This window comes from Chanodichthys erythropterus, chromosome 3, assembly GCF_024489055.1.
Source record: "Chanodichthys erythropterus isolate Z2021 chromosome 3, ASM2448905v1, whole genome shotgun sequence".
Classification (NCBI taxonomy): Eukaryota; Metazoa; Chordata; class Actinopteri; order Cypriniformes; family Xenocyprididae; genus Chanodichthys; species Chanodichthys erythropterus.
In genome coordinates, this window is record NC_090223.1 from 793,851 (window position 1) to 865,939 (window position 72,089).

Below are 72,089 nucleotides of genomic sequence, written 5' to 3' on the forward strand. Positions count from 1 at the left end.
TTAGTGTTTTAAGCATTTCTATATTCATTCCAAAATAATATCTAAAGGCAATATATTTTATTTGTGTATTGATGTTTTTCTTTTTAATAGTCAACTTAGGCTGTTTTGGATCATCAGTCATGCTTCGTAAACCGTCTGTCACAGTCACGAATATGTATTTTTAATTTCACCAAGCTGATTGCTCTAAAAACCCCCGCGCTCATCATGCTTTCAGTCCATTTCAAGTTTGATTTTTACATTACATAAAGCAGTGATATCTAACTGGGTGATCTGTGGCTAAAGCTAACGTTACACACTGTTGGAGAGATTTATAAAGAATGAAGTTGTGTTTATGAATTATACAGACTGCAAGTGATTAATAATGAAAATAACAACAGCTCTTGTCTCTGTGAATACAATAAGAAACGATGGTAACTTTAACCACATTTAACAGTACATTAGCAACATGCTAACGAAACATTTAAAAAAAAGACAATTTACAAACATCACTAAAAATATCATGATATCATGTCAGTTATTACTAGTAATTGTCGGATTAGAGAGCTGTCTATTGTAATTTATACTGGTAAGAATTGAATTATAGAGCTGTGTAATTGTATTTGTTACTAGTAATTGTCGGATTAGAGAGCTGTCTATTGTAATTTATACTGGTAAGAATTGAATTATAGAGCTGTGTAATTGTATTTGTTACTAGTAATTGTCGGATTAGAGAGCTGTCTATTGTAATTTATACTGGTAAGAATTGAATTATAGAGCTGTGTAATTGTATTTGTTACTAGTAATTTTCGGATTAGAAAGCTGTCTATTGTAATTTATACTGGTAAGAATTGAATTATAGAGCTGTGTAATTGTATTTGTTACTAGTAATTGTCGGATTAGAGAGCTGTCTATTGTAATTTATACTGGTAAGAATTGAATTATAGAGCTGTGTAATTGTATTTGTTACTAGTAATTGTCGGATTAGAGAGCTGTCTATTGTAATTTATACTGGTAAGAATTGAATTATAGAGCTGTGTAATTGTATTTGTTACTAGTAATTGTCGGATTAGAGAGCTGTCTATTGTAATTTATACTGGTAAGAATTGAATTATAGAGCTGTGTAATTGTATTTGTTACTAGTAATTGTCGGATTAGAGAGCTCTCTACTGTAATTGTTACTGGTAAGAATTGAATTATAGAGCTGTGTAATTGTATTTGTTACTAGTAATTGTCGGATTAGAGAGCTCTCTACTGTAATTGTTACTGGTAAGAATTGAATTATAGAGCTGTGTAATTGTATTTGTTACTAGTAATTGTCGGATTAGAGAGCTGTCTATTGTAATTTATACTGGTAAGAATTGAATTATAGAGCTGTGTAATTGTATTTGTTACTAGTAATTGTCGGATTAGAGAGCTGTCTATTGTAATTTATACTGGTAAGAATTGAATTATAGAGCTGTGTAATTGTATTTGTTACTAGTAATTTTCGGATTAGAGAGCTCTCTACTGTAATTGTTACTGGTAAGAATTGAATTATAGAGCTGTGTAATTGTATTTGTTACTAGTAATTGTCGGATTAGAGAGCTCTCTATTGTAATTGTTACTAGTAAGAATGGAATTATAAAGCTCTGTAATTATAACTAGTATTTTACTAGTAATAATGGAATAAGGGGCAATCGTGGCCTAATGGATAGAGAGTCAGACTTGTAACCCAAAAGGTCATGGGTTCGAGTCTCAGGTCCGGCAGGGATTGTTGGTGAGGGGAGTGAATTTCCAGCGCTCTCCCCACCTTCAATACCACGACTGAGGTGAGACCCTTGAGCAAGGCACCATACCCCCAACTGCTCCCCGGGCGCCGCAGCAATGGCTGCCCACTGCTCCGGGTGTGTGTTCGCGGTGTGAGTGTTCACTGCTGTGTGTGTGCACTTGGATGGGTTAAATGCAGAACACAAATTCAGAGTATGGGTCACCATACTTGGCCACATGTCACTTCACTTCACTTCACTTCACTTCATTATAGAGCTCTGTAATTGAATTCTTACTAGTAAAAATGCAATTACGACGAGTAACACTAGGAATAATTTAAGTTAAAACGGCTTGCCATATTCGCCCTCCCCTTGCACATGAAACAACCAAAGTGAGTTGATCCCGCCCTCAGAATCTTTCCTGTGCTAACCGGAATGTTGCTCCGCTTCAACACGCACTCAAATAGAGCACTTCATGTCAACAATCGTTCAGCTCTCGTCGTTCATTTTGACCTAAGTTTTGTCAAGGTATGAAGTATGTTTATTTGTTTGTCTTTTTATATTCATACATCGACCAACGGAGGAAGTCTTTCAGCACCATTATTGCCGTTGCTTGAAAATCCTCGCCTGGTTTTGCTTTCGCTCCTCTTCGCTGTTTTCTGGTAAATACACCGTCTGTCACGAGGCTTCCCTGAAGCAGCTTTAGGAAGAGAATTTCCAGAATATAGGCTACTGACGCAGCTCAAACTATTTACGGATGTTACACCATTTTATAAATCATTGTAAATATTTTGCCATTCTTTTAAAGATATTTTAAACATTCAGATAATGGTGACGGTCTAAGACTCCCTAGTATGAGATCATCTTACAGTGTTAAAGCATTAGGAGTTAATTTTCAGTTAAATTCATAATTTTTTTTTTTTCTAAGTAAGTGGCGTGCAGTGGTGTTCTGAAATGAGGAGGCACATTTTTTATTTATTTACGAATCAATGTAAATTCATGCATTACTCTTAATGTTGACACGTTTCCCTTGTTAAATGAACATTACTTTACATTATATCAAAAAAGGAAAAAAAGAAACCAAATGCAATTATATTTTGTAATTTTACAGTATTGTAATAAATGTTTTATTTATCAAAACCAAGGCAATCTCATCAAGTTAGTGTTTTAAGCATTTCTATATTCATTCCAAAATAATATCTAAAGGCAATAACAATTTAAACAATATAATTTATTTGTGTATTGATGTTTTTCTTTTTAATAGTCAACTTAGGCTGTTTTGGATCATCAGTCATGCTTCGTAAACCGTCTGTCACAGTCACGAATATGTATTTTTAATTTCACCAAGCTGATTGCTCTAAAAAACCCCCGCGGTCATCATGCTTTCAGTCCATTTCAAGTTTGATTTTTACATTACATAAAGCAGTGATATCTAACTGGGTGATCTGTTTACTTACTTTTCAATTAGTCTTCCCACTGACGCCATCATTTTTTCAGTCGAACTGACGCGCATAACACGCATGTCAACAAGAGGCGGGATTTATCGTAGAGTGACTTGCGCTCTTTTTAATGTCATAATTTGTAATTTGTGTTTGTCTCGACACAAGTTTTGATGTTGATTGCTGTTCCTCCTCAGAGGAAACGCCCCTAATTATATATATATATATATATGATGCGCGGGTCAATGTATAAACAACCCGCACCCGACCGACGTTTTCAACTAACCCGCCCGCAACTCGGACCGTTTTGTTACCTGACAGGGGCGGAGCCAGACATTGTAAACATTCGGGGCTTAGCCCAAATCTATATTTGTCCAAAGACATTTCAATTTTCTATTAATAGCTTTACTGACATGAAAGGAGCTTTTGTTGTCGTATTCTTGTTCAGAAAATGTACATTATTTGACACTGTAATTTGTAAAACTTTGTTGGATGTACCTCCGCTAGGGGGGTCCGGGGGCATGCCCCCGGAAGAACATTTTGTACATTTTAAGGTTAAATGCATCAATCTGGTGCACTCTGGAAATTTAAAAATTAAGAGCTTCAACCCATGTACAGTGTTCAAATTGAACAAAGAAACAGCATTGACTTGTACCTGGACATTAAAAAGGGTTCAAACATATATATATTTGTTCTATCCCTTCACCATTACACTGACTCAGTTGATTAAGTAAACAATGTTTGATAGCAACTGCCTGAGTCATGCAATAAATCTGACATATGCAACCAGTTAACGGCACATTACGTACAGTAGGATTTGGATTAAAATATCAAAAAAACCACTAGAACAATGTTATATATTTTGTTGACTTGTGTATTTACATTATCCCAAATGTTTCCAAGAATGTTTAAATCCAGAGAAATAAGAAATTTTAACCAGGACAAAATTGATAGGTGACGCAATGTGCCTTTGCGTCGCCTTTCAATGACATATACCCGTGATACCCTCGAGTTCTGGTTTTATTTTGCAGAAACCATGGAAACACCAAAGACGCATTATATTCCTCATCTGTCTAATAAAACATATCATATGTTTTATTAGACAGATGAGGAACTGTTTGGATTCATTCATTGACAGAAAACTAATCATGTTATATAGCTTCTTGTTACAGCGAGTACCATGTTTTACCATGCCTAATATCGATCTAGCTTACTGCAGTGTGCAATAAGTGTCTCATAGCAGCTGCCAAGTGAACGCAGAATAGCATTATAACAACTTTCAACACTCAAATGTATCTAATATGATAAACAGCACTGCATTACCCCACATACACTAGACTGAAAAAAGCACAAGAGGCAACTGTGGCATAATAAAAGTTCCGCTGTGCTCAAAACATGTCGCGCTCGTCTCTCATTAGCAATCGCTCCATCGGTCTCGTTCAGCTCCAACATCACTCGGCCCTGCTCTGCTTCATACCACAGTAATGTTAATAATCTCATCCATGAACATGATTTCTGCCCGAGTCCCATCACGATTCTTTTCCACTGGCTGTAGACTTGAAGAAAACACATCCCATTTCTTGATTACACAAAATCAAGGATAAGCGACCTCTAGGGGCGAAAATGTACATATTGTGGCTTTAACAGATCAAATATTCACATATCCCTGTGATCTCCCAGATGGTTAGTTTTAAAGTAACCAACAGTTTAATGGTTAACAGTTTGTGAATGACTCATAGTTGTATCCTAGTTTAGTTCCCTGGTGTTTGGTAACGAAGGGCCTACTTTGCATCAGCAACACAGACTCATTCATAAGAAAAGAACTGTATTCATAGCAACTACTTTCTAACTAATTAATCAATTGATTGTTAATCATAAATATAGGGGGCTGCTGCTCGGTATAATAGATTTCAAGGGCATTTTGTAAATTGGTAAACTATTCCAAAACTTAACATCTGTTCTGAACTCAACAAGTCTGGGCAAACCACTGAGTAAGCACCAATCGGAGGCTGCATTTTTATGATGTCATCATGTAGACTTCTTACAAAGTATTTTACAGTATTGTAAAACTACAAAAATACAAAACACTAAGGTATTTTGATACAAAATACAACGCCATTTTCATCAACCCAATCAAATACAAATTACAAAATACTATTTTGTATTTGAAATACGTATTTGAAATACATGTATCATAAATACTGCCCATCCCGCCCTCAGAATCTTTCCTGTGCTAACCGGAATGTTGCTCCGCTTCAACACGCACTCAAATAGAGCACTTCATGTCAACAATCGTTCAGCTCTCGTCGTTCATTTTGACCTAAGTTTCCAGAATATACTGACGCAGCTCAAACTATTTACGGGTGTTATACCATTTTATAAATCATTGTAAATATTTTGCCATTCTTTTAAAGATATTTTAAACATTCAGATAATGGTGACGGTCTAAGACTCCCTAGTATGAGATCATCTTACAGTGTTAAAGCATTAGGAGTTAATTTTCAGTTAAATTCATAAATTGTTTTTTTTCTCTAAGTAGCCTATATCGGTGGCGTGCAGTGGTGTTCTGAAATGAGGAGGCACATTTTTTTATTTATTTACGAATCAATGTAAATTCATGCATTACTCTTAATGTTGACACATTTATCAAAACCAAGGCAATCTCATCAAGTTAGTGTTTTAAGCATTTCTATATTCATTCCAAAATAATATCTAAAGGCAATATATTTTATTTGTGTATTGATGTTTTTCTTTTTAATAGTCAACTTAGGCTGTTTTGGATCATCAGTCATGCTTCGTAAACCGTCTGTCACAGTCACGAATATGTATTTTTAATTTCACCAAGCTGATTGCTCTAAAAACCCCCGCGCTCATCATGCTTTCAGTCCATTTCAAGTTTGATTTTTACATTACATAAAGCAGTGATATCTAACTGGGTGATCTGTGGCTAAAGCTAACGTTACACACTGTTGGAGAGATTTATAAAGAATGAAGTTGTGTTTATGAATTATACAGACTGCAAGTGATTAATAATGAAAATAACAACAGCTCTTGTCTCTGTGAATACAATAAGAAACGATGGTAACTTTAACCACATTTAACAGTACATTAGCAACATGCTAACGAAACATTTAAAAAAAAGACAATTTACAAACATCACTAAAAATATCATGATATCATGTCAGTTATTACTAGTAATTGTCGGATTAGAGAGCTGTCTATTGTAATTTATACTGGTAAGAATTGAATTATAGAGCTGTGTAATTGTATTTGTTACTAGTAATTGTCGGATTAGAGAGCTGTCTATTGTAATTTATACTGGTAAGAATTGAATTATAGAGCTGTGTAATTGTATTTGTTACTAGTAATTGTCGGATTAGAGAGCTGTCTATTGTAATTTATACTGGTAAGAATTGAATTATAGAGCTGTGTAATTGTATTTGTTACTAGTAATTTTCGGATTAGAAAGCTGTCTATTGTAATTTATACTGGTAAGAATTGAATTATAGAGCTGTGTAATTGTATTTGTTACTAGTAATTGTCGGATTAGAGAGCTGTCTATTGTAATTTATACTGGTAAGAATTGAATTATAGAGCTGTGTAATTGTATTTGTTACTAGTAATTGTCGGATTAGAGAGCTGTCTATTGTAATTTATACTGGTAAGAATTGAATTATAGAGCTGTGTAATTGTATTTGTTACTAGTAATTGTCGGATTAGAGAGCTGTCTATTGTAATTTATACTGGTAAGAATTGAATTATAGAGCTGTGTAATTGTATTTGTTACTAGTAATTGTCGGATTAGAGAGCTCTCTACTGTAATTGTTACTGGTAAGAATTGAATTATAGAGCTGTGTAATTGTATTTGTTACTAGTAATTGTCGGATTAGAGAGCTCTCTACTGTAATTGTTACTGGTAAGAATTGAATTATAGAGCTGTGTAATTGTATTTGTTACTAGTAATTGTCGGATTAGAGAGCTGTCTATTGTAATTTATACTGGTAAGAATTGAATTATAGAGCTGTGTAATTGTATTTGTTACTAGTAATTGTCGGATTAGAGAGCTGTCTATTGTAATTTATACTGGTAAGAATTGAATTATAGAGCTGTGTAATTGTATTTGTTACTAGTAATTTTCGGATTAGAGAGCTCTCTACTGTAATTGTTACTGGTAAGAATTGAATTATAGAGCTGTGTAATTGTATTTGTTACTAGTAATTGTCGGATTAGAGAGCTCTCTATTGTAATTGTTACTAGTAAGAATGGAATTATAAAGCTCTGTAATTATAACTAGTATTTTACTAGTAATAATGGAATAAGGGGCAATCGTGGCCTAATGGATAGAGAGTCAGACTTGTAACCCAAAAGGTCATGGGTTCGAGTCTCAGGTCCGGCAGGGATTGTTGGTGAGGGGAGTGAATTTCCAGCGCTCTCCCCACCTTCAATACCACGACTGAGGTGAGACCCTTGAGCAAGGCACCATACCCCCAACTGCTCCCCGGGCGCCGCAGCAATGGCTGCCCACTGCTCCGGGTGTGTGTTCGCGGTGTGAGTGTTCACTGCTGTGTGTGTGCACTTGGATGGGTTAAATGCAGAACACAAATTCAGAGTATGGGTCACCATACTTGGCCACATGTCACTTCACTTCACTTCACTTCACTTCATTATAGAGCTCTGTAATTGAATTCTTACTAGTAAAAATGCAATTACGACGAGTAACACTAGGAATAATTTAAGTTAAAACGGCTTGCCATATTCGCCCTCCCCTTGCACATGAAACAACCAAAGTGAGTTGATCCCGCCCTCAGAATCTTTCCTGTGCTAACCGGAATGTTGCTCCGCTTCAACACGCACTCAAATAGAGCACTTCATGTCAACAATCGTTCAGCTCTCGTCGTTCATTTTGACCTAAGTTTTGTCAAGGTATGAAGTATGTTTATTTGTTTGTCTTTTTATATTCATACATCGACCAACGGAGGAAGTCTTTCAGCACCATTATTGCCGTTGCTTGAAAATCCTCGCCTGGTTTTGCTTTCGCTCCTCTTCGCTGTTTTCTGGTAAATACACCGTCTGTCACGAGGCTTCCCTGAAGCAGCTTTAGGAAGAGAATTTCCAGAATATAGGCTACTGACGCAGCTCAAACTATTTACGGATGTTACACCATTTTATAAATCATTGTAAATATTTTGCCATTCTTTTAAAGATATTTTAAACATTCAGATAATGGTGACGGTCTAAGACTCCCTAGTATGAGATCATCTTACAGTGTTAAAGCATTAGGAGTTAATTTTCAGTTAAATTCATAAATTTTTTTTTTTTTTTTTTTTTTTTTCTAAGTAAGTGGCGTGCAGTGGTGTTCTGAAATGAGGAGGCACATTTTTTATTTATTTACGAATCAATGTAAATTCATGCATTACTCTTAATGTTGACACGTTTCCCTTGTTAAATGAACATTACTTTACATTATATCAAAAAAGGAAAAAAAGAAACCAAATGCAATTATATTTTGTAATTTTACAGTATTGTAATAAATGTTTTATTTATCAAAACCAAGGCAATCTCATCAAGTTAGTGTTTTAAGCATTTCTATATTCATTCCAAAATAATATCTAAAGGCAATAACAATTTAAACAATATAATTTATTTGTGTATTGATGTTTTTCTTTTTAATAGTCAACTTAGGCTGTTTTGGATCATCAGTCATGCTTCGTAAACCGTCTGTCACAGTCACGAATATGTATTTTTAATTTCACCAAGCTGATTGCTCTAAAAAACCCCCGCGGTCATCATGCTTTCAGTCCATTTCAAGTTTGATTTTTACATTACATAAAGCAGTGATATCTAACTGGGTGATCTGTTTACTTACTTTTCAATTAGTCTTCCCACTGACGCCATCATTTTTTCAGTCGAACTGACGCGCATAACACGCATGTCAACAAGAGGCGGGATTTATCGTAGAGTGACTTGCGCTCTTTTTAATGTCATAATTTGTAATTTGTGTTTGTCTCGACACAAGTTTTGATGTTGATTGCTGTTCCTCCTCAGAGGAAACGCCCCTAATTATATATATATATATATATGATGCGCGGGTCAATGTATAAACAACCCGCACCCGACCGACGTTTTCAACTAACCCGCCCGCAACTCGGACCGTTTTGTTACCTGACAGGGGCGGAGCCAGACATTGTAAACATTCGGGGCTTAGCCCAAATCTATATTTGTCCAAAGACATTTCAATTTTCTATTAATAGCTTTACTGACATGAAAGGAGCTTTTGTTGTCGTATTCTTGTTCAGAAAATGTACATTATTTGACACTGTAATTTGTAAAACTTTGTTGGATGTACCTCCGCTAGGGGGGTCCGGGGGCATGCCCCCCCGGAAGAACATTTTGTACATTTTAAGGTTAAATGCATCAATCTGGTGCACTCTGGAAATTTAAAAATTAAGAGCTTCAACCCATGTACAGTGTTCAAATTGAACAAAGAAACAGCATTGACTTGTACCTGGACATTAAAAAGGGTTCAAACATATATATATTTTTTTTACAATACTTTTGTACTCATTTCTTTTTAAAAGAAATATCCTTGAGCTTTTATTTTGATCACCAGATCACCAGCTGATCGCGTGCGCAAATGCGCTAACTTCTCTTTAAAACACGCAGCACAGACAGACTGTATACTTAATTTGCTGTCTTTTGCTGTTTTATATAGGCACAAAGCCATATCACTTATGAAACGGTGGCGGCAGCAGAGGGTCATTAATGGAAAACACTGAATGAATGTATAGCTGATAAATGTGCTAAAGTTGTCATATCGGTTGTTATATAACAAAACGTATAACGTACTCGGTTAAGCCGAGTTCAGACTGCACGATTTTAGCCCTGATTTTGGCTCGCCGACAGGTTTTGAGAAATCGCCGACAAATGCCCGAAATCACAGGCAAATCGGTGCTCGTTCACGCGAGTGTGAATGAGCAAAGACGCGATCTGAGAGAATCGCCGACGAGTCGCCGACACCCGTGAGATATTTGGCATGCTAAATATCTGGACCTGTCGGCGATTCAAAATCCTGCTGTGTGAAAAGTGTTCTGACTGAAAACTACATTGGCGATGACCGACAGCCAATGAGAGAGCAAGATACAGAGCAGCGGGGAGTTCGGGGAGGAGTTATAGACCACAATATCAGCAAGCATGGCTTCATTCACATAAACATTACAATTATATCAAACAGAAACAAAGCACAAACATTTGCTTGATCATCCGCAACAGCAGCACATTGAAAAGTTATTTATTTACCTCCAACTCTCGTTGCAGAACACACAATCCAGTCTCCCCAACCATTTCCTCCTCCATATTCTTCTTTTCTTTTTCTTGTTTTCGCTGCAAATCAGCGCACAGGCAATTCGTATTGCAAGCTTCTTGCGGGCTACTGTTTTTAATAATAATAATAATAATAATAACGCTGGTCCTGCACGCGTGATATCGCGTTGTTTCCTTGTCACATCTCGCGTGTGTTTGGTTGTGAAACGTAGTTTGCGTGCCAGACAGAGTTGTCGGCGATTCTTCCTATTGTAAAGTCATGCAGTGTGAAACCTTCTATCGCCGACCCATCGTGCAGTTTGAACACAGCAGCGACTGAATGCTGGCCAAGATAGTCATGCAGTGTGAAAAGAACAGTGACCCGACTACTTTGAAAATCATGCAGTCTGAACTCGGCTTTACTTACGTAACCTCGGTTCCCTGAGAGATAAGGGAAGGAGTATTGCGTTGCAAACGCTATGAGAAAACTCCTTTTCTCGAGAAAATAACGGCCATGGTGTGTAAAGCAGAAGCAGTCTGGCCAGCGGCGGAGTGTGCACGATCCGGGAGTGCTAAAGACGTTCTGCGCGGCTTTGATGGGTGCGCGGCCACAAATGGGCGGCGACCGCTTCTTCCAGTGGCAGGAGCTTCACATATCCTTTTTCCTCAGCGCCCTCAACAAATAGAGCGTTAACTGTACGTACACACCGCCGCCGACTTGAGCTGCAAAGAAGCTCTGGCCGCTTTGTCAAAGACGCTTGTCAAAAAGTACGGGAATCTTGACGCTTTGGCCGCTCTGTATATTGAGTGCGCGCGCGCGGCCGGAGCTCTCTCTCTCTCTCTCTCTCTCTCTCTCTCTCTGCTCGTGCGCGCTGAAAATTTCATATTTTGGTATGAACATTAACCCGCCAGTGTGGCGGATAGCCTTTTGAGATTTGCTCGCCAAACGGAAAATCTACCCGCATTTGGCGCTTGGCGGGTGTTAATTTCGGACCCTACATGAGACTATTTTTATTGAGCAGTTTAGCTAGCCCACATCATAACGCACGTCAGACAACATTTGCAACTAGGTATAGTTGAAGTCTGTAACTTAGTCTCGGCACACAGACTGATTAGGCAAAGCTACGTCTGTAGTGACAAGGCTCACCATTTTATTATTTGCTTACCTTGATTGTCTTCCAAACTTTCACACGTGCCGACTCCGACTCCGAACTCTCTCTGAATTTCTCACACGCAACTGACGTATCAGGTGCAAGGTTTTCAGCCAATCAACGATCAGAGAATACTGCAGTGAGAACGTTGTAGGGAGATGTAACAGCTGTGGGCCTTAAACTCCTCTCCTGTCATTAATACGCTGTGGTCTAGTCATCAACAGAAAATTAACGGATTGAGAGGGGAGAAAAATGGATTTTGGCGTGACATTTCTTGCGTGTGCGTGAGAGCGTGAGATTGATGCTAAAAGCGTGAGTGTCACGCCAGATGGGTGAGAGTTGGCAACCCTGGACTCATTGTAGCGTCATTGGGCCATAGACTTAAGAACTAGGGGTGCGGCCGCCCCCCTCCCATACGCCCCCATCAGCCTCCCTGGCCAATAATAGGCTATCCATTAATCCAGCCTGTGGAGGAGAGAAATGTTTCAGGATCTGACGTGGTGCGCTCAGAGGTGCAGCGGCGAGAGCAGGCAGTTCTTGAGGCGGCCCATCATTTTCCATTTCAGCTGTCTAGATGCATATTATTGATGAATGCGATGTTTATGTTTCGACCCTGCTTGAAGAATTAATCAGCAGGTCAACTGAGAGAAGGCCCACTTTTGGAAAAGTGTGAAAGCCCTTAGGAGCGCAAACTGTTCTTTTTTCTGAATGTTGTATGATATAGTGTTATAATAAAGGCTTGATTTATTCATTTATTTCGTTTCGTTTTCTTAACAATTAAGATGCTGCATGTGTTTATCCAGTCTAATCGAAGTGTGCGTCTCTCCCCCGACTTTCCCAACAAAAATCCCGCCCTCTCAGAAAATACATAAAACTGACATTAATGAGCTATATGCGTTTAAAAGTAGCCTAGCCTATTAAAATGGTACAATGGCATTGCTCAGTTCAACGTGTTGGGAAATCGGGCATTTTGTCCCACGTCAGGATTTATTCAAAAGTTAATAGCGCTCAACATTCAAAAGGGAAATAAGGATTTCCCACTTGTATTAGTAGGCTTAGGCTATTTCGCCACGTGAATGCCCAATTGAAGCTCTCACAAGCACAAAATGCAGAGATAGAATATGTTAATAAAGTATTTATTAACGCATTTTAGACAAACAAAAACAGGTAGGCTAAGCCAAAGACTGAGGCTACAATATCCATAAATAAATGTTCACAAATACCCATGAAAGTAAAATTGAAACCTTTAGTAAGTAAAACTGAAAATTACAAAGGTTTAAGTGGCATCTTTATTTCAAACGACCCGACCGACCGCGACCCGAATATCATTAAAAATATTTTTGGATGACTCGTAACCGCGGGTGACCGCAGGCACCCGCTCATTTTGGATCAACCCGCGCATCACTGTTGGGAACCCCTTGCAGAATCTGTGAAAATGTGAATAATTTTAATAAAATAAGAGAGATCATACTAAATGCATGTTACTTTTTATTTAGTACTGTCCTGAGTAAGATATTTTACATAAAATATGTTTACATATAATCCACAAGACAAAAAAGTAGCTGAATTTATTAATTAAATAAATGCTATATTAAATAAATAAATTCTAACTATTAATGAATTTATTCATAGTAGAATTTATTTATATTTATAGTTATATGAGATGAATCTCAAAATCATACAGTCACTGCTGGAAAGGGTTCAAACATACAAAAGATGGTGGAAAACTGAAGAATCTGCAGGAGCTGGAGGATTTAACTGCTCAGAACAAACAAGAGACGTTCATATATAGACGTTTCATATATATATATATATATATATATATATATATGAAAGAAATGTTGAATACACAGTCTTGATCCTCAGACTCAACTTTACACTAAGCAAAAAAAATAAAATGTAATTTGGATATTTTCCATATTTTCTGTCTCTTTCAGAGATGTTAACTAGTCCAGATGATCCAGTGATCCGGATTCTTCTGATGGGCAGGAAGGGTTCAGGGAAAAGCTCATCTGGAAACACGATACTGGGAGAAAGAATGTTTAAAGTCCAAAAACGTAAGAAGAAACATGAGTCTGAAGTTTGTGAGGAAGTAACACAGATCGGAGAGAAACGGGTTCATGTGATTGACTGTCCAGATCTACTGGATCCAGATCTGTCTGAAGAGAAGCTGGAGATGATGAAAGACCAGCTGGTCTCTGGATGTTCAGCAGGTCTCAGTTCAGTTCTGCTCACCGTTCCTCTAGAGAAACCTGTGGAAAATGAGGAAGAGTTCCTGGATTTCATTAAGTGTTTATTAGGTCCTGAAGTTCAGAAGTACATCATGATTCTGTTCACACATGGAGATGAGCTGGAAGAAGAGGATGAGACTATTGATGAACATCTACAACACAAAGATCATGAGGATTTACAGAGACTGGTGACTGAATGTGGAGGAAAGTTTCACTGTTTCAATAACAAGATAAAATCAGATGATCAGAAACAAGGACTACTGCAGAAGATTGAAGGAATGATGGAGGAGAACAGAGGAAAATTTACCATGAAACAGATGAAGAGGAGTGAAAGCAAAGACTTTCCTCGTGTCTTTTGTAATTATATATATATTTTTTTACCCTTTTATAGTTGACGTGAATCATAGAAACATATGGCGGTTTACATCACTAATGTCAGACTGACCTTAAAGCGATACTTCACCCCAAAATGAAAATTCTGTCATCATTTATTCATTTACCCTAAAGTTCTTCCAAACTTGTATGAGTGTCTTTGTTCTGTTGAAGAAAAAACAAAATACTCAACTGTCTGGTTACCAACATTCTTCAAAATATCTTCTTTTTGTGTTCAACAAAAGAAAGATACTCATACGGGTTTGGAACAACATGAGGCCGAGTAAATGATGACAGAATTTTCATTTTGGGGTGAACTGTCCATTTAAGAGTCCATAGAGTCAGTTCTATCATTGATTTGATCTTTCTGTTGTAGTTTCAGGAGAATCTCCAGCTGAAGATCCAGATGAGACTGATGAGCTTATAGAAAGGAAAGACCAGATCAGGCTGGTTCTGCTGGGAAAAACTGGAGTTGGAAAAAGTGCCACTGGAAACACCATCATCGGCAGAAACCTCTTTCAATCTTCAAAACAGTGTCAGTCAGAATCTACAGTGAGGATGGGTAAAGAAATCTCAGTGATCAACACGCCTGGACTTTATGATACTGAACTCAATAATGAAGAGATTATTTCTGAAATAGTGCGTTGCATAAGATATGAGATGCATCCTGGACCACACACTTTTCTCATTGTGATTAAACTGGGTGGATTCACTGAAGAGGAGAAAAACACAATAAAGTATCTCAAAGAAGTGTTTGGAGAACAGATACTAAAATACACCATGATCATCTTCACTCACAAAGATCAGTTAGATAAAAAGAATAAAACCATTGAGGAGTTTCTACAGAATGGTGATCCAGCTCTTCAAAACCTTGTAAGCAGCTGTGGGAACCGGTTCTTCTGTCTGGACAACAACTCGGCCAGTTTCCCTCAGTTCAAAGGTCTGCTCAGTAAAATAGAGACGTTGGTGGCAGAAAATAGAGGAAACCACTTCACCAATTACCTTTTTGATGAAACAGAAAACCACATTCAGGAGAGTCACAATTGGGTCTTTCAATCAGAAGGTCAGAATTGTGCTGGTTTGTCTCGACACAAAGTTTTGATGTTGATTGCTGCTCCTATATGCGTATTTGCTTTAGCAGGTATTCTGTTACCAAGAAACAAGCTTGTGCAGGCTGTAAAATCTGTTATTCCCAAGGGGAATCTAAAACAGAAGTGTGTAATTCAGTGAGACAAACCATTAATGATGCTACAGAAGCTCCAGCAACCTGATGTACCTTTTTTCAAAATTTCAGCTTGTAAACAATGTAAACCTAACCATTGAAATTACATTATATTATATTGTATTCTTTTAGGAAAGCTAATGGGTTTTATATGCTCCATGTACTCTTTTGTTATAATCAAATTTATTTTGACTGAACAATTTATATTGTTCGCTCAAAAATGAAAATGTACTCTCCTTCATGTTGTTTAATAAGTGAATCCCTATCAAAGCACTGCAATATACTGTACCACTCTATATTTTCCAGAGGAGCAGTTTAGTTTTTGGACTATATAATGAATGCGACAAACTCAAAATTTGTGCAAGAGAAAGACATAAGGAGAAATGGTTTATTATTTACTGGTGTTGCTGTCAATCACTGATTGATTTCTGATTAATTAAGGTTATTAAGATTGTATTTTGAAATATTTCTTGTGATTATTATAAAAACAAAACAAAAATAACAACTTTATTCAACACAATTGTCTCTTCTGTGTCATTCTCATATGCTGTTCACGTCCAGCCCTTCCAGGTTCTACATCAGAATGCAGACTCAACGCTGTTCACGCGAGCAGCACAATGCATGCGAGCTCTCAGTTTCCATCAAAAATATCTTAATTTGTGTTCCAAAAATGAACAAAGGTCTTACGGGTTTGGGAAGACATGGGGATGAGTGATTGATGGCAGCATTTTTGGGTGAACTAACCCTTTAATGAATATTTGAATAAATCGTTCATGACAACAGGTTTTTATTACAGCCGCCATTTAAATATTTATATTTGAACAAGGAATTGCAGTAGATAAATATATATCATTAGAAGACTGCATTAAAAACTGCCCTTAATGTGCAATGAGAGTGAGTAAATGATTTTAGGCTGGCTCATTTTATTTTCCTCTGACTAATTCTTTGGATTGGAGTTCTTCAAATTATTCAAAGTTCTTCAAACCCGTGTGTTAAATGAATACATTGTTTAAAATATACCTGCAAGCAATTACAGGGCCAAGCACAAAAGAGGCACAACAAGTCATGCTAACATGGCTGTGAGCATCAGACCAATTGCAACAGTGAGCAATTAAAGGCCTATTAAGATCATTTTAGGCAAAAGAGCTGATAAATGATATATACAGTCAATAATAAAGATTTACTGGTTCATCACTTTTGACCAATAGGTGGCGCTGTGACTAAATTAATGTGGTATGGTCAGAGTGGGGTGACAATGACACTCGCAAAGTTTGGTGTCAATATGTCAAAGCATTGCAGAGATACAGACTCAACAATCATTTTGGCATCATGCCTCTAATTTGTCGCTGCAGTATAGGAAAATGGTTGCGTCTATCAACACAAAATCCAGAAGTTTTTGATGGCATGGTCCGAAGATGATACGATTCGATTTTGGTGAAAATTGGACCAATGGTTTAGGAGGACCTTTAAAATTTAGGTGTGATTTTAAAGGTGCCCTAGAATGCTTTTTCACAAGTTGTAATATAAGTCTAAGGTGTCCCCTGAATGTGTCTGTGAAGTTTCAGCTCAAAATACCCCATAATTTTTTTTTTTAATTCATTTTTTCAACTGCCTATTTTGGGGCGTAATTAAAAATGCCCTGATTCAGCATGTGTCCCCTTTAAATGCTCATGCTCAGGGTTGGGCAAAAATACATCAAAATGTATTTTAAAATAAAATACCAAATACCTTAATTTTAAGTGTATCAAAATAAACTACAAAATACAGCAGCCACTCCATGTATCAAAATAAACTACTGTATTTTTGTATTTTAAAAATACTACAAAATACTTTTACAAGGGAGCATGAAATTTCTTCGCAAAACCTTCCATAAATTGGCCTATTTGTTCTATCCCTTCACCATTACACTGACTCAGTTGATTAAGTAAACAATGTTTGATAGCAACTGCCTGAGTCATGCAATAAATCTGACATATGCAACCAGTTAACGGCACATTACGTACAGTAGGATTTGGATTAAAATATCAAAAAAACCACTAGAACAATGTTATATATTTTGTTGACTTGTGTATTTACATTATCCCAAATGTTTCCAAGAATGTTTAAATCCAGAGAAATAAGAAATTTTAACCAGGACAAAATTGATAGGTGACGCAATGTGCCTTTGCGTCGCCTTTCAATGACATATACCCGTGATACCCTCGAGTTCTGGTTTTATTTTGCAGAAACCATGGAAACACCAAAGACGCATTATATTCCTCATCTGTCTAATAAAACATATCATATGTTTTATTAGACAGATGAGGAACTGTTTGGATTCATTCATTGACAGAAAACTAATCATGTTATATAGCTTCTTGTTACAGCGAGTACCATGTTTTACCATGCCTAATATCGATCTAGCTTACTGCAGTGTGCAATAAGTGTCTCATAGCAGCTGCCAAGTGAACGCAGAATAGCATTATAACAACTTTCAACACTCAAATGTATCTAATATGATAAACAGCACTGCATTACCCCACATACACTAGACTGAAAAAAGCACAAGCGGCAACTGTGGCATAATAAAAGTTCCGCTGTGCTCAAAACATGTCGCGCTCGTCTCTCATTAGCAATCGCTCCATCGGTCTCGTTCAGCTCCAACATCACTCGGCCCTGCTCTGCTTTATACCACAGTAATGTTAATAATCTCATCCATGAACATGATTTCTGCCCGAGTCCCATCACGATTCTTTTCCACTGGCTGTAGACTTGAAGAAAACACATCCCATTTCTTGATTACACAAAATCAAGGATAAGCGACCTCTAGGGGCGAAAATGTACATATTGTGGCTTTAACAGATCAAATATTCACATATCCCTGTGATCTCCCAGATGGTTAGTTTTAAAGTAACCAACAGTTTAATGTTTAACAGTTTGTGAATGACTCATAGTTGTATCCTAGTTTAGTTCCCTGGTGTTTGGTAACGAAGGGCCTACTTTGCATCAGCAACACAGACTCATTCATAAGAAAAGAACTGTATTCATAGCAACTACTTTCTAACTAATTAATCAATTGATTGTTAATCATAAATATAGGGGGCTGCTGCTCGGTATAATAGATTTCAAGGGCATTTTGTAAATTGGTAAACTATTCCAAAACTTAACATCTGTTCTGAACTCAACAAGTCTGGGCAAACCACTGAGTAAGCACCAATCGGAGGCTGCATTTTTATGATGTCATCATGTAGACTTCTTACAAAGTATTTTACAGTATTGTAAAACTACAAAAATACAAAACACTAAGGTATTTTGATACAAAATACAACGCCATTTTCATCAACCCAATCAAATACAAATTACAAAATACTATTTTGTATTTGAAATACGTATTTGAAATACATGTATCATAAATACTGCCCATCCCGCCCTCAGAATCTTTCCTGTGCTAACCGGAATGTTGCTCCGCTTCAACACGCACTCAAATAGAGCACTTCATGTCAACAATCGTTCAGCTCTCGTCGTTCATTTTGACCTAAGTTTCCAGAATATACTGACGCAGCTCAAACTATTTACGGATGTTACACCATTTTATAAATCATTGTAAATATTTTGCCATTCTTTTAAAGATATTTTAAACATTCAGATAATGGTGACGGTCTAAGACTCCCTAGTATGAGATCATCTTACAGTGTTAAAGCATTAGGAGTTAATTTTCAGTTAAATTCATAAATTGTTTTTTTCTCTAAGTAGCCTATATCGGTGGCGTGCAGTGGTGTTCTGAAATGAGGAGGCACATTTTTTTATTTATTTACGAATCAATGTAAATTCATGCATTACTCTTAATGTTGACACATTTATCAAAACCAAGGCAATCTCATCAAGTTAGTGTTTTAAGCATTTCTATATTCATTCCAAAATAATATCTAAAGGCAATATATTTTATTTGTGTATTGATGTTTTTCTTTTTAATAGTCAACTTAGGCTGTTTTGGATCATCAGTCATGCTTCGTAAACCGTCTGTCACAGTCACGAATATGTATTTTTAATTTCACCAAGCTGATTGCTCTAAAAACCCCCGCGGTCATCATGCTTTCAGTCCATTTCAAGTTTGATTTTTACATTACATAAAGCAGTGATATCTAACTGGGTGATCTGTGGCTAAAGCTAACGTTACACACTGTTGGAGAGATTTATAAAGAATGAAGTTGTGTTTATGAATTATACAGACTGCAAGTGATTAATAATGAAAATAACAACAGCTCTTGTCTCTGTGAATACAATAAGAAACGATGGTAACTTTAACCACATTTAACAGTACATTAGCAACATGCTAACGAAACATTTTAAAAAAAGACAATTTACAAATATCACTAAAAATATCATGATATCATGTCAGTTATTACTAGTAATTGTCGGATTAGAGAGCTGTCTATTGTAATTTATACTGGTAAGAATTGAATTATAGAGCTGTGTAATTGTATTTGTTACTAGTAATTGTCGGATTAGAGAGCTGTCTATTGTAATTTATACTGGTAAGAATTGAATTATAGAGCTGTGTAATTGTATTTGTTACTAGTAATTTTCGGATTAGAAAGCTGTCTATTGTAATTTATACTGGTAAGAATTGAATTATAGAGCTGTGTAATTGTATTTGTTACTAGTAATTATATTGAATTTATACTGGTAAGAATTGAATTATAGAGCTGTGTAATTGTATTTGTTACTAGTAATTGTCGGATTAGAGAGCTGTCTATTGTAATTTATACTGGTAAGAATTGAATTATAGAGCTGTGTAATTGTATTTGTTACTAGTAATTTTCGGATTAGAGAGCTGTCTATTGTAATTTATACTGGTAAGAATTGAATTATAGAGCTGTGTAATTGTATTTGTTACTAGTAATTGTCGGATTAGAGAGCTGTCTATTGTAATTTATACTGGTAAGAATTGAATTATAGAGCTGTGTAATTGTATTTGTTACTAGTAATTTTCGGATTAGAGAGCTGTCTATTGTAATTTATACTGGTAAGAATTGAATTATAGAGCTGTGTAATTGTATTTGTTACTAGTAATTTTCGGATTAGAGAGCTCTCTACTGTAATTGTTACTGGTAAGAATTGAATTATAGAGCTGTGTAATTGTATTTGTTACTAGTAATTGTCGGATTAGAGAGCTGTCTATTGTAATTTATACTGGTAAGAATTGAATTATAGAGCTGTGTAATTGTATTTGTTACTAGTAATTTTCGGATTAGAGAGCTCTCTACTGTAATTGTTACTGGTAAGAATTGAATTATAGAGCTGTGTAATTGTATTTGTTACTAGTAATTGTCGGATTAGAGAGCTCTCTATTGTAATTGTTACTAGTAAGAATGGAATTATAAAGCTCTGTAATTATAACTAGTATTTTACTAGTAATAATGGAATAAGGGGCAATCGTGGCCTAATGGATAGAGAGTCAGACTTGTAACCCAAAAGGTCATGGGTTCGAGTCTCAGGTCCGGCAGGGATTGTTGGTGAGGGGAGTGAATTTCCAGCGCTCTCCCCACCTTCAATACCACGACTGAGGTGAGACCCTTGAGCAAGGCACCATACCCCCAACTGCTCCCCGGGCGCCGCAGCAATGGCTGCCCACTGCTCCGGGTGTGTGTTCGCGGTGTGAGTGTTCACTGCTGTGTGTGTGCACTTGGATGGGTTAAATGCAGAACACAAATTCAGAGTATGGGTCACCATACTTGGCCACATGTCACTTCACTTCACTTCACTTCATTATAGAGCTCTGTAATTGAATTCTTACTAGTAAAAATGCAATTACGACGAGTAACACTAGGAATAATTTAAGTTAAAACGGCTTGCCATATTCGCCCTCCCCTTGCACATGAAACAACCAAAGTGAGTTGATCCCGCCCTCAGAATCTTTCCTGTGCTAACCGGAATGTTGCTCCGCTTCAACACGCACTCAAATAGAGCACTTCATGTCAACAATCGTTCAGCTCTCGTCGTTCATTTTGACCTAAGTTTTGTCAAGGTATGAAGTATGTTTATTTGTTTGTCTTTTTATATTCATACATCGACCAACGGAGGAAGTCTTTCAGCACCATTATTGCCGTTGCTTGAAAATCCTCGCCTGGTTTTGCTTTCGCTCCTCTTCGCTGTTTTCTGGTAAATACACCGTCTGTCACGAGGCTTCCCTGAAGCAGCTTTAGGAAGAGAATTTCCAGAATATAGGCTACTGACGCAGCTCAAACTATTTACGGATGTTACACCATTTTATAAATCATTGTAAATATTTTGCCATTCTTTTAAAGATATTTTAAACATTCAGATAATGGTGACGGTCTAAGACTCCCTAGTATGAGATCATCTTACAGTGTTAAAGCATTAGGAGTTAATTTTCAGTTAAATTCATAATTTTTTTGGCGTGCAGTGGTGTTCTGAAATGAGGAGGCACATTTTTTATTTATTTACGAATCAATGTAAATTCATGCATTACTCTTAATGTTGACACGTTTCCCTTGTTAAATGAACATTACATTATATCAAAAAAGGAAAAAAAGAAACCAAATGCAATTATATTTTGTAATTTTACAGTATTGTAATAAATGTTTTATTTATCAAAACCAAGGCAATCTCATCAAGTTAGTGTTTTAAGCATTTCTATATTCATTCCAAAATAATATCTAAAGGCAATAACAATTTAAACAATATAATTTATTTGTGTATTGATGTTTTTCTTTTTAATAGTCAACTTAGGCTGTTTTGGATCATCAGTCATGCTTCGTAAACCGTCTGTCACAGTCACGAATATGTATTTTTAATTTCACCAAGCTGATTGCTCTAAAAACCCCCGCGGTCATCATGCTTTCAGTCCATTTCAAGTTTGATTTTTACATTACATAAAGCAGTGATATCTAACTGGGTGATCTGTTTACTTACTTTTCAATTAGTCTTCCCACTGACGCCATCATTTTTTCAGTCGAACTGACGCGCATAACACGCATGTCAACAAGAGGCGGGATTTATCGTAGAGTGACTTGCGCTCTTTTTAATGTCATAATTTGTAATATTTGTGTTTGTCTCGACACAAGTTTTGATGTTGATTGCTGTTCCTCCTCAGAGGAAACGCCCCTAATTATATATATATATATATATATATATATATATATATATATATATATATATATATATATGTACAGTGGGATTTGAAAGTTTGGGAACCAGTGATGCGCGGGTCAATGTATAAACAACCCGCACCCGACCGACGTTTTCAACTAACCCGCCCGCAACTCGGACCGTTTTGTTACCTGACAGGGGCGGAGCCAGACATTGTAAACATTCGGGGCTTAGCCCAAATCTATATTTGTCCAAAGACATTTCAATTTTCTATTAATAGCTTTACTGACATGAAAGGAGCTTTTGTTGTCGTATTCTTGTTCAGAAAATGTACATTATTTGACACTGTAATTTGTAAAACTTTGTTGGATGTACCTCCGCTAGGGGTCCGGGGGCATGCCCCCCCGGAAGAACATTTTGTACATTTTAAGGTTAAATGCATCAATCTGGTGCACTCTGGAAATTTAAAAATTAAGAGCTTCAACCCATGTACAGTGTTCAAATTGAACAAAGAAACAGCATTGACTTGTACCTGGACATTAAAAAGGGTTCAAACATATATATTTTTTTTTACAATACTTTTGTACTCATTTCTTTTTAAAAGAAATATCCTTGAGCTTTTATTTTGATCACCAGATCACCAGCTGATCGCGTGCGCAAATGCGCTAACTTCTCTTTAAAACACGCAGCACAGACAGACTGTATACTTAATTTGCTGTCTTTTGCTGTTTTATATAGGCACAAAGCCATATCACTTATGAAACGGTGGCGGCAGCAGAGGGTCATTAATGGAAAACACTGAATGAATGTATAGCTGATAAATGTGCTAAAGTTGTCATATCGGTTGTTATATAACAAAACGTATAACGTACTCGGTTAAGCCGAGTTCAGACTGCACGATTTTAGCCCTGATTTTGGCTCGCCGACAGGTTTTGAGAAATCGCCGACAAATGCCCGAAATCACAGGCAAATCGGTGCTCGTTCACGCGAGTGTGAATGAGCAAAGACGCGATCTGAGAGAATCGCCGACGAGTCGCCGACACCCGTGAGATATTTGGCATGCTAAATATCTGGACCTGTCGGCGATTCAAAATCCTGCTGTGTGAAAAGTGTTCTGACTGAAAACTACATTGGCGATGACCGACAGCCAATGAGAGAGCAAGATACAGAGCAGCGGGGAGTTCGGGGAGGAGTTATAGACCACAATATCAGCAAGCATGGCTTCATTCACATAAACATTACAATTATATCAAACAGAAACAAAGCACAAACATTTGCTTGATCATCCGCAACAGCAGCACATTGAAAAGTTATTTATTTACCTCCAACTCTCGTTGCAGAACACACAATCCAGTCTCCCCAACCATTTCCTCCTCCATATTCTTCTTTTCTTTTTCTTGTTTTCGCTGCAAATCAGCGCACAGGCAATTCGTATTGCAAGCTTCTTGCGGGCTACTGTTTTTAATAATAATAATAATAATAATAATAATAACGCTGGTCCTGCACGCGTGATATCGCGTTGTTTCCTTGTCACATCTCGCGTGTGTTTGGTTGTGAAACGTAGTTTGCGTGCCAGACAGAGTTGTCGGCGATTCTTCCTATTGTAAAGTCATGCAGTGTGAAACCTTCTATCGCCGACCCATCGTGCAGTTTGAACACAGCAGCGACTGAATGCTGGCCAAGATAGTCATGCAGTGTGAAAAGAACAGTGACCCGACTACTTTGAAAATCATGCAGTCTGAACTCGGCTTTACTTACGTAACCTCGGTTCCCTGAGAGATAAGGGAAGGAGTATTGCGTTGCAAACGCTATGAGAAAACTCCTTTTCTCGAGAAAATAACGGCCATGGTGTGTAAAGCAGAAGCAGTCTGGCCAGCGGCGGAGTGTGCACGATCCGGGAGTGCTAAAGACGTTCTGCGCGGCTTTGATGGGTGCGCGGCCACAAATGGGCGGCGACCGCTTCTTCCAGTGGCAGGAGCTTCACATATCCTTTTTCCTCAGCGCCCTCAACAAATAGAGCGTTAACTGTACGTACACACCGCCGCCGACTTGAGCTGCAAAGAAGCTCTGGCCGCTTTGTCAAAGACGCTTGTCAAAAAGTACGGGAATCTTGACGCTTTGGCCGCTCTGTATATTGAGTGCGCGCGCGCGGCCGGAGCTCTCTCTCTCTCTCTCTCTCTCTCTCTCTCTCTCTCTCTCTCTGAGTGCATGCTGGGAGTGTGAGACGGAGCTGAGCGCGCCGCGTTTTGCGGAGAGCATTTTTTGGTTTCCCCCCTTTTACTTTTTCTTTACTTTACCTACCCAATTTTTTTGTCTTTCCCTTGTTAATAATTTCTGGATAAGGAAGAGTGTTTTTGTCGCGTACGCGCGGCTCAACGTCGCCAGTATGGCGAGCACTAACGTGCTAACGCCTGCTACTCTGTCACTCCGTAATGGGTGCAGGTGTGTACCGGACCCTGCGGTGTCCGTAGAAGACATGCTCCTAGTCTTTGGTGAAAAGATTGGTTTTGAGAACATCGTTTCGGCTTCAAGGATGAATAAAGCCGTAGTCGTATTTTTAAAATCAGAGGCACTGGTCAATGTTTTGACTGTGAGCGGCGTATGGGTGAAAGAAACATATGTTCCGGTAACCCCGCTTTCTGCACCAGCAACTAAAGTCACTATTTCTAATGTCCCACCGTTTATATGTAATGAGGCCATTTTAAAAGAACTACTGAGGTTCGGCAAGATCGCAAGTCCTGTTAAAGCGGTTCCTTTGCGATGTAAAAATGCCGCGCTAAAGCACGTTCTTTCCTTTAGACGGCAGGTCTTTATGTTTCTAAACTCCCCTGAGCGGACTTTAGATGTCTCTTTCCGCGTCACTCACGAAGAGAGTTCGTTTATGGTTTACGCCAGTACCGATAGTATGCGATGTTATGAATGCGGTGATGTGGGCCATAAACGCCTCACATGCCCGCATAAGGAGGAACAATGCGCATCTACATCCCGTGAGGATACGAGTAATACAGAGGCACAGAGGCCAGAGCAGCAGGCTGAAAGAGCTACAGATGATGTGAATGAGCAGCAGGAGGTGAGTGAAAATATTGATATTTCTGGCGGTGTTGGGGAAGCTGAGTGTAGTAGGCCTACTGTAATACATAAGGATGTGAGTGAGTGTGACGATAATGAACAGAATGATGCTCAAAGTGATGTTGAAGATGTGTGTGAGGATGTTACAGGGCAGGCAGGTGTCTCAGAGGAGAACATGGCTGATGAGATGGAAGGGTTGTCACAGTGCACTGATGATGGTTTAAGAGACGATGAGCAATGGTCTGATGTTTCAAAAGTGGTTGATGATTTGTACACTCTTGAGCAAATCAACTCTTTTCTTGACAAAACTAAAGGTAGAGCTGGTGTTGAGGTTTGCGATTATTTTCCAGATGTGGAAAAGTTTGTCTCCTCTGTTATGATGGTTAGAAGAATGAGTAGTTACGATGAGCTTTCACAACAAAAGCGTTTTCGCCTCAAAAAACATCTAACTGCTATTAGATCTGGAAGGAAACCAGTTAAAGCCAGGGGAAAGACCAAATAATCGGGATGGATAAGTCTTCCTTTTTCGTTCTTTACTGTTTTCTCTTTCTTTTTCTCCCCCTTATGGAAGTTTTGAGGGTGGGGTCCTTAAACATAAATGGATTAAGGGATGAAAGAAAAAGAGGTTTATTGTTAGACTTCATAAGACTAAAGAACCCGAGTGTTGTCTTTTTACAAGAGACCCACAGCAATTTTGATAATGAAGCTGATTGGGGATTATGGTGGAAAGGAGAGAGAGTGCTTAGTCATGGAACTAACATTAGTGCCGGTGTGGCTGTACTTTTCTCTCCTAATGTAAATGTTAAAGTTCTGATGAAAAATGAACTAGAACCTGGGAGGCTGATGGCTGTCAGGGCTGAAATTAATAATTTCTCTTTTTTGTTTATCAACATCTATGCACCTAATACTGGAGCAGACAGATTACAGCTCTTTGTGAAACTAGAGCAGTTTTTAAAACTGCAGCAAACTGGTGATTTTATCATATTAGGAGGAGACTGGAATTGCACTCTGGATTTCACACAAGATAGAAATGGCGATGAGCCTCATATGCAGTCATCTTCTTGTCTGACTAGAGTCATAAAAAGTTTTAACCTGGCAGATGTATGGAGAGAGAACAATCCTTTAATAAAGCAGTATACTTGGGTCAAAATTAGCAATGATAGGATTTTTGGAGCACGCTTGGATAGGTTTTATACTTCACAAAACATGAGAAATAGAGTGTTCAATGCAGCTATTTTTCCTGCGTCTTTTTCTGATCACAAATATATCACTGTTGATTGTGTATTGGTGAATAGAACCCATACAAGTTACTACTGGCATTTTAATAATAAACTGTTGGAAGATAAATGTTTTTGTGAAAATTTTAAATCTTTTTGGGAAACTTGGAAAAGTGAGAAGTGCCTTTATGAAAGTATTATTCAATGGTGGGAAATCGGTAAAGTGCACATAAAGACTTATTGCCAACAGTACAAAGGCTTTTCCTCCCTGGTTTTAAAAAATACAGTAGAGCTGCTGGAAAAGGAAATTCTTGATATTGAAAAAAGTATGTTTGTAAATGATGCAGGACAATTGCATGAACTTTGGACTAAAAAAAAGAACCAGCTCAGCTCCATCTTAAATGAAAAAGCTAAAGGGGCTCTTGTAAGGAGCCGTTTCTTGAACATAAAGGACATGGATGGCCCAACCTCCTTCTTTTTTAACTTGGAGCGTAAAGCAGGACAGGAGAAACAAATGTACTATTTAAAAGACAATGTTGGACAAGAAACTTCAGATCCTGTGACAATGCGCAGACTTGCTGTTGACTTTTATTCTGATCTTTTTGCTGCTGAAGCCATAGATGAACAATCTAAGGATGAACTGTTACAGGACCTCCCTGTTCTAACTTCAAAACAGAAAAATCTCTTGGAGACTGACTTAACATTTGAGGAAGTCACTGCTGCTGTAAAGGGTCTTTCTTCAGGGAAGGTACCAGGGCTGGATGGCTTATCTGCCGAATTTTATAAGAAGTTTTGGTCTTTAATAGGACCTGACTACTTTGAGGTACTTAAGAAATGTATTGGTGAAAAGTCTCTTCCTTTAAGTTGTCAGCGGGCTGTTTTAACACTGTTACCCAAAAAAGGGGATCTAACCCTCTTAAAAAATTGGAGGCCCATTGCAATTTTGTGTTTTGAATATAAAGTTCTGTCAAAATGTTTGGCGAACAGACTAAATAATGTATTGCATGCAGTCATTCATAAAGACCAGTCTTACTGTGTAAAAGAGAGATGTATTTTAGATAATTTACATTTAGTACGGGACATTTTTGATTTTGCTTTTAATAACAACATTAACCTTGGTTTTTTATCTTTAGATCAAGAAAAGGCTTTTGATCGTGTTGATCATGCTTTTCTTTTTGAAACTTTTAAGGCTTTCGGTTTTGGAGACAAGTTTATTTCTATGATTAGACTGCTGTACAATGACGCTACTTGTATGATAAAAATTGCTGGTGGCCTTAGTGTCCCTGTTAAAGTTAACAGAGGTATTAGACAGGGTTGCCCCTTGTCTGGTCAACTTTACAGCATAGTTATAGAGCCTCTGCTGTGCAAGTTTAGAAGGCAACTAACAGGTTTAAGGGTTAATGAACTAGAGGTTCAAGAATCTATTAAGCTTTCAGCTTATGCTGACGATGTCACAGTTTTAATCAGAGATCAAAATGATGTCCTTCTCCTAGAAGAGGCTTTGTTGTGTTATGGAAAAGCCTCCTCAGCCAAGGTAAATTGGGGGAAAAGTAATGCTCTATGGTGTGGTCAGCTTGGCCAAGGTCCTTTACTTCCAGGTGGTTTGCAGTGGGGTAAAACGGGTTTTAAATACCTAGGGGTGTTTTTAGGCACAGGAGACTATAGGAGACAAAACTGGGTGGGGCTAGTGGAGAAAGTGTGTGCGAGGTTGTCTCACTGGAAATGGTTGCTACCCCATCTGTCCTATAGGGGGAGAGTTCTAATCTGCAATAATCTGGTAGCCTCATCTCTCTGGCACAAAATGATGATCTTAGAGCCTCCTGTAGATTTGGTGAGGAAAATTCAACAGCAGCTGGTAGACTTTTTTTGGTCGGGACAGCACTGGCTAAAGGCACCTGTACTCTACCTGCCTATTCAGGAAGGAGGACAAGGACTTGTTGATATTAATTCTAGAATTAAAGCCTTCAGACTTCAGACTGCTCAGAGACTTCTATACGGGGAGGATGTATCCTGGGCTGAAGTAGCCTGTGCCCTTCTGAGGAGAGCTGGTAATATGGGATTAGACCGTCACCTGTTTCTCATGGACACTAACAAGTTGAATCTGAACTGAGCTGTTTTGGTGACATAGGAAAGAAGGCTCTTTATGTGTTGTGTGTTAAGGTGACACATTTTCACACTCTTGAAAACATGAAGGAGTCTAAGTGGCAAGAGTTTTTTGGAATGGGCGCCTCCCCTAAAGGCTGCTGGAGGACCCTGTACAAATCCCCTATTGAGAAAAGGTCTGGAGACCTTCAATGGAGGATAGTGCATGGTATAATAGCTACAAACAGACACAGAGCACACCTCGATCCACTAGTAGGAGAAGAGTGTTCTTTTTGTGGGCTGCAAGAAACAATTTTTCACTTGTTTCTTAATTGTTAGAGACTCCAACCACTGTTTTATCTATTAGAAGAGTACTGTCAGTCTTTGGGGGAAGTTTTTACGCCTATGTGTTTTATCTATTGTCCCAAGTACAAAAGGAGCAGTATGCTAGTTCACGTTTTAATAAATTTTTTGTTCGGCCAGGCAAAAATGGCAATTTGGGTGTCGCGCAAAAGGAAATTACTTAGCACAGGATCAACTGATGTTATCTCGGTTTTTAGGGGATTACTGAAATCTCGTATCAATATCGAGTATGCCTATTACAAGCTTGTTGATGACTTGGAAACTTTCAGTCTTAAATGGTGCATAAATCAGTGTGTCTGTAAAATTGACCCTGATGGTTGTTTACAAATGAATGTTTAAAGTGATGGATGTTTTTTAAAACTTTTTTGTTTTGTTTTCCTTTTTTGTTTTCTTTTTTCTATTTTTATCATCCTTTTTTTAATTATTGTGTTCTGATTAGATTTTGATGTTTTGTCTAATACTGTCTATAAATAAAGAGATTATAAAAGTCAAAAGTCTCTCTCTCTCTCTCTCTCTCTCTCTCTCTCTCTCTCTGCTCGTGCGCGCTGAAAATTTCATATTTTGGTATGAACATTAACCCGCCAGTGTGGCGGATAGCCTTTTGAGATTTGCTCGCCAAACGGAAAATCTACCCGCATTTGGCGCTTGGCGGGTGTTAATTTCGGACCCTACATGAGACTATTTTTATTGAGCAGTTTAGCTAGCCCACATCATAACGCACGTCAGACAACATTTGCAACTAGGTATAGTTGAAGTCTGTAACTTAGTCTCGGCACACAGACTGATTAGGCAAAGCTACGTCTGTAGTGACAAGGCTCAACATTTTATTATTTGCTTACCTTGATTGTCTTCCAAACTTTCACACGTGCCGACTCCGACTCCGAACTCTCTCTGAATTTCTCACACGCAACTGACGTATCAGGTGCAAGGTTTTCAGCCAATCAACGATCAGAGAATACTGCAGTGAGAACGTTGTAGGGAGATGTAACAGCTGTGGGCCTTAAACTCCTCTCCTGTCATTAATACGCTGTGGTCTAGTCATCAACAGAAAATTAACGGATTGAGAGGGGAGAAAAATGGATTTTGGCGTGACATTTCTTGCGTGTGCGTGAGAGCGTGAGATTGATGCTAAAAGCGTGAGTGTCACGCCAGATGGGTGAGAGTTGGCAACCCTGTTTACGGTATTCTGAAGTGCCGACGATTACAATATTGTGCATATTCATTATCGCGATTTATCGCATTACTGAATATCGGCACAAGTCTACATACAGTAAAATGTTTGTGTAGCTGTCACAGATAAAGGTGTATCAGTTGATTACTTTTTGAAAGGGTATTTTGTGTATTACAAATGTTGTGTAATGTATTATGAATGTTCATTTGGAAATTGTATTTTGTGTATTGAAATCATTTGGTAATAGCGATGCCTACAGGTGAACATTGTGTATTTCTGAGTAGAAGGCACAATGTTTATTTTTTGGATTTCATCTGTTAATTCGCAAATTAATGTGCTTTGTGTGTTGATACTGATTTAATAACCTACAAACTTGTAAACTGTGATATGGACATAAATACACACACATTATGCATCTAAATGATGTCGAATGATATCCAAAAGGTGTCAGCCTGAGTAATGGCAGTTTAAAATGGCCGACCGTCAGGCCCTGTCACATCAGTCCCATCACATCACAAACATTACAAATAAATGGCATTGATATTTTTTATTACCTGTATTGCATATAATAGTATTTAATGCATGCCATTATTTGAATAAATAGACATTATACTGTAAATTTGAAGGTTTTTATGCTCATCTTTTACCTAGGCATGTGTAGCACAGCTTTTGAGGTTGCACTTTGTATATTAATGATATTTCACTTAATATTGCAGCTTGGTAATAACAGTGATACCATGGTAATATCTACATTAATACCTAGGAAATTACATGCAATTTTCGTTATTTCCATGTAATTTCCTAAGTAATAATGTAGAAATTACCATAGTATTACCCTGTTATTACTGAGCCGTAATATGATGTAGTACCACAGTTACTTTACATTGTGCTATTCAGTTAAATGACTATTGATTTCATTTGCTGTATCACAGTAAAATGTACTTATCTATGAAGTTATATTTCCATAGAACGACACAGTAACTGAATAGAGTATAACCTTTAAATGACTGTCAAATGGTTGTGTTTCTCATAGTTTAACATGTCCTCCATATGATTCAATGTTCAGATTTAAGAATAAGATGTTTTTTTCCCCAAGATATCTCATAAGTGAAAATGTATGTTTCTGGTAGAATGTCCCATTAATTAATTGTACACATCGCACGTTAGGAGCTTTTATAAGATGTAGGCTATGAACTGAACGGATCTGTTTTCTGCTCAATATGACTGTGACTGAAGCCCAACTGAAGCCCAACACCAGTGCGCTCTAACCAAAAGAGTTAATATTTGCACGAGCCATTCCTATGTGATGCTGATGATAAAATGTGCGACCCTTCAGGATTCTTTTGAGGATAGTAAAACGCTATGGAGAAAGTTGAACATGATCTAAAACAGCCATTAAAATGTCTGATGAAAAGAGGGAAAAACATCATCCTGCAACCTTTTTAAACTCTTGAAGACCACATTGACTAGAATTTATCACGGTCTATTGTATTTATTGTGGCAAATTTTGACTAGTTGTAGAATTTATAACAGATAATCTGTTAAGGGAATACATTTTTCACTAAAGATTTATATTACAACTGTGGCATGTTGTAGTTTCTAACGGTGTTGCTATTTCTCATAACAAATGCTATAAACAGAAAGAGAGAAAATGGTCTTACCTGTAATTATATCATTATTGTAACAAATGCTTAAGTTGACAATAACAAGAATTATGTTATTTTAATATCGAGTACAAGTTAGAAAGAGCTTTAAAATATGGACCTTCTTGAATTTTTTGACTAAACAATTGATTTTGTTTAAGAATGTATGAATATGAATATTTGATTACTGTACTGTATTTTTCTATTACATTTACATCTGCGTAATTAATCATCTGCAAGTGCTACAGCCATGGGAGGTCTCTGACTAACTATTGATACCTAGAGGTCAAAAGTAATAGGTCATTATTATTAAATTGCAGACAAAGATTCAAAACTCCTTCCCTGCATACCACCACAGCCAGAGCTTTAGCTCTTTTTGGCTAAAGGTTGCAGGCTCGCCTTCCAGTGGCTTTTACACAACATCTGTTGTTCTATCTGTTAAACAGTAATGCGGCACATTTGCTGTTGGTAATGCCGTAAATAAGTCCTATCTGTCGCAACATTCCCTAGTCCTACATTTTTTATCAAGCTAAAATCTACATCCCAACTAAAGTATTGTTTAGTGTAAACATGCTGAAGATTAGTAAACTGGCTGTCGATAAATTAAAGGATTAGCTATTTCCCCACAAAAGCTGTTTGATCAGTATAGTGAAGCCCCGTTGATTTAACCGAGAAGAGAAATATGTGATCAGAGATGATAAAGCGTTCTACAAATCAAGTTATATGATTAAAATAAAAACGCGCTCTTGCGTTAATACATTTACTCATACACTTCTCATTGTCTTGGATTCTTTAAAAAAAAGTAAATACTCCTTCTGAAAGATTTAAACTTGACATCTTTTGCCAGGCATGTGAGTATCAACATTCATACAAACTGTACCGGTAGACTGTTTGTTTATGTTTGTATACATGTGTTAGCTCTTTCGTAAATGTTAGTTTCATTATATTCAAGGTAAACGTCGCTTATTGTGATTATTTTGTTTTACAGTTATGCATATGTCTTAAGTTATGAATCGTCATTCAAACAGCAACAATAAAAAACAATTTTAGCAGTATGTTTATTAAATTAAACTGACAATTGAAGTTTCTATTTCTGTGATTTTTGTCCTTTCTGAAATTCCTCATTCAAATAACTCATCCCGGGGCTGACACTGGATCCTCCCGGGATAAAAAAAGAATGCTTCAACTTAACTATAATCATGCTAATCATAGAAACCTTAATCTACATAAACTGGGTCATGATCATTAAATGTATTTTGAAAATATATTTCATACCTTAAATCGGCTCCTTCCTCAAAGTAAGTGCAGGAATCCTGTGACAGCTCTGATGTTGAATGCACGAGCCATTTATACCAGACCTTCGTGACGTCACCGCATAGATTAGCCCACTCAGAGAGCGTGTGGCTTGCAGAATAATCCTCTCAGAGAGTGTGTGGTTTGCAGAACAACCCTCTCTGAGCGTGTGGTTTGCAGAATAACTCACTCTGAGCGTGTGGTTTGCAGAATAACTCACTCTGAGCGTGTGGTTTGCAGAATAACTCACTCTGAGCGTGTGGTTTGCAGAATAACTCACTCTGAGCGTGTGGTTTGCAGAACATCCCTTTTTCAGAATGTTTGGTTTGCAGAACATCCCCTCTCTCAGACCGTGTGGTTTGCAGAGTAACCCTCTCTCAGACCGTGTGGTTTGCAGAATAATCCTCTCTCAGACCGTGTGGTTTGCAGAGTAACCCTCTCTCAGAGTGTACGGTTTGCAGAACATCCCCTCTCTCAGACCGTGTGGTTTGCAGAATAATCCTCTCTCAGACCGTGTGGTTTGCAGAGTAACCCTCTCTCAGACCGTGTGGTTTGCAGAATAATCCTCTCTCAGGCTGTGTGGTTTGCAGAACAGCCCTCCAGATGTTCTCAAGGTGTTTCTTTCATGATCCTGTATAATGAATGCAAGCAGAGATCGAGCGCCTCCTCGGTCCAGTCCACTATATTCCAGTCCAGTTACATTCAGTGTAAGGTGTCGAACCGATTACTGTGAATGTTCCAGTCCAGTTCTGTTCCTCCGCTACTCAATCCCATTGGAGATCAGGAGTTTCCAAAGTGTGAGGTGCACTTCTTTAAGTTTCTCCAGTTTTCTTTCATCTTCATCCGTGACTCGATCCACAAGCATCGGTTCCGGAGTCGAGTACATTAGATCAGAATCACATTCATCACCTGCTTCTCACCAACATGAGTTTTCTCCTCACAAACATCAGCTTCATGCTTATTCATCATAATATATCCATTTTCTCCCAGTACAGTGTCTCCAGATGAGCGTTTCTGTCGCTGGATCATCTGGACTGGAGCTGCTGATCACTGAAAGAGACAGAAATATGGAGTATGATGGTATAAAATAAAGTCAAGTGTATCTTTTTTCCTCACATTTTCATTCTTCCTCAAAAGCATGAAATACATCGACACACAAGACAGCAGCAAACAAACTAAACGTCACTTAACACCATATCTTAGCTCAGCCTGAAGGTGGTCTGGATAGGAACCAAATGGCTCTAAATGAACTTTGAACACAAAGACAATTCAAACTAACATGTTTCTTATTTCTCAAAGTAAACAGAATCTTACCAGGAAGTGTTTTAGATGTCAATGCCATTTAAACTCTCCCTCTCAGTGCGAACAGGTCACATAAACTCAGGATAACGCTTCTGAGAAAACAAAGAGCATTCAAAATGATGAAAAACAATCACAATACATGTTTATCATTATGAATAACACCAATAAATCAAGAAAGAAATATAAACTCACCAGGAGTTGAGCTGCTCAGATTTACTTTCACTTTCGGCTCTAATGGAAACACTCCTCACTGAAGCAGTTACATAATCTTCTTCTGCAGTTACTCATTTCCCTTTGTCTAATTTCTGCGTCTTCTTCTCACCGAGACTGCATGAGATCTGCAAATGCTGTCTAACTTTGCCAAAAGAGTGACTTGAGATTGAGAAATATTTCACTGGCAAGATTACTCTCTAGAATTTACTCCTCGCTCTAAAACTTTTTCTAATTTTGAGCCTCTCTCTTTCTGATCTTGTAGATATAGTTCAGCACTTGAGACCATTAGATGTCATTCCCTCTCGACAACGTCTCCAGGTTCTGGATGTTTATGCATCATAAATCTTGTTTAAAGCCTATCCTGTAGTTCTTAGTAACTATCACCTGATATCAAAGATGTCTTTATTTTTGTCTAAAAATTTAGAGAAGGCTATTTATCATCAGCTGTTCTAATTTTTGAATGAAATGATCAATTTCAGTCAGGTTTCAGGTCTAAACACAGTACAGAGTCTGCACTTTTAAAAGTGAACAATGATTTATTGCTCGCTGTTGAGTCAGGAAAGTGTGCTGTTCTCGTTCTCCTTGATCTTACGGCAGCATTTGACACAACTGAAGATGAACTTCTTTTAGGGCAGTTGTGTCAGATCCAGGGTAATGCCTAGTGTTCGGCTCCATTAGGTCACATGGTCACCTTAATGGGTATGGCAGTAGGCCTAATACATTTTTATTGCAGGATTAACAGAGATTTATTCCTGCATAACAAATACTGTGTATTGTTAAATAAAAGAGAAAAGTAGCCTAAATAAATTAAAGCGATCTGGTTGATATATTAGTGCCATGTTAATTAAACGGCCCTGCCACAAGCCGATCACAGGGATTTCTGTTGAAAATGTTGACCAATCTGGGGTGTTTAAGTAACCGTAGTGCTCATATTAATATTTTAATGCATTCAAACATCGATTAGACATAAATGTACAGTTTATCTCTAAAGATTTGTCACACTTTTCGTGTTACTTCGGTGTTTAGAGAACGATATCACCGGCTGAGAACTAAGTTTCCCGTTATGAAAGCGCAGACTCTCGAGCAGCAAACATCTCTTTACACAACATAAACAGAGGCATCGCCTCGCTCGAACAATATAGGTTCTCACTTGGTCTCTTTGAGAAGACTGTGACCTCGACCAGTGTTTTAGTTATGCCCAGATGTCAGGAATAAAAGAAGGAAAAGGATACACATAGACGATAGAGTTGGAAGTCCCACACGACTTTATGCATAGCTTCAAAAGATCTTCGCACTCTGCATACATGAAATGTGAAGCTGGATTGGATGGATTAATACAAACTCAAACTAACAGAAAGCATTTGTGTTTTATTATTTAAAGCGTGTAAACTGAGTTTCAGGAGGTGCATCTCCGGTCGCCATCTTCACTGTATAATCTGAACACAAAAGCTCATAAAGACGGTTTCTTGAGAACAGATAAACAAAAACTATCTCCGTATATTCTCGAAATGATTCATAATATTACTAAATCAACATATGAGCATAAAACACAGCGCTGCGTTGAATATAATCTCACAGGAGTCGAGCTGCTGTTCAAGTTTGTTTACTTTCACTTTCGGTTCCTGGTTTTTTTTATTTATTTATTTTTTTATAACTTTTATTGTATTAACGAATTACAATTACAGTCAGGGGGTACATTAAATAAACTTCATTAAAAAAAACATAAAATAAATACATAAATAAAGTAAACCAGACAAATTTAGAAAGAAAAAAAAAAGTTAAATAATATGAAAATGTTTACAAATAGAAGCACACTTTATAGCTTTCTTATTTTTTAAACATAACACTGTGTTTAAGTATTGATTTAATTCTGATTTCAAAATTAAAAACAAAGGCTTATTTCCTCCAAATTTAGATTTATGAATACAAAATTTAGCTAAAAGAAGCAACAGATTAATTAAATAATATTCCTTATGATAACATTTGTTATAGGAAAAGAAACCAAATAAAACATTTTTAAAGCACAGTTCAAAGCTGGGCATGATGTGAGCCTTAATAAAAGAACAGAAGTCTGACCAAAAATTAACTAAATAAGGACAACTCCAAAATAAATGATATAATGTTTCAACATGTAAACCACAAAATGTACAAAGTGTTTCAATAGGTTCCTGGTCATGTAATGCTCTCAGTTGCAGTGACGTCATCAGCAGCAGCATCACGTGATCCTATAGAGGAGACGCCTGATATTCTGGATGTGTCTTTATGACTAAAATCTCGTCATCAGATTGAATGAAGATTTAGCGCCATCTGCTGGACACTCAAACATCAACAGAAACTTCAAGCAGTAAAACTTTTTTTTTTTTTTTTTTTTAATTTAACATATCAAGATTTACAAACAAACATGGCTGCATAAAATCCGTTTCTTCAAAGTAAGATACAGACAAGATATAGCCTGAGGGAGCAGCACTTAATACAAACAGGAAAATATTTGCAGTCTTATAAACAAAAATAAAGATGATTTATATTTAAAAAACAAAAAAAAACAAAACAAACAACAACAATAGAAAAAGGAGATTGTAACATGACATAAGGGGAGGATTCAGTCATTGTTTAGCTATTAACCTCAGTTGGGAAGTGTTTTAGGGTATCAAATATTTTTTGTGCTTTAGGACCTTTCAAGATTTTTAAAGATTTCATATACCGTTTAAATTAATTTTAAAAAACAACAAATTTGGGAGATGATTTCACAATTCTACATTTGTGAATGAAGAATTTGGCTAGACATACGATTGTATTAATACAGAGCTCATCACCCTTGTCTTGCAATATCAAACCAAATGTTATGTTGTCTCTAGAGAAAGAGGTTGGGAATGAAGACATCTGTTGATTAACCCATTTATATATATCACACCAAAACGTCTGAATCACATTACATGAGAAAAACACATGGTCCACAGTTTCAACATCCTTTTCACAGAATGTACATGTATTATCCTCTATATTAAAGCGAAGATTCAGTAAATCTTTAAAGGGGTAAATATTATTCATTACTTTGAAGTGTGTTTCTTTCACTTTAGGAGGTATAGAGAGTGTTAGATACATTGTTCTTAATTTAGTGATTAAATCTTTATCAAATTTTTGTAGGATGTTATTTTTATTTTGTCTATTAGGGTAAAGATAATCAATAAAACATTTTCTAATAAAGTGGTTAGTACATTTTTTATCAAGAATATAGATCCCTTGAATTGATAGTGGGGCCAATTGTGGTTGTATCGTATAATATGCCAAAATGCTTCTTGTTAGAAGGACAAAACCTTGGGGTAGTGCTTTATGTAATTTAAAAAAGTCTGATTCTGAGGGTTTGAAATTATGTTTGATGCAAAATTGTTCATAATTTAAAAAATGTCCGTTGGTATTGTAAGGAACCCCGCATCGGCCCAAAAACGGAATCCGACACCCGGGCGAAGGTTAACGCGTGTATGCCTTTTCAGTGTCTCTGAATGTTCACTTAATTTCACTCGTTTAATCTGACTCCAATTTCAAATGATTATTACTCTTAGGTTGTGTTTCCAATTAGAAATTCATCATTAGTTATATTTGATGATTCTGGATATTCCATATTTCAATTGTTCAGTCATTAGGGACCCGATGCCGCACATAGATACTTGCCCCGGGATTTTGCATTAAACTCATGGACATAAACTCGCCAGTCTGATCTTCGTCAGAGGGTGTAATAAGTTGGCTAATACCTCGAGTCGGTTGCCTACTGCTCACTCGAACAAAAGTGTATTTAATTTAGCCACTTCCATATAACTTGCTAAATCAGCGGTGAACAGAAATCAAAAGGTCTTCAGATGAAGTGCCTACTGCTCCTTCATTCATGCGCCTTCAGTTTGTTCTACCCTGGACACAGATTTACGGTAGCATTAGCCTCCCATAATTTACTGGTAATAATGATATCAGGAGAATCCAGAGCAAATCAAATATAACATTTTATTTGTCAGGTAAAAGTGTATCATGTCAATTACACAAATAACCAATTAAAGCCAATTCAGAAATGATAAATGCATAAAGAAATGCATATACACACAGTGACGTGTGAGTGTCTTCAGACATTCACCCATCTCTGGCTACAGATGATCCCATCTGACTGCTTTGCTTTTTACCTTTTATACCAGGACCAGAACAAAAGGGAGGAGAGGAGAAGAGACACCACCCAAAAAGAGAACAGAATTTTCCTTAGTTCTCAATCTTCTTCATAATTCTAGTGACTGCTGTGAAATTGAGACCATTTTACCAATCGCACTGAGACATTTAAAATGATACCAAACATAAAAAGGGAAAAACAATAGATACACAAGTTACATTATATATCTTGAAGAGTTTTCAGTGACTTGAGTCGGGGGAAGGTGTGTGTGTGTGTGTGTGTGTGTGTGTGTGTGTGTGTGTGGAGGGGGAGGCGTTGTCCTTTTGGGGTTAGGGCAAGGCGTTGTCACTTGCTACTTCTTTGAGATCTTCTTCTCTAGGTAAGTTTTATTGCTTTATTGCAGGATGTCGATCTCAGTTTTCGTTTAGCAGGAAAATCAAGCCTTACAATGTGTTTGTTTGTATATAATTAAGCTATTAGCACAATGTGAGTATCTATATCTATCATTTTAGTTAGATCGTTTTAATAAAATATTTGACATTAACATGGTTTTAAACTTTAAAAAGCTAAAAATGGAGCATTGCCTACGAAGATAAATTGGCTCCGCCCACTTACGCCCTCAGGCTGTTAGTCTGGCGCTGTCGTCCTCAGACTGTCATGACGTTAGTCCTATCTCAACTGTTCAGCCAGATAGTTTTTCTCTAACTGTTCAGCCAGATAGTTTTCTTTCATCTTCTCCAGGATTGTAAGCGTGGTCTTTACAGCTCCTTCTGGTCCATGACGCGCCAACATCAGATCCACAATGTCAGTGGCTTTTGCCTTCTCCAAATCAGCAACTGAAGCAAGACGATCATTCTTTAAGTGCCATTTAAACTTCTCCAGGTTTTCACTGCTCAGATCCTCCAGTATCTCAAGAAGCAGGTGTGGAACTGACATCTTCAGTCACTGAAATATTTCTGTTTGACAAGAAAAAAAGATTTGTATATTACTACATGTGCTAAAAAACTGAAAACAGCAGTTCTACAAACATGAGTTCTACATGCTTTTTATAAAGTATTTTTATATTGTAGTATATGGATATTTTATTGCACAGTCCACAGGACATGCCAGATTTACATTTGTGACAAACTTTGAATTGAATTGAAATATGTGTACTGAATGTCATTTAAACTAGGGTGCTGACAACATCTGAGTGAATTAAGAAGAGGGGTTGACCTCTGATGTCTGATGGCGCTGATAACAAGCAGAATCACTGGAGGAAAGATGAACAAGTAAAGCTTTGCTTTGTTTCTCCAGGTCCTTCCAAGCTATCTCAAGTAGGTGTTCTCAGTTATTTGATTGTTATTGTTCTCTAGGTTTGTTTTTATCCCCTCGTGGAGTTTTTGTTTTCCCATGTGTTTTTTCCATTTTCTGTTATGTTATTAATACCTCTGTCTGAGAAGAACTTTTGTTTTTTCTTGCAAAGCCCTTTTTTAAAAAAATAAATAAAAATAAATCCACATTGCCTGGAGTACTGCCTTGAGTGTTTCGGTTAGGTCCAACATTTCATCCTCTGAGGCCCAGTGGCAGTTTTCTCAAACCACTACACCAAAGGCCTGAGTTCAAGCCTGGCTTGTGATGTGTTATTAATTTAGTTTTATTTGTGTGTGTGTGTGTGTGTGTGTGTTCTTGTATACATGGTTTATGAGGATGAGGTATCATAATACACATTAAGTCTTTGTTTCTGACAGTTCTGAACACATGCGCAATCTTTAATTATATCCGGTATTAGGAAGTCATTATAATGCAGCCAAAGATAAATTATGAGCAACGCAATGAACATACCCATTCATGAGCGACTATCAAAGGTATACCCATGAAAAGATACAGGTAAAAGAAAATATTTAATTTCAGTCGTATAGTAAGAAATAATATAAATCAATTAAATTGCCCACTGTTGCTTAAATTACAGTAGGCTATTAGATGATTGTTATTAAATTATGAAACAATCATGATCAACACTGGAGTACAGAAGAGGGCGGAGTGTCTCATTCATGTGAGGCTTCTTTCGCTGACGTTTGATCCAGAGCCATTAAATATGATTCTTTTTGATGATTACATTTTTGATATTCAGATTACTCTCGAAGAACATTATCTCTGAACTAAATAAGCTCTTCACACTACAAGACAATCCAAACTAAGTAAATAGTTTCTTATTACTTCAGCAGTGTAGGCTAAACAGTGTTTTTGTTTTGTTTTTACCAGGAAGTGTCGCCATTTTCGATAATTCTGATCACAACGAGCCCATGAAGATGATTCCTAGAAAACAAACACATTTATAATCTATAAGTATGGACTACATTTAAGGATTTATAACATCTTAAAAGCATAAAACAGGAAATATGATCTTACCAGGAGTCGAGCTTCGTTCAGATTTACTTTCACTTTCGGTTCCGCTTTTTTTTTTTTTTTTTTTTTTTTTAACAAAACAAATGATTCAACACACTTAAGCCAACATATAACATGGCACATATTCTCAACCAAATTAAAAAAATAAAATAATAAAAAAAAATAAATAAAAAATAAAAAGTTAAAAATAAATATTTCTTCCTTTTTCTTATTGACAAATGCAAGATTCATAGAATTTGGTAAACATAGTGGGGACATTACAGTATAAAGAATTCCTCCATAAAGTTTAACAAAATGTCATTCTTTTTTTTAAAATAAATTTTAATGACTTGTTCAGCGATTCCATCTCTTTAAAAAATAAATTGCATTTAAGAATGCGTTTTGCAAATTTTTGTTTATGGATATAATATTTACCATGCAAAATGTAGAAATTCACAACAAATTTTGTTTCTGTTTGTGAAAGAACAAATAACGTCTTTTAGAGATCATTTCTTGGGGCAAAAAGAAAAGAACTAACATCAGACCAAAATTTTAGAGATAAATCACAGTTGTAAAACAAATGAGCCAAGTCTTCCTCATTTACAGTACAAAAAGAGCATTTGCTGTCAAAGGTTATACATGGGTAGATTTTATGAAGTATTTTAAAATGTACCTCTTTAACTTTATTCAGCATACAAAATTTATATGGATTTAGCCATGCCTCTTTCCAATTAATATCAGTGATTTGTGCATTCCAAAAAAAAAAAAAAAAAAATCGCTCTAGGAGAGATTTTATGATTGGATTTTTTTTTTAAAAATTAATCTAATATGTTTGTTATTACAGGAATGAGAAAATAGTTTGATACCATCAACTATTAACTATCAACTAGTTTCCTTTTGTTACTTCCAATAGTAAAGTGACTTTTCATTAAATGTTTCAACCCATTTGGAATAAAATTCACAACTTGCTGAAACTGTTTAAATGGAATGGGGAAATTGTAGGTAAACATAAATTCTTCATAAGACAAAACATTTCCATTTTCATCAAACAAATCCATCACAAAGTATATATTTTTTTCAGACCATTTGTGTATAAATAAAGATTTATTCCTAGAGGAAATGAGACAATTGTTCCACAGAAGCATTTTGTGTGGAGGAAAATTGTGGTGGCAACCAATTTTCCAAGCTAATAACACTTGCTGGTAAAATCTGGATAGATTAATTAGTAGTTTTCCAGGCAGATAGTTACATCTCAGTAGAAAAGATAAACCTCCAAGCTTTTTGAAAATAGACTGAGGAATAAAGAACCATAATGAATAATTTTCATTTCTTTGACAGTTTCTTAACCAATTAAGCTTAAAAGTATTGATAATATATATATATATATATATATATATATATATATATATATATGTACAGTACAGTCCAAAAGTTTGGAACCACTAAGATTTGTAATGTTTTTAAAAGAAGTTTCGTCTGCTCACCAAGGCTACATTTATTTAATTAAAAATACAGTAAAAAACAGTAATATTGTGAAATATTATTACAATTTAAAATAACTGTTTTCTATTTGAATATATTTCACAAAGTAATTTATTCCTGTGATGGCAAAGCTGAATTTTCAGCATCGTTACTCCAATCTTCAGTGTCACATGATCCTTCAGAAATCATTCTAATATGCTGATCTGCTGCTCAAGAAACATTTAATGTGTACAATTGTACAAAATATTTGTGTACAATATTTTTTTTCAGGATTATTTGATGAATAGAAAGTTCAAAAGAACAGTGTTTATCTGAAATATAATCTTTTGTAACATTATAAATGTCTTTACTGCCACTTTTGATTGATTTAATGCATCCTTGCTGAATAAAAGTATTCATTTCTTTAATTTCTTTTCAAAAAAATAAAAATAAAAATTCTTACTGACCCCAAACTTTTGAACGGTAGTGTATAATGTTACAGAAGCTTTGTATTTCAGATAAATGCTGTTCTTTTGAACTTTCTATTCATCAAGGAATCCTGAAAAAAAAGTACACAACTGTTTTCAACATTGAAAATAATCATAAATGTTTATTGAGCAGCAAATCAGCATATTAGAATGATTTCTGAAGGATCATGTGACACTGAAGACTGGAGTAACGATGCTGAAAATTCAGCTTTGCATCACAGGAATAAATTACTTTGTCAAATATATTTAAATAGTACACAGTTATTTTAAATTGTAATAATATTTCACAATATTACTGTTTTTTACTGTATTTTTAATTAAATAAATGTAGCCTTGGTGAGCAGACGAAACTTCTTTTAAAAACATTACAAATCTTAGTGGTTCCAAACTTTTGGACTGTACTACATCACCATCAGCTCTTTTGCCAGATATAATATCCTTTTTTTTAATTTGCAAGGTTTATTTTTCCAAATAAAGCCAAGAAAGGTTTTTATTAATTCCTTTGGAAGTTTTATCACTGACATAAAGGGATAGAGCTGGGTAAACAAACCTGGAAAGACTTTAGGCCTGTTCATTCTGTCACTGATAATCTCAATGATGGATATCTGGCGCCTCCTGCTAGACACTCAGAAAACATCAACATCAACACGTCGAAGGACATTCGGTGTCAGAAACGGATCAAATTCTGCTGTTGTTATTGTCAGGCGTGTGCTGCAGTAAATCCAGAGTCACTGCAGTTACTGGCACATTGTTTCTCACTGTATCTCTGATTTTATGATGTGTATTAAAGCTGCTGTAGGGAGTTTTTAGAAAACGTTGACTTAACCTGAAAATTTGAACAAGCACAACTCACAGGTCACTCCCCCTTGCTCTCTGCTGCGCTACAGCCCTCCCTCCACAGCTCCTCCCCCATCACAACGGAGCCTGCCGTGAACGCGCAGGTTAGTAAGGCGGATAAACAGTTATGGCACATTCACTGGTACAGACGAAACATCAACAATATGATTTACATTGACTATGGCCTGCCCATACTTTGACTACAAACTTGGTCCTCAAAACATTACGTATTTTGCAATACATGTAATGTAACTATATGACGTTGCACTATTTCTATAAGTAATAAATAGCTAGTAAGATAATATAACGGTAACTAACGTTACAGTATGCAAGTAATTATTCTATCGATATGTAATGCAAAATAAGGTTTGCTAGTACATTATTTCAGCAACATGACAAGCCAGTGAATTAGTAGGTTTCAATAGCTGCTTTGCACAGTGCGTGACATTTTATCTGTATGTTATGCGGCTAGAGTTTTGACACCGAGTCAATGGGCTCCGACGAGGAATTCACACCCACAGCGCCTTCGAGGAGTCAACGGGCGGGGAGAAGAGGAAGCATCAGGCAGGGGACGGGCAGGCCTGTTTTGAAATTATCTTAGTTGTGTAGTTCTTAAAAAATGAAACAAATCAAGCAGGGATACTTACTTGTCAAGCAGAAATGTGGCTGACTCTGCATCGGTTTTTAATCCTTTCAGGACACGTAGCTCCCTCCACCTCGGAAAAGCCGCTCCGATATTTACCCTCGTTTTATTTCGGGCTCTATCTAATTCTTTCTTTTTGGCTTTTATCATCGTCATTGTCTTTTTCCGTTTACCCGTCTTTATTTTATGAGCAGGTGCCACTCGAGGAATTGGCAGTTTGGATTGTTTTTCTGCCATGAGCAAAGCTGCGGCACACCGGTAATCTTGAATTTGACGCCTGTATGCGCTGGCGCTGTGCATGAGAGGGGTGAGATCAGCGCGCACGCGAGCTTGATTGACACTGCTAAGACACTCCTCCTGGCTCTGATTGGTTGTTTCTTACCGGGAGCGGTGTATTTCTGCAAATGGCAATAGGACCACCGGGAGGAGCCAGAGGAGCTTGATTTTTTCACAGATTATCTGTCTCATATTCTACTGTCAGGACATAATAACAGGTTTAATAAATATGTAAAAAATACATTTTTACAAAAGTTACCTACTGCAGCTTTAATGTCAATCATTGAACTGATCACAGATTTAACTCATCATTTACCTCACAGTTCACTCTCTACACAGGTGAAAAAAAGTACATTTCTATAATATACTTAAAGTGCTCTATTTTCGTGCACTAATTTTGTACTTAATTGACTAAAAATTCATCTTTAGTACTTCTTAAGTTAATCTTAAGAACATCTAAGTGTACTCAACTGTGCTATTTTGAGACACCATGACATATGAACTAAAATGTGCTTTATATCTCTGTATTTAAAAAAAATATATTCCTCAAAATGAATGTAAATGACTCTAATAAACCACAAACACCGTACCTTATAATGATGTAATATATTATAATACAGTAATCAAATAGATTGTGGACACAATTATTGTATTTAAGTAATTGTAATTCACCACTGGCGTATAAGAAAGCATGGTCTCTGCGGTCTTCTTGAATTTACTGTAATTATAGCTGGCTTGACCATGTATTTTCTAACCACGGTTAGCCTGTCTAATTGGCGTAGTTTCTGTTTCACAGTTACTAGACAGCATCCGGCTCATTAGCATTTATTTTGTGACCTGCATCATGCTAATTATGAACCAAAAGTACAAGTCAGTTCACGCAAGAGTAACTCATGTCTATTTCAGCCAAGTGTGTCACGCAGTACTACAAACCACAACCTACAAATTACACCCCTAAATTACACCCCGCTATGAAACAGCCTTCCAGGATGTCATCAGAGCATGAGTTTTAGAGGGTATGCACGTGATGTCACCGTCGACCGTTACGACTGCGGTCACGCCCGCTGAGTGGCTCAAAGACTGAGCGGCAGCATTGGTTTTCAGTGTGAGTACCGCGAAAAACACACAAAACACTTCCAAAACGGGAAAGAGCTTTGTGACTGACTGTACAAATAGCTTTGACTCAAAAACTGAGGTATATTTTTACAGACTGCCGACAGATACAGCAAAAAGAAGCAAATGGATCGCTGCAATTCACAGAAACAGCTGGACTCCAACAGAGAATCATGGATTTAGAGTTATCATTTTGTGTCAAATTGTTGGATTTTGAGGTAAAATCATACCCTTTATTGTTATATACTGTGTTGACAACTCATGAATTAAATATTTTCCATCTTACATTCTGCACAATTGGGTGTTTTTAAATAAACACTGACAAAAACTATACAAGATATACAGTATTATATATATATATATATATATATATATATATATATAACATTGATAAATGTGAGTACTCTGATTTAAACCTACCTATATTGTAGTTATATAAAATATTCACAGGCAGATTTGTTTTAAGTATTTCCCCAGCGTCGAAATCAGGCACAGGAAACACGACTCCAGGCTGCATGTCAATATCCATGGATTAGGTTTCTTTGACATGTCATAAGCCCAACCTTCTTTGTAATTGTTTGTTTTACTCGTGTTTTCGCAGTTTCCTCTATTAAATCCAGTCATGCAGCAGGTTCTTTTTCCACTCAGGGAGCGCATTTCGGCGGGAAAGTGACGTCGATGCATATCCTCTATATTTAAGCTGTGAATATTTCAAATGAAAACATTCCATACACAATTTTATTATTAAACATTCAATAAAACATATGCCCCGTGACTCCACAGTTTCTTCCTCCCATAAATGTTGTAACTAAAAGTGTCACTTCACATTTCTGTCCTTCAAGTTTTATATATTCTCTATAAAATGGTTATGTTTAGGTTTGGGGTAGGGTGAAGGGATCTACAATTTATCTATAAAATTAGACTAAAATTTTTATGATAAAAAAAAAAAAAGATTTGTAAATATTTTACGTTTCTTTAGCTGTAAATACGTAACAATGTTTACATTTTAGATTCTATCCAAATGTTCAAAAATGCATTTTGCACCTGAAAATGTTGATTTATTGAAATGATTATGTAATGATATTAACAATGAGCCTAGGCTGAGTGGACATAATGATAGATCTAACAAATCGTAGTTGATGAAAATAACTAATTTTTAACCTTCAAATATTGCACTGCAAACACTGATTCCGCTTCCTTGTTCCAATATCTACTAACCTTGTTACAGATGGTTAGCTAACTGCGCTAGGGATGCCAGAAGACAGTATTAGTAACAGATTTGGCCTAAAAATTTCCAAAGATCCTTTAAAAAGTCCATCCTTTTGAAAATCACTGAATAATTTGCACAATAAAGAAAAGCATGTACTGTTTTCCACTGATAAAATCATCAAACATAACCAGATCCACTGTATGGACTTTTAATGTACCAATAACAACCTGAACATTTCAAAATGTGTCCCAATGTAGCCACATTGAAAATGAACAAGACCCTGAAGACTTTATACTGAGTGATTGTGTGATAACCTATTTAAATGAACACAATCCACATTGTTGAAATAAATATTTTCAATGACCTATTGCGGTGAGTTGTAAAGTTCCTTTATGCATAAATAATATTTGAGACTTTCCTCAAAAGCAGTTCCTTTCTGCATAAATACTGGCCACACAAACACAGATGAGGAACACAACGCAGGAGAGAAACTTAAACATTAATTATTTGTTCTGAATAAACATATTCTTTATTATTATTCTCTATCTTTCTCTCACACTGTTGGAGAGATTTATAAAGAATGAAGTTGTGTTTATGAATTATACAGACTGCAAGTGTTTAAAAATGAAAATAGCGACGGCTCTTGTCTCCGTGAATACAGTAAGAAACGATGGTAACTTTAACCACATTTAACAGTACATTAGCAACATGCTAACGAAACATTTAGAAAGACAATTTACAAATATCACTAAAAATATCATGTTATCATGGATCATGTCAGTTATTATTGCTCCATCTGCCATTTTTCGCTGTTGTTCTTGCTTGCATGCTTCACAATACCTGCAGAACATCTGATGATTCGGCTGAGGTCCAAATGACAGTCATCAGTGAAAACTGGAGATTCACCCGTAGTCAAAAGCAAAAGATGTCGGACTGCAGAGTGGCTACAGAAATTTAAATCTACAGGTAACACTAATACACTCTAAATACACATAGTCACGCAATGCTGATGTTGTTAACATTAACAATTTGAGAACAAAGTATAACAATAATAATAATTTGAACAGTTTGACGTCATCCAAGCTAAGTGATCATTAGATTTAATCAACATTGGCAGAGCAATTTACTGTAATATTTTTCTTTCCCTCACTTGGTCAGAACAAAAGTGGCCGACATGTTACTTACTTGTTCAGATGTTATTTTCCAGTGAAAATTCTTCTGTTGGTCATACTTCAAGACTAAAATGAAGTACAGTATCCACACCGGTGTGTGACTGACAGTAAACATTAGATTCATCAGAACTGAGGAGTCGTGCCGATGCACAACTCACGTAAAGATAATAATTACTCATATAACTGCAATTGCAGGTTTCAAACAGAGATGGCGACATAGAGACAAAACTTATGGACTGCAGCTTTAACTAAGGCCTAGTCCTGGCTTAAACGGATGGTTTCATGAGAATCACCCAAATAGAGAGTATGAAATCATTTATTTATGCAATAAAATATTTTTATAATTGCAATATTTTTCTGACTTCTTTACAGGATTACAAGCTTTATTAAATATGTAGTATTTTTTTATTATTTCATAAAATGTTAAATAAAAAAATCACATCAGGACACCCAAGATAGTACAAAGGAACACAAGCTCTATTTTGAGAATGTAAAGATCTTGTGGATTCAGTGCAGCAGGAAGTAGGAGAGCAGAGAACAGCAGAGGAACAGGAAGCTCTGGGTGACACTCTGAGCACCGTTACACAGGTTCCCCTCACAACACACGATGCCTTCAACATTAGGAACATTAGGAACCAACGCTGTGGCATCACAAATTAATTTAGAGACACAGCCTTTTACAACAGCTGATTGGCCTCCATAATTCCCTGTTGAAAGTAAAGAAAACAAAGGTTAGTCTAAGCTATTGGCATATTATGGCCTGGGCAGATTATGCTGAATGTGGTTTCCCGGTTTCAACTGTGGGGGCCTGTTAAAAATGCCCCTGGCTATGACTAATAAGCCACTGGTCTGTATCATATGTTTAAAATGAAAGATGATGAAACAAAACAAACAAACAAAAAAACAATCTTCTATTCCACATTCTCACCTGTTGCTGTAATGCAGCGATCTTCACTCCCTGTACAGCTCACTGTGTTTGAGCAGCTCTGTCCTTTACAAGAGTAACATTTCTTTCCATTGGGGATAATAGTGTTGGGTTCTACAGGAGGAAAACAGGTATTACTGTGTCTTTTTTTCTGTATAACCAACACCGCTTTAGCTGCTCCATTAAAATCAGTTCAAGACAGACAAGCCACACCTTCTATTTAACTTCCCAATTGAATGGCTTTGGAAGTAAAATGAGTGTTGACATTAAAGAAGATAGTCTTTTGCACATGATGAGTGAAGTTCAATACCTGGAGCATCTTGGACGTTACACAGGTCAGTGTTACAGCAGGAAACAGACGTCTTTATGATGCCGAAGTTCATGGACAGACTTGGACAGTCGGGAGCACAATCTTTAACAATCGCTTTTGTACTAATGTCACCTAAAATATGAAAGGTACAAGAAAGACCAGTTTAACTATAAATGTCACAATTTAGCAGTTTTCTCACAAACTAATTTTGAAATACAAATCATAACAGAAATCTAGATTATTCTGTGACTGAAAACAGCAGTTCTGTCATAACAGTACATTTTAATAAATCATACTTGACTTACCAACTTTTGTTACTGCAAATACACTAATGCACTTGGAAAATCCACTGGAACATGTTTTTGACTTCTGAGTTGCACAAGAACCCGTGGAACTGAAACACTCATAACAGCTGAGAGAGTGTCCTGTAATCAAACAGAGAGACCGTGAGAGAGATCCAGTGATCTGTATTTGTACTCAGTAACATTACACTGTTTGACTTTGTACCTGCAGTGAACAGAACGAACAGAAGAAAAACTGACAGGTGCAGATCCATCTTTAACCAGGAGGAGAATGTAACAGTGTGCCTGTTTCAGTGCTCATTTTATAGCTTATCAGATGGGAGGGCCTTCATGAGGAAATGAAACAGAAACTTCACCTTAAATAATTTACCTGCCAGTTGATGATTAAATTACAGTAAAATATGGAAACTACAAGGAATGTATACTCTAGTCTACTTCAAAAGTGATATAGTTCACCCATAATGAAAATTATGCCATCATTTACTCACCCTCATATCATTCAAAACCTTTTTTTCTTTTTTCTTTTATGGAACACAAATGAAAAGTGTATGTTTGAGTCCATAAAATTAAAGCTAGTTTGGTTCAATGTTGTTTGGATCCAAACGTTCTTTAAAATATCTTCTAGTGTTCTGCAGAATAAAGATGATCATTCATACTTATTGTACACTTATATAATAGTCTGTTGTCTATAAGAGAGAGCGAGAGATGATTAGGTTGTCACTCAAGATGTCCTCTGTGTTGTCTTTAATAAAATATTTCAGAGTCATTAAGACAAACTCATCTTACGAACTGAATGTTCGTAGCATTCAATTGATTTAATAAAATGATGGTTTAACCATCCTCTTGAGTCATTTTACATACTTTATTATATTTTAGGGTATAGAATGTGGAGCAAAGATCTTTGAAACATTTTATCTTGTAAATGAAACCGGGGTTAAAGCTTCCCTTACTCACTGCATAAAGTTTACTTAAAAATAAACTTGAACTTTATTTAAGTACACTTAATGAAATGAACTTTTTTGTAAGAGATAAAGGTGATTATTTTATTACAGAAAATTAGCAGTATTCCAAGCAGTAAGTCCATTCTATCAGAACTCCAAAGATGGTGCAGAGAAACAGGTTATAAACTCTGCACAGCATGTCTCATAGTAGATTCAGTGCAGCAGGAAGTAGGAGAGCAGCTCAGCAGAGGAACAGGAAGCTCTGGGTGACACTCTGAGCACCGTTACACAGGTTCCCCTCACAACATGAGAACACAACATTGCTCAACATCGCAGCTAATGTTAAGGTATCACAAAAGTATTTAAACACACAGCATTTTACAACGAATGACTGGCCTCCAACAGTCCCTGGTGAAAGGTGGGAAAACAAAGGTTAGTCTGAGCTGGACATTGCTACTGTATATGTGATCTGTATCAATCAAATGATTAAACCTTTTTCCTCCTTTTCCACATTCGCACCTGTTGCTGTAATGCAGTTATCTTCACTCCCTGAACAGCTCACTGTGTTTGAGCAGCTCTTGTCATCACAAGAGTAACATGTCTTTCCATTGGGGACAGTATACAGGAGGAAAACAAATAGTCTTTTATTTTCTGTACAAAATGTAACACTTAATGAAATAACGTTCCTTTAGCTGCTCTATACAATCAGTTTCTGATATATATATATATATATATATATATATATATATATATATGTGTGTGTGTATATTCAAGCCACAAATCAAAATGAGTGTTGATTTCAAAGATAGTCATTTGCACATGATCATTGCAGCACAATACCTGGAGAATCTTGGAAGTTACACAGATCACCATCACAGCAGGAAAAAGTCATCTGTACAACGCTTAAGTTTGTGGACCAATATTGACAGTGAACAGCACAATCTTTAACCTTCACCTTAAAACTATAATGCGACCTAAACAAAAAAGAAGAAGCATGAATGATACAGGAAAGACCAGTTTAACCGCACAATATTTTGATGGAAAATTGAATTAAAAATATGTCAAAGTAGAAAAAAAGCAGTGAAAGTTAAAAACATATGCATCATCTCACAGCTGCAAAGCAGAAGAATTTTTGAACAAATTTTTGTCAATACAAAATGTATCATTAGCAAAACTATCTGTAAGGGCTAGATTTACTAACAGTTTGAACTCTTTTGGCAATAAAAAACTACTGTCAGGATTTACTAAAGACAAATTAGTGCTGAAAAGCTGACATGATTTGTAGGAGTTTCCATTTCAGATGCAAAATTTATAGGAGGAGGGGCCCTAATAGTCAGACTTTGAACTCAAAACACTCTTTTTTTACACATATATTTTTCAATTGTTGTTGTTTTTTTTACATTTGTAAATAAACTGCATGTTAAAAATATCTGTAACCTGGGACTTTTATTTTCTCAATGTAAAATTAAAGGAGCAATGTGTAAAATTTAGGAGGATCTATTGACAGAAATGCAATATAATATACATAATTATGTTTTCAGTGGTGTACAAAGACCTTACATAATGAACTGTTATGTTTTTATTACCTTAGAATGAATCATTTCTATCTACATACACCGCTGGTCCCCTTTCATGTTAAGTTGCCATTTTGCGCTGACATGTTTCTACAGCAGCTCTAAACGGACAAACTGCTCTACAGAGCAGATGCTGCTAAAATGTACACACTGCACCTTTAAATACAATTGACAAATAAAAAAAACTAAATTCACAAACTATTTACAGTTAATTAACCATAGTTGTAATTACACTTTAATATTAATGCGTCAAAATTTGACAGTCACAGCACTGTCATTTTTCACACTGTAGACTAGCCACGATCAGCTAATCTTCCCACCATTTTTCATATTAATGAAGTAATTGCTGTTTGTGAATTGTTGGCCATCACTGTTCACTGGGAAATTTTCTTTTATTTGAGGGGCCCTAAGCTGCTGCTTACCTCGCTTATTGGTTCCACCCCACACTTTCCTGTCTGATCTACTGTCCTATCCAATAAAAGCCCAAAAAGCCAAAAATATAACTTAAAAAAATTGGAAATGGCTTGTAAGGAACCCTGCATCAGCCCAAAAACGGAATCCGACGCGTCCGGGCGAAGGTTAACGCGTGAATGCCTTTTCAGCGCCTCTGTGAAGGGCAGTGATAGTCAGAAATCGAAATGGACTTAATCGATGTGCCCCATGCTCCATCTATTAAACCTTTCGTATGAACAATCCTGAACACAGACTTGCGGTAATACCTTCACTTTAATCTACTAGATATAATGAATTAAGAATAATACAGAATAAACCAAATGTAACATTTTATTTGTAAAAGTATATGTAAAAATATATCATGCCAATTACATTACAGTTGGATAATTAGAAGCCAATTCAGAAATAATAAATGCATAACATCATTTGAAATGCACATGCACACAGTGCTGGATTAGTGTTTGAAGACACTTGTCCATCTCTGTCTGGGGGTTTCTGGCTACAGAAAATCCCCCCTGACTGCTTTGCAATTTACCTTAATGCATTATAGTCCTTCACGTTTATTGCGATCTCAGAATTCAGGCCAGCTGATAATACCTAGAATATCGAAATCAACTGCAGGCGGTAGATCCTTCTCCTATTTGGCACCTAAACTCTGGAACAATCTTCCTAGCATTGTTCGGGATGCAGACACACTCTGTCAGTTTAAATCTAGACTAAAAACACATCTCTTTAACCTGGCATACACATAACACATTATATATTTATATTTTCAAATCCGTTAAAGGATTATTAGGCTGCATAAATTAGTTCAGCCGGAACCGGGAACACTTCCTATAACACCAGATGTACTTGTTACATCAGAAAAAGAATGGCATCTACGCTAATATTAGTCTTTCTGTTTATCCCGAGGTTTACCGTAGTCAACCTGATTCGGGGCCGTTTCCAGATGAGACCGAGGACCGGTGCCTTGACACGACCACAACACAGCCCTGAAGTATCAGCAGAGATCGAGTCGACTAGATCATCCATTGCGAAGACATCATCGACATGACAGCCAGTGCCACAGTTTCCTCAAAATTATAATCACGATTATTAATCATGTTCATTCTATCAAAAGAGTAATGTAACTATGGCTATTTTGCAAGTTCTTTACCAACCTACACTTCACCCAAAAGGCCTGTAGGTGGCACAAAGACTTAAATTTAGCCAACTATGATAACTTCGTTAGATGGTAAATCAATACAAAACATGGTTTTGGTGAGCGCTTTGTAATATGTATTCACATTAGATTTTAAAGCAACACAATTCGTTTGCAATAAGACAAACCAGATTCAAATTGCCCGGCAAATTCGTAAAGCAAAGAAAAATCATTTCTAGCTGATCAACATTATGAAAACTGGTAAAACCTTTAGGAACTTCAAAAGATAAAACAGCGAAATTCCTAATATTACTTCCAATATTTCCAAATTATGTTCATTTTCATAGAGCGGGCCAATATCGTGGGGATTATGTAAAATCAATCGAGAGAAGCAGATATCGTTATCGTGATAAAATACGATTAATCGTGCAGCCCTAATTTAATTTAATTTGACTTGACATTTGATATTCAACATTATCCTTGACATTTATTCAACAGTGCTTTTGATCTGCCTGCACTGACACTATTCTTTAAAAGGAAAAATGATATACCAATTATCAATGTAAAGCTGCTTTGACACAATCTGCATTGTAAAAAGCGCTATATAAATGAAGGTGACTTGACTTGACCTTATATACAGACCATAACAAAAGGGTAAATATTTACTACACCAACACCTGTTTTGGGGGAAGAGGAGTGGGTTTTCACAGAAGGCACCACCCAAAGAGAGGACAGAATTTTCCTTAGTTTTCAATCTTCTTCATAATACCAGTGACTGCTGTGAAATTGAGACCAGTTTACCAATCGCACTGAGACATTTAATATGATACCAAACATAAAAAGGGAAAAACAATAGATACACAAGTTACATTATATGTCTTGAAGAATTTTCAGTGACTTCTATTTCTTTGAGATCTTCTTTTCCAGATGAGTTTTATTGCTTTATTGCAGGATGCTTGATCTCTGTTTTTGTCCAGCAGGAAAATCGAGCCTTACAGGCTTAAAATTGCACTTACAACCCAGTCTCACAGCAGTTCGTGACATAGTCATGAAATTTAATCTATTGATTCGTGTTCATGACCACGAATTTCCCTTTTTTTCGTGTCACTCAACAAGACATTCGATCTAATGTATTTCAATAGGAGGCATCTTTTGTATCTGCACCACGTATTTCTTTCTGCAACTCAGAAGCATTAACCATTGTGCTACGGTTTCTTTTCTGAGAAATACCATTTTCCATCTATTTGGTGTGTCAAATATAACAGTAGACTACTACAGTACCCATGAGCCTTATCTACTTGTAGCAAATTAGCTCAAAATAAATATGAATAATTAATCATAACTAGTTATAATTAATTATTAATATTTGAATCAGTTAATAAAATTAACTTAATGTAATAAAATTAATATTACAATCAATTAACCTGTTGTCCAGTGAACACACAGTGTTAATTGTTTATTAATTCTAAGAAATGTTCATTTCCAGGTTATGGGAAATAACAATCTTATTCTACTAAAAGCCTGTAGTCGGGGTCGACATGAATAGGGACTCCAGTATATGAGCGCAAAACACGGACAACCTTACGTGTGACATGAACAAGACTTTATTAACTAGACTAAACACTTAAACTACTCTAACATTCACACACATACATGCATACAGTTTACCAAGAGAGAGAGACCTAAAGCAGAGTACAGGAAAGCAAGAAGTTACAGCATTGTTTGACATTCAGCAGATCAACAGCCTTGAGCAAACCATCAGTTTAGTTTTAACAGGCCCTTCTTTTAAAGGGGTAAGGATACTCAATGTATCTGATAATGAGACCAAATTTGATACTTGCATGTCTCTCCAAGTTGAATTAAAACTGTCCTGATGCAATTTGTGGAGGCTCCCATTGAATCTTTGCTGATATTGTCTTGACGAAAGAGAACCGGCTGGATTCAGAGGATCTTTGGTGAATGGAAGGTCTAGGCCGAGGCCTGGCACAAGCTTGGGGTTCCTCAGAAGCTTCTAGCTTCTTAAAGCATCATCTTGACATCAGCATTCGTCAGTAAAAGAAAAGAAGAAGAGGAAGAGCAGGAAGAGAGGGGGTTTGATCTTGTGATCAGTGAATATAAGAGGTGAAGATGTCACACCCTCTTGAGGTGTCTGAGCCAATAAGGAGTTGCCCCCTCGGAGGGAAGTTTTACGAGTCTTTGTTCTGTAGCAAGATATTAGCATAAGACACTGGATTGGATGTTTGAGAGAAGAACCCTCTAGATTCTTATAATACTAATGTGTCACAGAGTTAGTAACATGTAACATAAATTACTAAATAGGAAATGAAAGTTGGAGTCTGTAGATACCAAACATGCTGCCAATTTGATCTCAGTTAACTATACATTTGCAACTATGGAACATTAATAGTTCAAAAGAGAGAATTAATACATAGAATAAAGCCTATAAAAGGAAAGTCATGAGATGGGAAAATTGGATATGTGTTTATACATTTCCCAAGTGGTTATATAGAGAATACATAGGATTAAGAGAGTTTATTTGTCCTTCTCAGGAAGAATGAGTCACTAGTCTCTACAGCATTCTTCCGGATCATAAAAGTACCATATATCTGTAACAGGACACCTAGGTTGGCCTGTGTGGGCCACATTTGCGATGCTGGTTGCAGTTTTAGGGGGATGGGTTCAGAGAACTTTGATAGTGAGAGTGAGTTTATGGGTAATTCATTAAATACAATGAATAATTGTGTGGCTGATTGGTCCAGACGCTACATACTTTTACTATGTTAAAGACGTCAGCTAAAACTACTTTATTTCATAATCTCCATCAGTTGAAATCAGAGCATGCAGTGACAACCATCACGGCATCTCGTTGCTCTCCTCCACTGTAGACGGTGCAGACAAGTGTTGGCACGTATTCTGCTGAACCGACTCCAACAACACCTTTATGACAGCGACATCTTCCCGGAAACTGGTGTGGATTTTGTGCAGGCCGTGGCACTATGGACATGGTGTTTACCGCTGGGCAGATTCAGGAGAAGTGATCTTTAAAGAAAGCCTTTGACTCAGTTTCTCACACTGGACTGGACTGTTCATTAACATCCAGCTGTCTGATCCATTTGGCATTTCCAATGATTCTGTAAATGTTATGATGTCCAGAAGACACTGAATACCAATAATTACAGGAAAAATCTGACAGTCTGAAAGTGAAAATAGGTTTTTTCACGAAACGGGCTGTTGAAAGTGAATAAACTATCACCTCTTTACACACCAAAGAAACAGTGTGAGTCACTTTAGATTAATAACAGAATTTCCATTTTTGGGTGAACCCTTTGAATCATATCAAATATCAAATAACTATGTAAACAAGTCATTTAGGCTTTTATTTTATTATAGTTATGTTTTTAACCTGCTTTGAGTGTCCAAACTCGGAGTTTAACTCCAAACAGCTGGTTCAGGAGTGTTTAATTGGGGTTGGAGCTAGAGGTCTACAAAGAGGACCCGGGACCCGACCCGGGACCCATACGGGTTCGGGTCTATATTTTAAATGGTCAGATGGATCCGGGTCAGGTCCCAATCTATTACTTCGGTTCCCGGGTCTGTTTAACTTTGTGTGTATACCCGAGCCGATCTGACTCGGAGATCACCCGGCCGTGTTGGGAGTCAGTCAGCGCTGTGCGTGTGTTTTGAAACTTGCTAAGTATGAGCTGGGAAATAAGGTGAAAAAACACGAGCGACCCCAGCCATCAGAAGCAGAGCGGGCGGAGTTAATGCAAGCGAACAGATGATCATCGAGTTTTCCTATTCCTATTGTGTGCAACAGTAATGCAAACAAACTTCAAATCTCAGAAACTGCTTGCAGCCTTGCACACTCAGATTTAAATAACATATTTCAAATCATTAACAAAATCTGAGATAAACTATCACATGAATGTTTTCTATGATGCTCAATATGCGTTTAAAAGCTTCTGTTTCAGGTTGCTCCAGCTAATGCGCATGTGCAGTCTCGTGCAAGCGCACTTTCTTTCTCCTATTTTTATAATAACATTATGAATGAACCGTCTTGTTATATCTAAAGTTTTGGTCAGACTCGGCGCAGAAAGCATAGAAATGCGGGCAAACAGTCTAAATTATTTTATTTTATTTTATTTTATTTTATTTTATGAGTTGACTTGAGATACAACAAAATGCAAAACTTCAAAGTCGCCTTTTAAAGCTGGAATAATGAGTGGATTAAGCATTCTAATCGCCAAGAGAGGAATAACGGATGAACTTTCTTTGCAAGTGCATCACAGTCAGGTACAAGGGAGAAAGCTAACTTAGCCTACTAGGTAAGACAAAACGTTTTGTTTTCGCAACTTGTTTATTAATAGCAATTTGCTGTGGAATAGACCTATGTGCCGATCGGGTACAGTCGGTTCTCGGTCGGGTTCGGTGCAGCTTTCAAATAATAGACGGGTCCGTGTTGGTTCCGGGTAGTACATTTATGGCATTTCTTGGTTCTGCACGGGTTCGGGTCCAACTTTCAAAATAATAGTCGGGCCCAGGTCGGTTCCGTGTAGCACATTTATGGGTCTCTTCGAGTTCGGGTATGACTTTTTGGACCCGTGAAGACCTCTAGTTGGAGCTAAACTCTGCAGGACGGTGGCCCTCCAGCAGAGTTTGGACACCCCTATAGATTATACCACAAAAGAGCATTTTGCAGAAACTAACAAACAAACTGGCCTCACATGGGAACATGCTGAAATGGTTCACACTTGCTCCTAGAAGAGATGTGTTTGTGGAAAGTCATGAATCATAGTTTACCATAACAGGTTACAAAGATGCAATTGTTAAACCATCTTCCACCTTCCTTCAGGCAGGGTCTGCAAACAACAATGCTTCAGGGTTTCTTCTTAAGGGGATTTCAGATTCCAGGATTTCCTTATGCTTCTTCTGTCTATAAGTGAACTTCAACTTCATGAACTTCATGGGTGTCTGAGGATCAGGACTGTGATGAATGCACTCGTGTCCTTTCTTAATATTCCCCTTTAGCTAACTCGCTACACTGATCATCCTCTGGACACTGAGCTGTTTAACTGTTCAGATTCACATTGACTCAGTGAATCAGGATCATCAGATCCAGACTCCAGATTCAGGATCCCTGAGAGAAACACATTCAGCTTCAGCAGATGCAGATTCATTCACAGAGTCTCAGCTGTACGATAAAACATCATGTGTCTGTTCCAGAAATGATCATGTGATTCAGTCAAACTCACTTCAAGTCTTTCTTTCTCTCGCTTTGATTCACTCTCCTGATTTCTGAATCATTGCGCTGAAAGATTTGTGTCTGAACCAATCAGAGTCTCATCTCCCATTCCCTTTAAAAGTCATTTGCACTATTCGCTATTTACATAGCAGAATTTACATGCGGAAATACTGAACGCTTCTCTAGTGAGGAGACGGATCATCTCCGGGACAAGCCGGATTCCACCAAAACATTTTTATCTTTATGCACACAATAATAATCTTTTACATTGTAAACCTTTTATTTTTAATAGCTGGCATGTTTGTGTGCTGCTGCGCATCCCTGTGTGTGTAATAAGATATGTACACACCAGTGGTGTTTTAAAATGAGGAGGCAACGTCCTCATTTATGTCCCTGTTACACAATTTTCCTGGTTAAGTTAACATTACATATAATGAGAGACCAAATACAATTCTGTTTTGTATTTTGACACTATATAATGTTCTATTTATTAAAACCAAGTATTGTCATGATCATTACTGGGAGTGCCCTTGTCTGCCACTTGAGGGCACTCCAACCTGGACTCTTGTGTCACTGTTTAGAACTTCATTTCCCATAACCCACTTCCTGGACTCATTATCTTTCATTGCATTCAGCTGTTTTGGGTTTGTTAATTAGTGTCTGTCTATTTCATAGGTCACTAACAGGCGGACCGCGGTCAGGTTCCGGACCCAGAAGCTGTCCCGTACGGACCCGAACCTACAGCCAAAACTATTTTCTATTTTATTTCTATTTTCGGTTCTATTTTATATGCGCAGCTTTTGTAGTCTTTACGGTATGGTTTAGCGGACGATGAAACGCACAGACCAATTGCATGCGAGTTAAGCTGTCCCACGTGATACCACTCAGCCAATACAGCAATGATAACCGCATTAGAAGAAGAAAATGATCCAACCTCAGGATGGCGCCGGCGCGCCTGATCAACCCTTACTGTCTATGGATCAACCGCTCTCATGTGACGCTCCATGAACGTAGAACACATCACTGTTCTTAAGCGGCTGTTCATTCAGAAATACGTTATTGCGTTATAAAAATGAGACGCAGGCAGTTGAATGAGGGAAAAAAAGTCAAAGTTGTTAAACGCGAGTTGAGCTTTTTTATTTTTAACTTGACCGCCGTGTTTTTAGAATGCCGTTTCATGGGCGAGACGCTGCAAAAGACACGAGACAAGTGCAACACCTAAACATGTCCGCCAAACATAAAAACAATAGGACAATAGTGCAATGAAATGCAAAACCCAGTAAACCTGTTTTATATGTCATGGCTGAAAGCTGCTCTGTTTGTTTTCTGTTTTTACAAAGCATTTGCTGTAAATAATAACCTATTACTGGTGTTATTTATTGCAATTTTTGGCTAAGAAATATTTATAATTTTTTTATTTTATATTATTTCTGAGTAGGATGTGTTTAAGATAAGTTTGTACAACATTTGTCTTCATATTTCAGACATATTTGTGCAAAGATATTTAACAAATTGTTTTACATTTACACACGTTGATGTGTGGTGCACTTGGAACTCAACTTTTTTTAACCAGATTGTTAATAAAAAGAATGTTACTTAAATAATATTGTAGTTAAGTTTAAGGTGACTAGTTAAACAGTTAAAAAAAAAAAATCGTGAATCGGTCAATCGTTCTGAAAAATCGAGATTTTTTTTTTTGCCATATCGCCCAGCCCTACAATGCAGTGCGTTTTGAGGGAAATTAGGTTGTAGCTGCTTATCTACATTACTCCTATTGAAAAGAGGTGTTATTTGTGTAATTTGGCTCACCGATTATTGATCCGGGAAATTTGAATCTGTGAATATGTGGCCAACATTACTTAAGTTTGAACATGCCTAAGTTTGAACATGCACAATTTTTTGTTTATTTATTCTCTCTTATTTTGAAATGTAGCTCCATTTTATTTAGCTAATGAGAGAACATTATATCTACAATCATACATATTTGTTCAGTTCCATTTTATGTGACAATAAATATAGTCAAAACGTTTTTGAATTGAACAGAATTCATTTGATTTGACAGTCGGGAATTAATTATATGCAGATATTGATACAACTACTAGGCTACTAATAATGTATATATAATATATCACACTTATAGACATTATGATCTTCCGGACCTTTGCTTCAAGAAATTTTCTCTAACTGGACCTCTTTAAATTTTAGTTGAATACCCCTGGTCTATTTAGTCTCAGTTGTTTCTACCTTGTTTGGTGGTTCTTTGTTTTACGGTACACACGAAGACGTAGACAGATCCAGAATCAACCACACCAGTGTGCATCCTCCAGGCATGCAAGACCACCAGGACATAAAAGGCTAAGACCACCTTCTGGGCCATAACCAGACCAACATGAAGCGGACTGCTCCGGGACGGCAGTGGGCTCGAATTGCTCCGGGATGGCAGCGGCCTCAGGCTGCTTCGGGACGACAGCGGGCTCGGGCTGGCAGACTGGACTATGGTCGACAGACCTTGAATACATCCTCCAGGCGCGTAGGACAATCAAGGCGTAGAAGGTGAAGACAGCCTTCTGGGCCATGGCAGGACTGACCAAAGAAGCGGACTCACTGGCTGGAGTGGGCTCTGGAGTGGACTCACTGGCTGGAGCGGGCTCTGGAGTAGCCTCCGGGTCTTGGGGGATGGATGGGCTGCAGATTTTGGATTTTTGGGGCTTCATCAAATATCTCGGTCATAGAAGCCAGTGGGCTACACCTGGTCAACCTGAACCCTACCGAAGAGACTTCCCTGTCCGTGAGTCCGTTCCAGCCGCCACAGAGTCTCCTCTTCACTCACGTAAGAGGAGGAAGAGGAGGAGGAAGGCTTCAATCATCCCTCAAGGCCTAGAGGCCTTCCCAGAGCCCGCTCCACTTAGCGAGTCCACTCCAGAGCCCGTTCCAGTCAGTGAGTCCACTCCAGTCAGTGAGTCCACTCCAGAGCCCGCTCCAGTCGGGGAGTCCACTCCAGAGCCCGCTCCAGTCAGTGAGTCCACTCCAGAGCCCGCTCCAGTCAGTGAGTCCACTCCAGAGCTCGCTCCAGTCAGTGAGTCCGCTCCAGAGCTCACTCCAGCCAGTGAGTCCGCTCCAGAGCCCGCTCCAGCCAGTGAGTCCGCTCCAGAGCCCGCTCCAGTCAGTGAGTCCACTCCAGAGCCCGCTCCAGTCAGTGAGTCCACTCCAGAGCCCGCTCCAGTCAGTGAGTCCACTCCAGAGTCCGCTCCAGTCAGTTAGTCCACTCCAGAGTCCGCTCCAGTCAGTAAGTCCGCTCCAGCCAGTGAGTCCATTTTGGGTGAGCCACCGCCTCACCCTCATAAGTGGAGGAGAAGGAGGAAAAGGGCTTCCTCCGTCCTACAAGGCCTGGAGACCACTCTAGAGGTTGTTTGTGGATTCTCCAAGCGCTTTGCCCTGCCGGCGCCACCGAAGTGCCTTGCAAGAAGTTTTTTGTTTTACACAAGAAGTTTGTGTTAACCCCAGAGTAAGAAGAACAGACAAGCCGCTCATTCAAGCCATTCAAGTTTTACTCACTTTTCTTTTACTTAATTTTCTTTCCGTTGAAAGTCTCGTGTTCTAAGTATTACCGCAAAGTTCAACAAAGACTTTTGCCGTTTCAACTCCAGTGACAAAGATACTTTTCTTTCATTTGTTTCACACGGACCCTGGACAAACCATCGACTCGGGAAGCCCGTCTCTGCACGACGAGGGAGATTCACATTTAAAAGTCAACGCAAGCAAGTACCTCCAGATGAAAACTGAACTGGTGCATTTAATTTAATGATTCATGGTTCGTTCGGGTCTTTGAAAGGCATTGATAAGAATTCTGTTAATCATATCACTCTTAAAACTCTTTCTCTCTCATTTCTCACTGCAATGCAAATGAATGCGTGTGTGTGTGTGTGCGTGTGTTTGTCGTAGATTAGTTTGTGTTAGAATAAATAAAATCTCTTGTAGATTTTAAAAGAAAGTGTCTCGTATTATGTGCTTCTATGATTTAATGTCTTAAACTGTCGATTCAAGTTACCTGCGCTAATCAGAAGAGCTTACGGCTCGAGCAAATGAACGCTGGACGAATCAGTTGCTCGGTCGTAAAATTATAACTCTTTATAATTCCCTGATAAATCATTTCATTTGAGCTAATTTTACTTCCTAGGGTGTGAAAACCCCCTTCATAGTTGTTTACTTACTTTTTAATCAGTCTTCCCATTAACCCCATCACTGTCTTCATTCAGGCCGATTCGACGAGAACGTGCATGAAAACAAGAGGTGGGATTTATCGCACAAACCAATCATGTCCAATCATAATCGATCATATCCAATATAGCGCAGTTGAGGCATTGCCTCTTCTCACGTGACTTTCCCCCATTCATTCTCAATTACCCCCCACTAAACCCACTGCATGCTTTAGAGGCTCTGCTTTATTTCTATGAGCTGATCAAGGGAGGCACAGAGACACGGACTCCCCGCTGTAACTTTCAGAAGCTCACGTATCCATATTATTAAATAGAGTAAAGTTTTGTGTATTTGGCGTGCTGTCCGGGGAGAGGGCGCCGAGCTCTGAATTTTGGCCCCCGGTGTGGTAAAAGTAGATATAACTAGAAGTGAGGAGATGAGGGTGGAGGAGGGATGCTGATAAACTCTCAGATGAACAGAGGTCAGTCTGCTGAATTTATTCCTCTAGTCATTGGTCGAGTTGATTAACTGAATGCTCTCCACCTGTGCTAATTAGGTTAATTATCTTAACTTGCTCCTCCCGAACTTTGTTAATAAAAAATAATTTACCTGCGGGTGTCGCTCTTTGACAGCGTTTCTTTAGAAAAAAGAGTGGCTTTTACACTTTTTAAAGTCAAATTTTGTAACATTTGAATTATTTTTGTAATATCGAATATTTTCTCATCCAGTTTTTTTTTGAGGAGGCACTGCCTCCCTTGCCTCCTCGGAGGAAATGCCCCTGGTACACACATTGTGCACCCACATATGGGGCCCTATTTTAACGATCTAAACGCAAAGTGTAAAGCGCACGGCGCAGGTGCACTCAGGGCGTGGCCAAATCCACTTTTGTTATTTTAACGACGGAAAAACAGTCCGTGCGCCGGGGCGCATTTTTGAAATGGGTTGTCCCTTTTCTCTTAATGAGTAATAGGCGTAATGTTCAATAAACCAATCAGAGTGTCATCTCCCATTCCCTTTAAGAGCGAGATGCGCTCGCGCCATGGCGGACTGATATTTACATGGCGGAATTTGTTGGCGGAAAAGCTGAAATTACCTGTTAAGTGGCCAGTCAATCTTTCAGTCGTCTGCGTTGGATGCAGGCTTTCAAATAGCTCCGCGCGATGAGTCAGTTATATATATATGTGTGTGTGTGTATTGGCACGATTATTCAATTAATTAGCCAATTTCGTTCATCATTAGGCTATAAGTAGTAATAGGCTGAATTGAAAATCAGCATTACATTTTTATGTAGCCTACACAATAATATTCTTTTACACTGTAATCCTTTTGTTTTTAATATTTGGCATGTTTGTGTGATGCGCATCCCTGTGTGTAATAAGCAAAGTCAACGCGCACTGTGGACGCGCCCAGAGGTGCAGTTTCTACCAACGCGCTCTAACAAAAAAATATTGCTCCATTGACTTTAGACTTTAGATCAGGTTTGAGTTGGTCTATGGCGCAGTCTATTTTCAGCTCCTTAAAATAGCAATGCGCCGGCAATGCGCCTGAACACACCTCTTTTTTAGACCAGCACGCCCATGGGCGCACTAACTGGCGCAAATGCATTTACTAATTTAAAGACGTGGCGCTGAACGGGAAAACGCGAACGGCGCCGGATGCAAACTAGCAAACACACTTGCGCTGCGTCTTGCGTCGCATTGCGCCGGGTGTATTATAGGGCCCATGGGCTTATATTACTAACACGCTGTTTAAATAACAAAAACAATATTGCACCATTGACTTTAGACCAGGATTCAGTTGGTCTATATTATCCATTGTTTGCATAAACTTTCTTCTGAATGATCTGCTCTCTGTCATAGTTCTTCAAGAAATAATGCAATCTGAGCAGCGTTTATGTTGTAAAACTGTATACGATCATATCTAACAAACAAATGAGCCCGTGTCCAAAGTATATTTTTTCAAAATAGTGCAGCAGTTTTAGTTATAATCAGGGGTGCACATAACTTTTTTGGTCTGGTTCTCAAGGGAGTACCTGGAGATGTTGCTTGGTACTCACACTTTACACGACACATCCTAAAAGCTGTCCTAATCACTTTCCTCCTGACTGCTCTCCTCACTATCTTCTTTTCTCTCGAACATGGTAGATGATGATAATGATTTTTTTTGATTTTTTTTTTTACTAACATTAATGACAGCAAAGGCTGCTGTCACTTTAAGAAGGAAAGCACGGACCAAATAACTGACACACATCCGGTTTCTTTCTCAACACTTCACTTATGACATAACCGAGAGAATACTTGCCGAGACAGGTATTTTGACATAATTTTGTGTGTATGTTTCCTTTCAAGCGCAAGTAAACGCGAAAGCGGAATTAATTCGGTGTTCGAGCGCTGTCTGACTCTCATCATGCGCACGTTTCGGGGGGCTGTGCGCACAGATTACAGTTCGCGAGTCCCGATTTTCGCTTCTTCTTCCGCTTTTAAAGTCGTTTGAATGTGTTAATTGGCGAGACAAAACACGTCCAAATTACAAACTTTCACTCTATGATGGTTAAATATAGCAGTTAATCCGCGAATCACATGCGTGCCGAACCGTTGGACCTTATCCGTATGGATCACGGATTAACTGCGATCCGTTGCACACCTAATAATTAAAGAACACACATATTATCATGATTGCTATCTTACCAGAGATGGAGAAAAATCCTACTCCAGTAAGTAAACGTATCCCTGTGAACCGGTACTCAAAAGCGCTTCCCTCCATGTTTTCTGCTACGCATAGTTTATTTTTACCGCGCATGCGTACCTGCGTACCTCTAATGTGCACCCCTGGTTATAATATCCAAGCAGTACTGTCGGATTTTGATATCCTCCCACCATTGTCATTGTAGTAAATCTCACAAACAAAACTTTTAGCCAATGCCACGATCCAAACAACGTGTGTTCTGTTTCTTCCGCATGCACGCACATCTACACAGACACACATCAGTCTCGAATATTATGCAGCAAGCCATATTTTATAATTGTATAAAATAATCGAGCACAAATACGGCTGAGATGCCAAATTCAGCGGCTGGAATTAGCTGAGGTAACATGACGGCTCACAGGCAGCAGCGGCATCTACCTGTCACTCAAATGACCACGCCCTTAATTATGCAGAACTTTAAGGCTTAATATAATTTAAACGGATGAGTTAGAAAAAAATTCACCCCCCTCACAGTTGTCATGAAGGGCAAAATTAGCAGTATAGACCAAAACCACAATTTGAACCAACTTGTTTTTTTCTGCTGTAAACTTGGCCAATTTAACATGGGACTCAGTGAGATTCTGCTCTCTTTTGGAGTCTGTCCCTATAGCGGCCAGTCGATAAATCGCAGTTTAAGTCACTTCCGTATTGGCTTCATGAGAGACTGGGGGAGGTTGCTGCTTGTTTTTAACATAGGCCCACTCCACAATGTGCATGCAGGGTAAATGAAACAGCAAACACTCAGAATAAAGTGAGATGATCTGAATGTCTTGTTGAATGAGTGTTGATAGTCTGAGGATCATCAATATTAACAGAGAAACTACTGAAAACACTCTTTATTTCATGTCAGTAGTTCCTGTTTTCACCTCATTTATTATGCTGATGTCTTCAGATCTGCTGTAAATTGACACTTAAAGCTCATTTCATTGCTGTCAACAGAATAATGTTCAATTTAGAAATAAAATGTTCTGAATTAGCATCAGTTGTTTTACGAAAGACTGATATAAATTCTTATTGCAATTAGTTTATGGATGAAATACAAAAAGGGGTTAATATATCAAAAAACAACAACAACAACAACAACAAAAAACTTGTCAGTACTTAGTACAAAATCATTTGATGACATTCAAACACTGAATTTAATGACCACAGTGCAGCCCAAAATACTCTGTCATTTAAAATATTTATACTTTATATAGTGTAGTTATACACCATCCTTTAATCCACTAAGTTTTAATCATATAAAATTTAACTAAATGTAGTTCTCTTATTATTTTATACATTTTATTAAGTACAGGTAAAACATAACTGTTGTTTCCATTTTACATTAAATACATCTGTTACACTAAATGATGATGCAACTTTAAATAATTTTGTTTTTAAAAACAAAAGTTGTTTGAAACATTAAAATACACTTGCATTTAACTGGTTTTCTATGTTAAATCAATTTTTTACATTTAATTTGAAGCAGACACTAAAATTTGATATCTGGACTTTAACCCTATAAAAACAAACACATTAACTGATATTTTTGATTTAGGCAGATAAGCTCCTCCCACATCACACACATTATCATTGAAGCTCCTCCCACATTAGTTTCTCAATAAATGCAGGAATATTCCCATCAGACGAGCATCAGATCACCAGGAAGAGCTGAAATCTGCAAAGACTGAGTTTATTAAAGAGGACAGTGAGAACATGAGTGATCCAGAACCCTGCAGAATGAAACACTCTGAAGATACTGAAGAACAAAGAGGTTGGTGTATATTCTTCATTCATTCATGATGCTGAACAACATTCATGATAGAAAGATTCAAGCACTTCTGCACATTTAGAGAAACAGTTAAACTATGAAATGAGACATAATGACCTTTTCTAACAAAAGCTCAGTAAAGGGAAGTTTGAGAAACTTTCCTTTTGATTGTCAACATCAGATCAAACTAGGGCTGGGCGATAAAACGATAATGATATGTATCGCGATAGACACGTGATTGATATCAATAAAAACTGTGTTTGATAAAACGTTCGATATTTTTTATTCTTCGTCGGAAGAAAACAGAGTTTGTGAAGCAAGTTTGGTTGCATTAACAAAGACACTCGTTCTCTGGTAACCTAGCAACGTAGGGAGTGACACGCTAACAGCCAATCATGTAACAGTATCAATTTTGGTTGCGCCATATCGTTGTCTCGTGCTGGTCTGTCTGCTGGATTCCTTTTCAGTAACCGCCGACTGATAAGCAGAAAATGAGTGCCGCAGCGAGGAAATTGTAAATAAAAGAGGAAAAGTGTTCATTGTGATTTTAGACTAGGGTGACCACCTGACTATTGATCTGTTGCAGGACATTAGATGTGATTTTGCGGGACACATGAGTACAACTATTAGACTATGTAAATATTGATTTACATTTGTTGGCAAACTTGGCATATGCACCGATTAATGTTTCTGCCGGTGGGTGCCCACACTATAATATTGCGCTTATGGCAACATTAAATCCTGGAGAGAAGACAATTCCAGATTCACGGCTGCACATGCAGGAGAAAAAAAGTTTGAGCGCGCAGATGTAATATCTGAGCGAGAGCGCGCGCGCTTCCAGTTTTGTGCAAGGGAATCCGCCTGTGAGTGGAGAGATTGCTCGCGCTTTTGATGCGCTCTCGACATTTTTCAATATAATAACGCCACAGAACCCACATTAAATTGAATATTAAAGTGAGAAGAAAGTCGTGTCTGAATTTCGCAATTTTGTATTGGTTAAAACAAATGGAGAATATCTCGTTTTTCTGTGTGCTCGACCATTTCCGTGTGTGGCGCTTGATCGCCACCGTTTGTTGGAAATATTTAACATCAGGATGGATGATTACATGCTTTAAATCATCGATTTGGGCAGCTTTGAGCCGCTTTTGAGGTTCTTATCCAGTATGGAAGATGAAATCCTTGCTGGTGTAGTTGTGTTTACCGACTTTGATGAGGCCCGCTCTTTGCGCTGTCCATTCAGTTGTCATCAGCGGGAAAACCTCTCTCTATGATTGCGCTGTTTGGTTATTTCACAGCTAGAATATGACGTCTGCACAAATAGATTTTTAAATGCTCACAGTTTTTATTATATTTCTTACTATGGTATTGTAATTTCAGGGATGAATGAAATAAATGAAATGCGGGACACTACTTAAGTCTTGCGGGACAAAGCTCCTAAATTTGGGACTGTCCCACAAAATGCGGGATGGGTGGTCACCCTACTTTAGGCTTAAGTTTACATTTTAATTCTTTTTTCCATGGTTGTTGACATTTCTGTCTTAATAACTGAGGGGATTATGATCAGAGGACGGTTAAGTTTAAAATAAAAAAGTTTAAATGTAATATATTTTTCTCCTGATCCTTATTTTAAACGGGTCATAAAAAATATCAATAATTATCGATATTGACTGATATGAAACACTGATATTTTGATACAGTTTTCAGCCATATCGCCCAGCCCTAGATCAAACTTAATATTTATTTCACATTATTTCAATATCTGGTTCTCAGTTTGCAAGAGTGTTTCCAGAATTTAGGTTTGCTGGATTAGCGGCCCCTTGCATAAATTAGTTGGTGTTTTACAGGGCACCCGGAAGCGGGCTGTATCCACTAAGCATGGTTCCTTTGCACAATACTGGAATGAAACCTGTGAACGGTCATTTAATGACTTAAAGGAACGGCTGATTCAAGCTCCTGTTTTAGGGTATGCTGATTTTACACTCCCTTTTGTCCTAGAGACAGATGCAAGTCATTTGGGCTTAGGCGCTGTCCTGTCACAAGACCAGGGGGGAGTTCAGAGACCAATCGCTTTTGCTAGTCATGGGCTTCGACCAAGTGAGAGGAACATGACTAATTATAGTGCGATGAAGTTGGAGCTCTTAGCCCTTAAATGGGCAATGACAGAAAAGTTTAGAGAATATCTTCTTGGTAGTAAGGTGACTGTCTATACTGATAACAACCCACTGCGTTACCTTGAGTCTGCAAAATTGGGGGCTGTTGAACAGCGCTGTGTTTCTCAGCTTGCTTTGTTTAATTACGAGATCAAGTATCGACCGGGCGCTGCAAACCGCAATGCAGATGCACTTTCTAGGCTGCCTTTGCTCTCTGCAGATCAACCTGCTATTGTGGTACCTGGTATCACGGTTCCTGAATCAATTTTAATGCAGGAGAGACCACCTGGACTGAGTCCCCAGGTGGTGGAATCAGCAACAGTGAATGCTGTTCCTGTTCGGAATAAGGCTGATTTGAGAGCACTACAGGCTGCAGATCTGTGTATTAAGACCTTTTTACAATTTTGGGGGCAGGGGCAGTGTCCAACAGTTGCTGAGTTGAAAAGTATGCCAAAGGATGTTCGGCAGTTGGTAAAGCAGTGGCCTAGGGTGCGAGAAATGGATGGGGTTCTTTACAGAACAGTTCAGGTGCCTCCTTCAAGAGAGTTAGTGTGGCAGTTGTTACTGCCCAAGGAGCTCAGGATAGAGGTAGAGGTACTAGCCTCCATGATCACGGCTATCAAGGAGTAGAACGTACTATAGACCTTGTACGTCAAAGGTGTTATTGGCCTAATATGTGCCAAGATATAAAGAAGTGGTGCACTGAGTGTGAGCGTTGCACTATTGCCAAAGCCTCGCAACCAAAGGTGAGAACATTTTTGGGAAGTTTGTTAGCTAGTAGGCCCCTAGAAATCATTGCAATTGATTTTACAGTTCTGGATCGAGCCAGAAATGGGCAAGAAAATGTCCTTGTGGTAACAGATGTTTTTTCTAAGTTTACACAAGCCTACCCTACACCCGATCAAAGGGCGAGCACTGCAAAGATCTTGACTGAGAAATGGTTTTATGTGTATGGGGTACCAAAAAGGATTCACTCAGATCAGGGGCGTAGTTTTGAGGGCGAATTGTTGAGGCGCTTGTGTGATATGTATGGTGTTACTAAAAGTAGAACGACCCCGTACCATCCTGAGGGTAATGGTCAATGTGAAAGATTTAACAGAACATTACATGATTTGCTCCGTATTTTGCCACCTGAACAGAAACGGAAATGGCCGCAATTGCTGCCACAGCTCCTCTTTGCATATAACACAACGGTGCACCAATCGACTCAACATTCTCCTTATGAGCTGATGTTTGGGCAGAAGCCTAAATTGCCTGTTGATCATTTGCTTGGTAGTAGTGATGAGGTTAAAGAGTGTAGTCCATCAGATTGGGTTGCTCAGCATCATGAGTATTTGACTTCTGTTTATACTAGCGCCCGAAGGCACTTGGAGACTGCAGCTGAGCGCCTTAGGGCTGGCTTTCCTGAGTCAATATCTATATTGCCACCTGGTACTTTGGTGTACTGTAGAAATCATTTTCATGGCTGCCATAAGATTCAGGATGTTTGGAGTTCTACGATGTTTGAAATTGTGACTTGCACTGATGAAGTGGGGACATTGTATAAGATAAGACCACAAGGAAAAGATGGCCCTGAGAAGGTCATGCATCATTCAGAGCTTAAGGTGGTTCCCCACAGTACCGACAGGCCTGGTCAACCTATTAGAAATGTTTCTTTTCCCTCTCTTAGGTCCAGCAATGAATTGAGTTCTGGGGACTCGGAAGTGGGAAGTCCACCACCAGTAGCTGTGGTTTATACTAACGTGGTTTATACTAACTA

The 72,089-nt window shown here is 37.7% G+C and overlaps 2 protein-coding genes and 1 long non-coding RNA gene across 4 annotated transcripts; 1 reads left to right on the forward strand and 2 right to left on the reverse strand.

Moving 5' to 3' along the window:
• The first annotated feature begins 7,928 nt into the window (after window positions 1-7,928).
• LOC137014950 (GTPase IMAP family member 8-like) lies at window positions 7,929-16,141 on the forward strand. Of its 2 annotated transcripts, none has more exons than XM_067379527.1 (3): window positions 7,929-8,086; window positions 13,551-14,201; window positions 14,593-16,137. In XM_067379527.1, the coding sequence occupies exons 2-3, from the start codon at window positions 13,553-13,555 to the stop codon at window positions 15,444-15,446; spliced, it is 1,503 nt and encodes a 500-aa protein (XP_067235628.1). In that variant the 5' UTR covers window positions 7,929-8,086; window positions 13,551-13,552; the 3' UTR covers window positions 15,447-16,137. The 2 variants fall into 2 exon arrangements, with proteins under 2 accessions (XP_067235628.1, XP_067235637.1); XM_067379536.1 differs by lacking the exon at window positions 7,929-8,086 and adding an exon at window positions 8,087-8,220 and having other exon boundaries at window positions 14,593-16,141.
• A 15,121-nt stretch (window positions 16,142-31,262) lies between these two features.
• Window positions 31,263-41,460, reverse strand: LOC137014945 (uncharacterized). Its single transcript, XR_010893912.1, has 3 exons — window positions 41,422-41,460; window positions 41,272-41,328; window positions 31,263-39,986 (listed from the first exon to the last, which is right to left on the reverse strand). It is a non-coding gene; the product is annotated as an uncharacterized lncRNA (long non-coding RNA).
• Window positions 41,461-49,104: 7,644 nt separating this feature from the next.
• Window positions 49,105-50,388, reverse strand: LOC137014636 (urokinase plasminogen activator surface receptor-like). Its single transcript, XM_067379053.1, has 5 exons — window positions 50,340-50,388; window positions 50,138-50,257; window positions 49,833-49,964; window positions 49,526-49,636; window positions 49,105-49,304 (listed from the first exon to the last, which is right to left on the reverse strand). The coding sequence occupies exons 1-5, from the start codon at window positions 50,386-50,388 to the stop codon at window positions 49,105-49,107; spliced, it is 612 nt and encodes a 203-aa protein (XP_067235154.1).
• Window positions 50,389-72,089: the final 21,701 nt, after the last annotated feature.

Coding starts and splice junctions, on each gene's coding strand:
- LOC137014950 (XM_067379527.1), top strand. CDS start 13,553: ATGTTAACTAGTCCAGATGATCCAGTGATCCGGATTCTTCTGATGGGC. Junction 14,202..14,592: donor AGACTTTCCTCGTGTCTTTT/GTAATTATATAT, acceptor TTTCTGTTGTAG/TTTCAGGAGAATCTCCAGCT.
- LOC137014636 (XM_067379053.1), bottom strand. CDS start 50,388: ATGGATCTGCACCTGTCAGTTTTTCTTCTGTTCGTTCTGTTCACTGCA. Junction 50,258..50,339: donor GTTCGTTCTGTTCACTGCAG/GTACAAAGTCAA, acceptor GTTTGATTACAG/GACACTCTCTCAGCTGTTAT. Junction 49,637..49,832: donor TAACGTCCAAGATGCTCCAG/GTATTGAACTTC, acceptor TTCCTCCTGTAG/AACCCAACACTATTATCCCC.